This window comes from Symphalangus syndactylus, chromosome 4 (assembly GCF_028878055.3).
Source record: "Symphalangus syndactylus isolate Jambi chromosome 4, NHGRI_mSymSyn1-v2.1_pri, whole genome shotgun sequence".
In the NCBI taxonomy this organism is placed as follows: Eukaryota; Metazoa; Chordata; class Mammalia; order Primates; family Hylobatidae; genus Symphalangus; species Symphalangus syndactylus.
Window position 1 is genome coordinate 136,615,667 of NC_072426.2, and position 72,089 is coordinate 136,687,755.

The window sequence follows — 72,089 nt, forward strand, 5'->3', positions numbered from 1 at the left end:
GACTTATGGCTTACATCTTCTGAAGAAGTGGTCTAAGCTATACGTGGGCCCCTTTGAGCCACAGCTGGAGCTGGAGCAGCTGGAATGCAGAAAGCAGTGTCTAGAGCTGGCACAGGGCAGTGGGGTCCTGGCTCTGGCCCACAAAACCATTGTCTTCCTAAGCCTCTGGGTCTGTGATTGGAGGGGCTACTGTGAAGCTCTCTGAAATGTCTTAGAGGCCTTTTCCCTATTGTCTTGCATATTAGCACTTGCCTTCATTTTAGTTATGCAAATTTATGCAGCTTGCTTGAATTCCTCTTCTGAAAATGGGCTTTCCTTTTCTACTAGATGACTAAGCTGCAAATTTTCCAAACTTTTAGACTCTGCTTCCCCTTTAAATATAAGTTCCAGTTTCAGGTCATTTCTTTGCTCATGCATATGAGCTTAGGCTGTTAGAAGCAGCCAGGCCACATCTTAAATACTTTGCTACTTAGAAATTTCTTGTGCCAGATACCCTAAATCATTATTCTTAAGTTTAAAGTTTCACAGATCCCTAGAACAGAAGCACAAGTTCTTTGCTAAAGCATAACGAAAGTGAGCTTTGTTCCACTTCCCAATAAGTTCATCATTTCCATCTGAGACCTCCTCAGCCTGGACTTCATTGTCTATATCACTATCAGCATTTTCATCACAATTTAACAAGTCTCTAGGATGTTTCAAATTTCCCTTCATCTTCCTTTCTTCTTCTGAGCCCTCCACAGTCTTCCAACCTCTACCTGTTACCCAATTCCAAAGCTGCTTCCACATTTTCAGGTATCTTTATAGCAATACCCCACTTCTCAGTACCAATTTTCTGTATTAGTTCATTATTGCACTGCTATAAAGAAATATCTGAGACTACATAACTTATAAAGAAAGTAAGTTTAATTGGCTCACAGTTTTGTACACTGTACAGGAAGCATATTGGCTTCTGCTTCTGGGGAGGCCTTGGGAAGCTCTTACAGAAGAAGGCAAAGGGGGAGTGAGGCATTTCTTACATGGCAGGAGCAGAACTTTGGGAGGTGGGGGGAAGTGTTACACACTTTCTTTTAAACAACCAGATCTTGCAATAACTCACTCACTCACTATCACAAGAAGAGCACCAACAGGATGGTGCTAAACCATTAATGAGAAATACACCCACATAATCTAATCACCTCCCACCAAGCCCCACCTCCAACACTGGGATTACAATTCGACATGAGATTTGGGTGAGAACAGAGATTTAACCATATCACCACTTCACAGGTAATGTATCTTGTAATAAAATAATTTAAATTATTTCCTCCCATCCCTTGTATCATGGCTGTCATTCATGTTACTTGTATATAAGCAAACTTAAGCATATACATTGTATATATATACAGAAATGTATATATAACCAAATAAACTTTTTCTATTATTATTTTGAGCAAACTGTTATCTGTTAGGTCAATTGGGAATACAAAAAAGTAAAGTTTTATTTTACCTTAACTTATTCTTTCTTTGATGTTCTTCCCATCTTTATGTAGATTTGAGTTTCTGACCTATAATATTTTCCTTCTCTCTAAAAAACTCCTTTTAACATTTTTTGTTAAAACAGGCCTATTTTGATTTCTGATGATTTGTTTGCCTGAGAAAGTATTTATTTCTCGTTCACTTTTAAAGGATAATTTTAAAGGATACAGAATTCTAGCTTGGTAAGTTTTTTTTTTCTTCTCAAAATTTTAAATATTTTGCTCCATTCTATTCCTGCTTGCATGGTTTCTGACAAGTCAGATATAATTCCTATCTTTGCTCCTCTATAGGTAACATTTTTTTCCTCTGGTTTCTTTCAGAATGTTTTGTTTACCTTTGATTTTCTAAAATATGAAATGATATGCCTATATATAGCTTTTTAAATATTTATCTTGTGTTCTCTGAGATTCCTGGGTCGTGGTTTGGTGTCTGTTATTAATTTGAGAAATTCCTTATTGTTATTGCTTCAAATATTTCTTCTGTTCTTTACTCTCTTTCTTTCTCTTCTCATATTCCCATTTGGCTTATGTTATACTTTTTATAGGTGACCCACAGTTTTTGTATATCTGTTCGTTTCAAAATCTTCTTTCTCTTTGCTTTCCTGTCAGGTGTTTCTGTGCCATATGTCCAAGCTCAATACTCTTTCTCAGCCATGTCCATTCTACCAATGAGCGTGAAAAGCATTCTTCATGTCTGTTAGTGTTTTTGCTCTCTAGCATTTCTTTTTTATTCTTAGAATTTTCATCTGTCTGCTTGCATTGTCCATCTGTTCTTGCATGCTATCTACTTTATCCATCTGAGCCCTTAGTGTATTAATTATAGTTGTTTCAAAGTATTGGTCTGATAGTTCCAATATCCCTACCATATCTTAGTCTGGTTTTGATGCTTGCTGTCTCCTCAAACTGTGTTTTTTTGTCTTTTAGTATGCCTTGTAATTTTTCCTTGATGGCTGGATATGAGGTGCTGGGGAATAGACTTGCCTTTAGTAATGTAGTGGGAAGGTATGGGGGATGGGAAAGCATTCTATAGAACTAAGATTTGTCCTCAGTCTTTTAGTAAGCCTTTGAACTGGGAATTTCAGAAGTGCTTTTCAGTTTTCTCTCTCACAAAGTGAAACAGGATGACTACAGGAGGCAGGAATTGGATATTTCTCTTCTGCCAGGTCACTTAAGTGCTGATAAAACTGTAACAGCTTACACTATAGTAAAATAGTGTCTCTTGAGGGCAGACCTGTTAGGAAGAGCAGAATGCTTTGGTCTATTTCAGAGCATTGGTTTCTTTTCTCCTCTCCCTGGAATTTTTCTTCAATATTCATTGTGATAGTTGAACTCCTAGGGGTAAAACTCACAAAAGTGGGGGGATCTCCCTATGACTGGTTTCCCTGGGAATTTTTAATGCTCACACTTGTCCTATTGTAGGAACCACTCAGGTCTCATACTCAGGCACTGGTTGGTTCCAATGGAGGTTTCTTCTTAGGGGTTTCTGCTATGGTGAATTGTGATTTTTTTTATATTGGTCTGTCTGTCTAATTTGGGGGGCAGCAGCTTTTCCTTCTGACCTCACTTTTCTGAAAGATCTAAGAAGAGTTGTTGATTTTTCAGTTGGTTCAGGTTTTTGCTTGTTAGGACAAAGTGACAACTTCCAAGCCCCTTACATGTGAGACCAGAAACCAAAACTTGGAAATTTTTTTTGGAGTAGTGAAAATTCTCTGGAGCTAGATAGGGATGATGATTTAACAACTCTGTTAATATTCTAAAAACTACTGAATTGTATACTTTTAAAAAGTGAATGTATGTCACTTTTTAGTATGTCAATTGTATCTCAATAATAAAATCATACAACGGATTAGCCAGAAATACAAATAACCTTCACAATTTTCATTCCTGATAACAAAACAAAAAGATGCTTGAGAAATGCTATTTACGACAAAAGTAGTCCTATAGTAAAATGTATTTAAATGCTATGTCACAAAGCACAGACCACAATATAATGCTGTTAGGTGACAGGGCTGTAGTGTCATTTTATCAATTACTTTGCTTCAGTATGTTTTTTGACTTGAATAAAATAGTGTTCACCATTAGTCAACAATTTTAACTGATAGCCCTTTTTGTTACCTCCCAGACAATATTCAAGATTTAGAAGTCAGATAGGCAGCAGTGTTTGTTCTAAAACTGAATTCATAGATGTTTTTCTAGTCTGTGGGCTAGAATATGGGACCATGTAGAGTAATACTCTAGACTCCAAAGGAGAGAGAGTTGATCAAAACTAGTCAGGTTTCAAAGCCCCAGCCATTTACTGGGAAAATGCTCCCAGAAGATGACTCTGACATTGACTAGGAAACTAGAAAAATAAGGATCGTGTAAACCAAAACGACAGAGGAAATGAAGACCTGCAGCTTTGCAGTGATAATTTTTGGATGGAACAGATTTGTGTCTCAATTCTGCAACTGTGTCTAAACCACCATGGTTAGAAGTTTGTCTTAGATCTCAGAGGGTGACCTTAAAAATATCTTTTATTTTTTGAAATTATTAAGGCTCAGAACAGACCTGGACTGCAGATGGGGTCATGTGTGGATCCAGTAATGGAAAGATACGAGATGCAGAGGTTGAGGAATTCAGGCAGAAGCTGGCGTATGGGGAAGATTTTTAGTGTGTGCTGGTTAAAAACTTATTGTCGTATTAAGATTCAGGAACCAAACTGCCTGGATTTGAATCCTAGTTCTATCATTTACTAGCTGAGTGACATTGGGCAAGTTCATGCCTGAATTTCCTTATCTGTGAAATGAGAAAAACAAAAGTACTACTTCACAGGGTAGTTTGTGATAAGCACTACATATGTAATAGCTTTGATAAGAGATCAAGAAGTGAATAGCAATGAAAATAAATTCACTGTAGAATTATATAGGACATATATCTATATATACAAATATATATATTCTTAGCCATATAATGTGTGGCATGTGCACACACATTTACACAAAAATATATTAATAAACAAATCATTAAATAAACACAGTTTGAGAAATCTTACTAATTTGCCCTGGTAAGTCATGTTCTCATTCTCACTAGCTGCTCTCACCTGCTCAGACACTTAAGTCCAACATGTTGTTTGATGGATCATGGAGATAAGTAGACAAAGAAAATATGGAGACTATCAAAGAATTCAGGACTCATTGAGAAACTACCTTAATTCCAGCACAATCCTTGATTGCTGAGGAAAGCAACCCTGGCTGTGATGAAACACCTAGCAGTGCCCATAAACTCTGAATTGCGGTAACGACACAAGGCCAGACATTCCTGAAGCCCCAGCTTAAACTGCCTCTTTCCACCACTATTATTATGTGTAGATATTTAAATCGTCAAAGTCTCTATTTGACTGTCAAAATTGGAAATTACAGTATGTATTTATATTTCCTTGAGAATTTGTGGAATAAATTTCAGTATAATATGTACTTATATTTTCTTGGAATATGTAAAACAAAATAAGAGAATAAAGTTAACAGTACAGAAATAAAATTAATGTGAATAATGAAATTCTATTTTTAAGCAGAATTGCTTAATTCAGAAAGGGAGATAATGGGTACATATAATCAAAATGACCATTTTCTCTCAACTCTTCTACTTCACTCCATTCCTTCTGCAGCTAAAAATCAGAAAGAAGGTGGATGGCAGTGTTATGCCCTAAGATTGTAACTTGTAAAGAGAGAAGAAAATTATTTTCTAAACTGTTGCAGGTATAGTTCAGTCATTAGTTTAGTAGCACTGGACAGGCCTGGATTTGATTCCTGCTCTACCTGTTATTCAATGTGTGCCTCATACAGATATTTCAACTGGAGCTTCAGTCTCTTCTTATGTGAAGTGGCAATAACATTAGTCCTCACAGGTACTTAAGTACTTGACACAGTACTTGGCACATACTAGTTTAAATATTCTAGCTATTATCAATTTACTTAAAATTCATATAAGCTACATTATCATTATTCTTTTCTACTAACTTGATTTTTTTTTGTTCTTGGGTTTAAGAAAACCCAGTGGTTCGTTCCATAGTTCGTGTTTAATATGGCCATTTTTTTCTTTTTGAACCCCAATGCATCTGTTGCTGATCCTTGACTTTACTAGTAGCTCATCAACATTTTTGGACAAAAGAAGAATTTGATGTTTGGTTCATTATTTATGTGAAGTCAAGGGGTCGGCAGCATACACAGCTGAATGAGAATTCTAGAAATGGCCTTTTCAGCAAATGTATGACAAAGAAGCACTTACTAAGACTCTTCCCAAGTAACAACTTGTTTCCATATTACCTAGACAGAGAAAGAAAGAAATTCCCATTTGTCCCCAAAAGCAGAAAAAACATCAAGTAGTTCAAAAATTCAGGCTTGGGTAAGGAAAAATTATGATATTTTCCAGTAAGTATTAAAAGATAAGTTTAGAATTTTATTTTATTTTATTTTTGAGATGGAGTCTTGCTCTGTTGCCCAGGCTGGAGCACAGTGGCACGATCTCAGCTCACCACAACCTCTGCCTCAGCCTCCTGAGTAGCTGGGACTACAGGCACACGCCACTACACCCAGCCTATTTTTGTATTTTTAGTAGAGACAGGGTTTCACCATATTATTGGCCAGGGTGGTCTCAAACCCCTGACCTTGTGATCCACCTGTCTCGGCCTCCCAAAGTGCTGGGAGTGAGCCACTGTGCCCAGCCGATTTTTTTTTTTTTAATTTGGTTAACTAAAGGACATTCTTAGGCTATAATTTTATTTCATATTACCATTCAATGCAAAAAGTGTGATATTTGTTTTAGTTACAGGACCGATAATGCAAATTTCTAAAATCTAAAATGCCCTTTTGCTCAGTTTAGAAATGAAAATAATATAATAAAAGAGAAAACATCTTCTTGGTAAAGAATAACTTAGGAGGAAGGATCCAAGAACACTGCAGGACGTGAGTTGAATAAGATTATCAACGAGAAGGAAGGAAACTTGGTCATTAATCATTTGTTTTGGAAATATATTTTGAAAATACTTCTAAGTATTTGCACTGTGCTATATGCACTGCGGACAGCCATGTTAAACAATTCTTGCCTTAAAGAAGCTTACGATCTAGCCAGAGAGGGAGACTGAGCCATTAATGGCTATACTACATCAATGGTTATAACCATTGATGGCTATACCACAGCCATCAATGGTTATATCATATCAGTGGTTATGTTTCATTAGCAAGCAGATACAGGATGCTTTGGGAACGTCATGGGAGGGAAGTCATGGGATGAGAAAAAATGAAACTGAAAGAGACTCCTCAGAAAAAGCAAAAACAATATTGATTTTAATAAAATGTCCGCCCTTTTAAAATCAAACACATTTAATACTTTATCTGTATAATACATTGAAGTACGTCTTGTTCTTTAAAATATAGTTTCTCCAAATGATTCTGAGGCTCAGTCATGATTACAAGATACATGAAATTAGGAATATTAACATGACACAACTATTCAGTAATCTTTACAGTGCAATATTTATAAGACGCCACAAGTCACACAGTTTATACAAGTTAAAATGGGCTATATGAAGTATTTGCAGTTTTTGTGTATTTTTCCCTGCCAGGTAAAGTGAATATTCTTTTAACATTGTACCTTGGTGTTACTTCCTTTGAAAGATGGACATTGAAAGTTAAAAATCAGTCACTATATAGGCACTGCTGTATGGAAAACACATTTTGTGTTTCTATATATTGTAAGTGGAAATGCCTTTTGAGTACATATTTATGCCAGAAAGCTTGACAAACACTGAACAGTCTAAAAAAAATGGAAAATCTCTTGACCATCAATTCAAATAAATGTAACTATTTGCAGCAATACTAATTTACTTTATTAAATTAATTACTCTGAAATGTTCTTGTTGTCAGGTACCAAAATAGTTTTGAAGTTAGGGAGCTGCTTTCTCTCTTCATTCCTATGGGTGCCCCAATTCTCCATAATATTTGCAGCTGAGAAGTATGTCTTTTTATTCATTTTTAAGTTTTCATTTAAGTGACAATCAATTGGGAGCAAATTAAATCCTCCCTTAAGGTGAAAAAAAAAAGCCACCAAAAAACAGAAACCTCAAACCACTTCTGAATAACTTCAGACTATCTTTTGGCTCCTGAATGCTGCTTTTGCATACTGTTACTATTGTAACACACTAAAATGATGCCTATCATAAAATAAGGATGGCCCAATCTGTTGACAATCTAATCTAATCTAATCTAATCTAATCTAATCTAATCTAATCAAGATGACCCAATCTAATGACAGTATTGGATGGCAAGTACTTCTGAAGTCAGTTAATAGTAATACTTTAAAGAAATTTCATTCCAATAAGTACAGTATAAAAGTCTTTATATTATATGCATAAATTCACAAAAAGCACTTCAAAGATGTCTGGTCAAAACTATTTCCAGAAGACCCCAAAACCCACACCTTTTGTTCCAAATGTAATTATGACAACTACAACAAAAGCAGTAAAAAGCAAGACAAGAAAATCTTAGTCATTTTCAAATGATTTCAACCCCATTCCTTGGGAGAACAGGTAATCAAAGTATGTTGCAGGTTGTGCTTGTTTTTAAACAGATGTCCTCCGGGACCATAGGCTATAAGTAGTTTCAGATTTTTTCATTATCATCATTGTTGATTTTTTTAAATGCGACTGGGCTTGCTTGCTTCAAAGAAGTCTTGGAAACATCTGTGTGCATGGTGGACATGGCTATTGTTTCATAATCATCGTCCCGAGACCGGAAATCACAAAAGTTGAAGAAGAACTGCAAGTCTCTCTGGAAGTTTTTGTTCAGGAACCCATAAAATATGGGGTTGACACAAGTGGATATCATTGCTGTGAGGTGGCAGAGCAGGAATAACAGATTGTGGTTGCAGGTTGCAATGATTTGATGATTCCAATCAAACACAGTGTTAAAGATGGTAAGAGGCAGCCAGCAGACTGCAAACGCTACCACAATGGAGAGCAGCATGATATTGATTCTTTTGGTTTCACTGGACCTGTACTTATTGTCTCTCATCTTGTCCATCATGTTGTTTCTCCTTTTTAGGCGTATATATATCTATGGAAGAAAAAAAAGTTTAAATAGAAACACTCATTTGATGAGGAATTCTATGTAAAGAAGGTAAAAATGGAAATGATAGAAAAAAAGTTTTCTTACCTTGAAGTAGCAAATAAATATAAAACAAAGTGGACCAAAATACTGCAGCACCAAGAGGAGAGTGGTATAAGACAACCTATGAGAGTCCGATGGAAATTGATCAAAGCACACGTATTTGTCTTTGTACGCATCAAGTGTTACATTTTGGAACGGCTCATCAGTCATTACTTGGTAGATCAGGAAAGGCAAAGAAGAAGCCACAGCAAGGACCCAAATCACAGCAATACCTACATAAGCATGTCTATTATTTGGTCTCCACCCTCGAGGGTTGATTATCAGCTGATGTCGTTCCACAGCAATGAGAACCAGAGAGAAAATGGACACAGTGATTGAAACACATTGCACAAAAGGATTCAACTTACACATCGTTTCACCAAAGACCCAGTGGTCCATTAATGTGTAGACAAATGTAAAGGGGAGACACATGATGGCAACAAGCAAGTCTGAGAAGGAAAGGTTCACAATCAGGATGTTGGTAACATTTCTCATCTCCTTTTGTTTCAAGATGATTATGATCAAGGCCAGGTTTCCAGAGACACCAAGAATGATCACAGCTCCATAAGCAAGAGCTAAGGTAAATATCATGGCCAAGGGCAGATGACAATCATCATTTTCAAAAGCCAAAAGCTGGGCATTCTTCTCTGAGAAATTAGAGTGGACTGAATGATTTTCAACCTGGGAAAATAATGTTGAATTCATTTTGATTGGTTTGGTTGTTATAGATTATTTTAGGCAAATGGACAGTATGTTTCTTCAAAGCAGGTCAACTGTTCAGCTTATTCTTATTCCCCATATTGGAATCCATTTACCAAAATTATTCTGAATTCTTCATTCCCTTGAACTGAACAATCTGTAAAGAGAAAATGACCAATTGCATTACTAATTTTATTGAGGGCAGTCAAAATGACTTCTGACTCATAGAACTCTTTAAAGTGAAAACACTGAAATAAATAAACAAAATGTAATCTTGTAAACATCTTTCTAAAATAGCAGAAATAGTGAAAACATACTGCATAAAGAAAAAAAATTTTAATTGGACTTGTTTACAGAACAAGTCTTAGTAAAACATAATGGTCTATAAGTTAGTAAGGAATATATAAATCTTATGCCCCAAGTCTTATATAAACAGTAATAACAGCACATTCCTAAACATTGTAAGAATATGAATGTATAGAAACCACTTAATGCACAGATTAAAACATAAGAAAAATAAACAAACAAAGCAAAACCAAATAAATTACCTAATTCTTCCATATGCTATAGAAATGGAAGAATTAGTGTCAAGGTTAAGTTGTAGCAATAGCTCCACCATACATACGCTGGACTGCTTGCTTTTTAGGGCAGATGTTATTCAGCACAAGTATATTCAACAAAAGATGATCACTACAGTGAAACATCAAAAAACTTTGCCATGAATGACTATTGAGAGACTAGACAATGTTTAATCCAGAAAATACTTAGTAGGAATGGTACAAGAATGTCTTCTCGTATTTTAATGAGTAGCATGTAGAACACAGTGTTGAGCTTAGAATGTTACATCTAATTATATGTACAAGTTAAAAGTAGGACCAAGAGGTGCACATTATTTTTTTAAATCACATCGTTGTGAGGAACAAAAGTTTGATAAAATGTAATTATTTGCCTGCAAATCTAGCAAGTATTCCACATACAAATTTTATAACCACCATATGAAAGACCATTTCAGAGCGCTCCTATATTGTGTAGGAGATTCTAACTTTAAGAATCTGTTATTTTATTAATGTGTTAGAAGCTTTCAAGGATTTCTAAGGTATTATTTATGTAAATATCTTCCCTACCCACCAGACTATATGTGTGTCCAATGCAAGGATCTAGATTTTAGTTGTAATTTTGATTTTTCACAGCATTTTGTGATATATTTTTCTCTTATTAACAACACAAATCACAGACTTGTAGAGTTTTAAAAAGTTTGAAATTATTTAAAAAATCCTTTTCAAAAATAAGTCTGATATTCCCTAGATTACTCAGTAAATATGTGAGATGGGGTTTCTTATGTTAATTAACAGGCCATCGTGCTTGTATTAAGAAACAGAATTTCATTCTTTTCTTTCTTAAATAAGACCAATAAAGAAAATTGTGCAGAGTTACCTCCATTGAAAGAAAGATAAGAAACTTAATGAACAAGAAATGCATTTGCCTTTTACTTAATGCCTCTAATAAACCTTTCCTTTAATTTTTTTGCTTTCTAGAACATGAGGTTTTTTTTTATCATGAAACCATGATTTGGCCTTAAAAACTTAAGAAGAATAAAGTAAGGGTTGCTACAATGAAGTCAGAATGAAACTATTAAAGAATGGTAATGGAATGATTTCAGGTATGAATGTTATTAGAAACGTGGCTCTCTCTTTCTCTATGCATCAACCTGTAATGACTCCCTAATACTTATGTAATAACCACACTTTTTCTCTCAAGAATTTCAAAGGCAGAGAGAATGATCAGTGATTGTCAGAGTTTGAAAACAATCTCAAAGGAGCAGTAATAACTTCAAATTATTTGGAAATCTCTTATTTTCAGAATTCAAGAAAATTTAGCATCATATTTCCTATGTAAGTTGCTATAGAGATATTTAACACGACTTATCAATTAATTATAAGTTTCCCTTCGTTATTTGAAGTAAAACTAGCAAAGTAGGGAAAAGCTTTTTATCCTTGTCACCAAGTACCAACAGGTGAATGAGGACCCTGGCTTGAGACACATGAGAGAGAGAATACTAAGTACATTCCCCAGCCTGACACATTAAGACCTCTGCATTATACCTCTTGTCCACACTTTACTCTAATAATCCCAATGTGAATACACTGCTCTAGGTAGGTGAGTCTGTTCACAGTCTACCAAATATAGCTCTGCATCTCCACCTCTGCCATTCCTCTTGCTGGGTGTTCTCTCTCTCCCACCACCAATCCAAACTCTACCCATCTTTCAAAGCACCATTTAGTCCCTAAAATCCTTAGTTGGCTCCTTTCATTTTTAATATAACATCTTTGAGGTAGGCATTGTGCATATTTCATAGTACCTTGCAAATATTAGATTTAGAATAAAACTGTGTTGACTGATATAACTGATGCATGGTTGGAATAGTAGGTTCTTGGGTAAATTAATCCTAACATCAATAGCTCAATTCCATCATAGTCCTTGAACAGGCAAAATGTATGCTAATCACAACAGCCGCACTCCTAGGTCATGTATATAGGGGAAAATGTTACACTTTATGTAAAAAAATTATTTCTGAAAGAAAATTTATTCACTCAACAAATATTAATTAAACATTTATTTTGTGTTAGGCATGGTTTTACTGGAGAGAATGTGACCTTTTCACTGAGTTTCTAGTCTTGTGGGCAGAGAAAGACAAGAAAAAAATTAGTAAAAGATATAGTATGCTAGACGATAATAAGTATTATGAAGTAAAACAAAGCAAGAAAGAGGGACTGGGGCCGGGCGAGGTGGCTCACGCCTATAATCCCAGCATTTTGGGAGGCCGAGGCGGACCACCTGAAGTCAAGGGTTTGAGATCAGCCTGGCCAACATGGCGAAACCTTGTCTCTACTAAAAATACAAAAATTAGCCAGGCAGAGTGGAGCACACCTATAGTCCCAGCTACTCGGGAGGCTGTGGCAGGAGAATTGCTTGAACCTGGGAGACAGAGGTTGCAGTGAGCCAAGATCAGGCCACCGCACTCCAGCCTGGGTGACAGAGCAAGACTCCGTCGCAAAAAAAAAAAAAAAAAAAAAAGAGAGAGAAACTGGGATTTGGGGGAGCTGCAATTTATTACTTGACTGTAAAAGATGGCCTCTGACTGAGGAGAAGGCATGTAAGTTAAGACCTGAGAGGAGTGGTGAGTAGGGAAGCTACGCAAGTATCTCAGGGATTGCATCCCATATGGAAAGAACAAAAATCCCTAAGGCCCGTGTGTAACTGGTGTGCTAAGTAGCAATAAGAAGTAGGATAAATAAGGGAGGGACTCTTAGGAAATTAATTGGGAAGGCTAAAGAGGGGGGTACAGACTGTAGAGCCTTTTTTTTTTTAATGGTCTTTGTCTATAATCCTGAGAGAGCTGGGGAGCCTCTGGAGAGTCTTTGGCAAAGGTGTGAAGTTTATTACTTTTGATTTAAAATTACTATTCTAGCTGCTGTTTTCAACACACTCAAGGAAAGAGAAGAAATGGGGAGATTCATTAGAAAGCTAGTGCAATAATTTTGGCGAGAAATAATAGGGACAGAGACCAAGATGTATACCATGGAGGAAAAGAAACAGAAATATTCTATCCACTGACTGATTTTGGCAAAAATGAATACATGTAAGAATTCACACAGATATTAAATTATTGCAAAGTACAGGCTACAAACATAGCTTTCTTACAGATGAGTTCAGGTAAATGTACTGAAACTCTAGTCTGATACCTTTGAAATTGTATTTAATACGCATGCCCAATGAGGAAGCATTTTTCTTACTGGGTAGAAGTTAATTTAGCTACAGAGAAAATGAAAACTTGATTTTTTTAAGGTGTTTTCAAGCCTGTTTTACTAAGTGCACATTTGATAGTTATTCCAGTTTTGTAAACCAATTCTGCATTGGATAAAATGTGTATTTTCAGTTTACCTTAGTGTAATTTCAAGAAAGAATAACTGTCAGAAAATAACAATACTAAGAGAGAATTTACATACTTTATCTTTGCAAAAGAAAATAATTTGATATTTACTATTCTAATATAATTTGTAAAATAAGCTATGCAGCTACAGAAACTGCAAAAATTAAAGACTGTTAAATCTCAGTGTAGCTGCCATGTGCATATAGAGACAAAACACAGACATTACATACATCACCAGTTGGCAAATTAGCCCCCTTGCAGAGGGAAATTTCCTCTTCTTTCTTTCCAATTAGAATGCTGGCCTTTCATTGCTTGCTCTTCGCAGTGCTGTTACTACTTGAAAATACAGCTCCCTGATCATAACCTGCTGCAGATAAATTTTTTCAAATACTCAGGATTGGCTGTTCACCTCACTTGTGTTGGAAAAGAAACGTCAGCCTTGTTACATACAGCCTCCCAAAGTTACTGCTAGCTTATCTAAATGAATTACATAATTCTCTGCTCCTTCCTTGCTGGGGAGGGCTTCTTCAACAGACTGCTGCCTTAAGACAATAAAGACTAATAAAGTAGTAGTCACGGAAGGGCACTCAGTCTAGTCCTGGGTGGGGAACCTTGTTGGGTTAGCTTTCTGCTCCCTCGCTTGCTTCGCCAGAGAGCCGGCCCAGGGTCGAGAACAAACAGCTACTGCTTTTCTGTTCCAGACCTGACAGACAAGCTCCACATGTCCCCTGCCTGTGTGTGCCATCCCGCCCGTCATGCTTTCTCATAGGATGGGGAGTGGGGGAAGCAATGCGTGCTCTGTGTGTGTGTGAGTGTGAGTGTGTGTACATGGAAACACACTCTCTTTTGCTCCTCTGCCCTGGGTTTTTCCTGTGTTCCAGAAATTATCAAACAACGAAATGGGAAATGGGACATGTTCAGTCAAAATTCCTGTTGGGACGCTTACCCACCCACCTTTTTCATATTGTGTAACTAGGTGAATCGCCCGAAATTTACTCCATTCCTGACTCCCTACTACACACACACACACTCTCTCTCTCTCTCTCTTTCTCTCTCTCTCAGAAAACCTTTCTACCAGTGATAAGAGACTGGCAAAAGAGAAGAGATACAAACAACCAAAAACAAGCAGATCCCAAACCGAAGTCAATTATCTCTTTGGCCCAACATCAGATCTTAAAACATTCTCATCTCTCCAGTCTACCTGGGAACCAACGGCACACCCTATCAAGACACCTCTACCTCCTGTCCATTGCCAATCTCCTAACCCAGCCACGTTCCGTTCCATCATTACTTTTCTAAAAGAAAGAGCTAAAGAGTTCCCTGATTAGAACTCCGATGATTAAAAGCTTCGGATGTCTATCTGGGCGCAGCGCCACACTCGAAGCGCCCGGTACTGCGGTGCGCGGCTCGACTGCAGCCGAGACACGCGGAACCCGCAAGTGGGGGTGGGCTGGGGTCTGCGCCGAAGGCCACTCCCACCTCCGCCAGCTCCCAGCCCGACACCTGCCGCAGGACCCGGGCGACGTTGGGCGATGCGCCAAGCCCACCCTTCTCCGGCTCATCCCAGCCAGTTACTCCGCGAAAACTCCGGTGCGGCCAGAGCCAGCGCCTCCAGCCAGCTCAAGACACATAAGGAAAAGGAGCGGGTGCGGGATAGACGAACTGGGCGCCTTCCCAGTGCCTCGGCCTTTTAAAGAGAACCTGGGTAGAGGACAACTTGGATCCCCATCCAGAAATTCCCCGGGAGCAGGTGGTGGGAAAGCCCGAACTCCGCGTAGGGTACCCTCTCCTTTCACCTGCGTCGGCCCCATACCCTTCGGCAGGAGCCCGCGAACCGTCCGGTGATTTGGAGCAACCTGCGACCTGCCTGCACTGGAGACCCCACCTTGGTCCCCCAGAGCCAGTTTCGGACACTCGCATCGTTTTTCTTCCCCTCTCATCCTTCACCTTGTCAATGAGAGATTTCGCAGAAGTCTCTGGAAAGGCATAAACTCGCAACTTACCCTCTTTGGAATTTGTCTTTTTCGCTCCTGCTTATTAAAGAAGGAAGGGTGGGAATGGAAGGGAGCAGAGTGGGGAAGATCCGCTGGTATTTCTCCTGCTCAGATCCTAAAGATTGATGAAGCTAGGAAGAGACGCCTCCTTAAAGCCGAACTCCACCTCATCCCGGATCACGTGACGGCGTCCCGCGAGTAGCGCCTGAAGCTCCCCCAACCCCACAAACACCTCACAAAGGTGCACACCTCGGGGAAGCATTGCCTAGGAATTTTGGAAAGAAAAGCAATCCAACAGAAGCCACACATTATTCGACACAGACGCCCCGCGCAGGGGAAAGGAAGCCCTAATCCCCACAGTCCTTGACTCGGGGGAAGGCAGGGCAGTTTCCCGAGGCTTGAAAAAGTCGGTGCCACTGTGCTTTTCTTTGTTTGCAGGTCAGTGCCATCTTGTGGCCGAAGTCATACCCGGTTGGAGAGCTCGAGCGCCAGCCCAAACCAGGAATCAAAGGGCTCGCTGGGAAACATGAAATTCGCCACAATATTGGCACTAATATTTTCTTTTGCTTTCTTTTGTGACGCTCAAATAACTCTCACGCCAGTGCCGAGAATTTGTTTTCCTCAGTTTATAAGTGAACAAAGAGAAGACGTTTAAAAAGTCAAAGCAGTCAATCGGCCCTCCTTTCTTTGGCCCACTGAGAAAATGCATTAAGTCAGGTTTGTTCCCAGCGCTTGGCAGCTTTTTAGTTTTTTTGGGGAGAACCATGAGCTGAATATTTCCCTGGTGGTCGAAAAGAGTCAATGCAATTTTCCTGGTGATTGGTACTACAGTACTGAACATTATGAAGAAAAAAATAGAATGTACACCGAGTACGTTGAAGGCGGCCAACCCCATCATGGTGCCCGATGATTCAGGCCAATTACTGACACACTGATCTTAGATGTCTTACCTGATTCTATTCTAGTTTCAAAAGTCAAAGTTGTAAACACACACACACACACACACACACACACACGCACAAATTATGTAGACGATGAACTGATGCAAATGGGAACTTCTTCCAAATAAAAGTGTTAAAAATAAGAACTCTTTCTAATAAAGAGATAGGGCACTGTCCAGAGAATTTATCAAGATTTCATTACAAAACAATTCTAATGGCAGTCTTTCTTCTAATTAAAATCAGAATAAAATTCCAAGACAAATGGACTCATCTGAACTTTATACTGTTAAAAAACGTTTTCTTTTTCTGATTGTTAGGCTGAATAAACATATTTAAGGTTCAATATAAGCTCATTTATATAGTGATGAACACAATTTCTGGATGTTTTTCCAAGAAAGCTTTCCAAAATATGTGTCACTAGACATATTTTTATATAGTTGGAAAGGCATTGTAATCAAGAATTAAAATGTCATGATTATGTAATGATTGTACTATTAGTGTATAACAACAGATATAAGCATACATATAAAAATCAGAGTAAAATGACAACATAACAGATTCATTTACATATACACACACACATATACACACACACATACTTTTTTTTTTAACTGAGGCACAATAATTTTTACCAAGGCACAATTTAGGAATTTCAACTCTTTCAGGGAAGAATAACTAATATTCATTCAGGTTTCTATGCATCCTCTGTCTACTCTATTGCCTTAAGTCATACTCTGTTCTTTTTTTTTTTTTGAGACGGAGTTTTGCTCTTGTTGCCCAGGCTGGAGTGCAATGGCACGATCTCGGCTCACCACAACCTCCGCCTCCCGGGTTCAAGTGATTCTCCTGCCTCAGCCCCCCAAGAAGCTGGGATTACAGGCACGCACCACCACGCCCGGCTAATTTTGTATTTTTAGTAGAGATGAGGTTTCTCCATGTTAGTCAGGCTGGTCTCGAACTCCCAACCTCAGGTGATCCGCCCACCTCGGCCTCCCAAAGTGCTGGGATTACAGGCGTGAGCCACTGCGCCCGGCCTATATTCTGTTCTTGGAAGTTTTCCCCATGGTTTTGATCATCAAATTGGCTATCTTTAGCCTGCTGTAAGAATTACAAATGAAGTAATTTAATTCTCTACTAAGAATATATTTTTATATAGAAACTTTTATTATGTCAGCAAATATTTTGGACTTGAGAATATAATTTGGACTCAGGTACTATGCTTTCTCTATTTCCTAAGAATACTAATGAGGCATGTCTGCAAGAGGTCTAAACTATTATGGCCATTGTATTTTATCATTTTATTAACTCAATTTTTATGAAGTGTTCTCCCTAAGGAAAATTTGTGAAACTGCATTCTTGAGTTATTAATGTCAAATACCAATCTTTGAAAGATCATTGGTTTCAAAGACTCTTTTCTATGACAACTTTATGATACAAAGAGAAGTTCTGAAATGCTCAACAGTGGCTGGGGACAGTGGCTCACGCCTGTAATCCCAGCACTTTGGGAGGCCGAGGCAGGTGGATCATGAGGTCAGGAGTTCGAGACCAGGCTGGCCAACATAGTGAAAGCCCGTCTCTACTAAAAATACAAAAATTAGCCAGGTGTGGTGGTGTGCAACTGTAATCCCAGCTACTCAGGAGGCTGAGGCAGGAGAATTGCTTGAACCCGAGAGGCAGATGTTGCAATGAGCCGAGATTGCCCCACTGCACTCCAGCCTGGGCAACAGAGCAAGACTCTGTTTCAGGAAAAAAAAAAAAAAAAAAAAAAAAGAAAAAAAAAGAAATGCTCAACAGCAAAATTATATAATTCTTTAGGAATACCATTTACTAGGATTCTTTCCAATGTGAAAAATAGAGAAATTAGGCATAGTCCAATGGCCAAACACAACATAAAATTCTCCAATAATGTGATCTTATAAAAGATTTAAAATATGCAAAGTAGTTTGAATTTCTTAGAAAATATTTATTAAAGAGTTTCCTCATTCCAATTTTAAGGTCATTTATTTTTCTACTCTTCAGTGAATAATCAGCTGCACACTTTCCTATCTGGGATTCAAATTAGATAAAACTTCATCTTTGCTAGGGAGAATTTTTTCTTTAATTCTGTATATTTCTTTCTGTAGTTTCATAACAGCCTGACCTATAAATCAAGGGGAATTATATTAATGGCCTATTATCATGTTCTCTTGAACAACAGTCTTGCTGTGTGATATAAACTGAGGGATAGGATCTACTCATTAAATTTCTGTAAATCTAAGTTTTGTATTCTAAACAATGGAACAAACTTATGGCCTGGCTCAGCCTTTAAATTCCATGATTCAGTAACCGTTTAAATAAAAGTGTGACAATATGCTTGCTACTGGAATTGAAACACACTAATTACTTTACTAGTCTTCTGAGGAATTTCTGCTACATGGGTTAAAGTTTCTGAAATGCTATCAGGCCTTGATACAGGTAAATTATCATGAATTGTCAGAAGAAACATAATAGGGGTTAATACTACACGTGAAAACTAAAATGTATGACATTGATAAGGGGGTAATTCCATGGGGGTAGAACTATAATGAAGCACCTCAGTGAATCAGTTCATATTCTGTGAATTGATTTTGTGTCAGGATTTTCCTTCTTTCTGTGACTTACCTGCTGCATTTCTTTGGATCTTTGATGCCCAGGAATGTAAGGCACAATTTTATTTTATGGACCACCAAGAAAAAAAATGCTTTCAGTAAAGCAATGGCATCCCATCAATAGCAAATGAATATTAAAATACTAAAATGCTTTTTAAGCCCACATCTTAAAGCCAATGAAATATAGTTGGTAAAGAGTTTTGACTTAATCAGCACAATCAAATAGTCAGTACAGTCATTTTATTCATCTGACTTTTGGAGAGCATTAACTAGCAGAAAAAAAGTGATGATTAATTTAGTTAAAAATGTGAGTATACAAGTGCACAGACAATTCAATGATCTCCTTTGTGCAGAAAACACACAATACTATTTGTGGATTTTCTCTTGATCTTGATTTGAAACGTGAATGCCTTTCAGTAAAGTTCTCATTTTGTTACATGGGCTGCATATTTCGGGGCATTTTTAAAAACTGTCACAATAAGGCTCTAGACAAGTAGTATCTTAAAATTTAGTAAATGGCCAAATCTTTTTCTGCATGCCTCATACTGTCAGATACCCTTTAGACATTAAAAGAAAAAGTGTAATGTTATATTACAAAACCATAAAATTATGTTTTTACTATATGATATAATGAAAGGAGCTTTGCCACTGTTACTATTATTGTTTTTAATTGTTATTATTACTATTCCCTTCGTATCTTCTTTTGAAGAGACAAAATAAAAACAGCTGGTAAAAAGAATAAGTGTGAATGCCACCACAACGGCTCTCATCATCTGTGACAAACATCTCTAATTGTTCGTCTTGTCCCTGACTCCCGCTCCCCAAAATCTCAAGCTTGGCGTTAGACTTTCTCACAGCACAACATTTCAGATGGCCAATGTCAATAGATCAGACTTGGCCTATGAAGAAAAGCTATGAAGGTATAATTTTTTCTAAACAAAGGAGAAAGTTAGGCTGGGTGCGGTGGCTCATGCCTGTAATCTCAGCACTTTGGGAGGCCGAGGCGGGTGGATCACCTGAGGTCAGGAGTTCAAGAACAGCCTGGCCAACATGGTGAAACCCTGTCTCTACTAAAAATGTAAAAATCAGCCAGGCGTGGTGGCATGCGCCTGTAATTCCAGCTATTCGAGAGGCTGAAGCAGGAGAATCACTTGAATCTGGGAGGCAGAGGTTGCAGTGAGCTGAGATTGCACCACTGCATTCCAGCCTGGGCAACAGAGTGATACTCCATCTCTAAATAAACAAATAAATAGGAGAAAGTTGTTTTTTTTTTGTACACCTACATAATAGCACAAGCAGGTGCATGCAAAAGTGGCATGAAATGTTCTGAGGCATCATTTTGCTAAGGTAAGTATCTTCCTTTCATTCCTTTAAGGTCTAGCTATTGCTTCCTTTCCCCAGATACAAATACATCTAGAAAGAGTACGCATATCTAAGGATGGTCAATGGTATAATATGACCCATCTGATCTTATGAGATTGTTTAGCTGCCACTCTCCACTAGCATAGCATGTAGGTTAAAACTCAACTGTGCAGATTATTGCAACTACAAATTCAAAAACTTCATTGAGCCTTAAATATTGCCCAGAAATGCCTTGGCTTGGGTGATTACCAATCTCTCTCCTCTTAGAAGCTATTTTGAAATTCCACCCCTCTCCCAGCCTCCTACCTCATACCCTCAGTCTCAACGGACTCCTTCTTTTTGGGATAATTAAAGGCCATAGGGTATTTACCCTCTAACTTTTAAGTCCCTCCTTTTGGCAATAGTTCTCCAACTCAGCTGTTTCAACCCCAGGCTTTGAGTCAGCCTGTCCCGCTGAGGTTTCCCAGCTGAAGCCCCAAGCACCATGTGACAGACAAGCCATCTCAATCTGCTCCTCTGAGGTGCTGTCCCACCGCACAGTCCATGAGCATAAAATCCATGAGTTGTATTCCACTAAGTTTGAGGAAGGTTTGTTAAACAACAACAAAATAACTATAATACCTGTTTAGTCAACAATTCACTTTTCTTAGCTTAGGACTAAAATAAAGACCAAAACAAAATTGCTCATCTCTTTCTCATAGTAACTCCTAGCTGCTTCTCTTCCCTGGCAAGCTTTTTTGAGGATAAGGTACATATACTGTCACCTCATTTTTTCCTCAAATATGACCCACCTGAAACTGTTTCTGCCCAGGACACTAATGATCAAAGCCAATGAACACAATTCAGACTTTCTTGTATTTATTCTTTATGTAGCAATGGACTCAATTGAGCATCCACTGTTTCTGGAATCTTTTTTTCCTTTGACTTCACCAACTCCACACTTCAGGCTTTTCTTCACTGGCTGTTGCTCAGTCACCTCTCCCAAGGTCTATTATTTCCATCTACTTCTTAGGCGTTTTTTCCCCCTAGGATCCTGTTATGTAGATGGGCGAGAGATGGCCCGTGGGTGATGGCCTAAAATGGTCCCCATACTGTTTGCTTCTTCACAGCAGGCTAAGGCCCTTAGCCCAAAGCCTGCCAGCACCACCTCAAAATCTCACGCATCTAATTGCTCTAAATATAGTCAAAAACAAATTAATTTTAGCCCATTTAGAGCCTACCTTCTTAAATGCCACATGAAACTCCACCCAACATCTGCTAACGATAGATAAGACAAATCTTGTAGCTGTGAAAGACACCAAACCACAGCTCCCTTCAGAGGACTCTGACCCAGAGGCTCCCCAACTTGCTGCTGAGTGACATCACCCAGATATGTAAGTCTCCTCTCTACTTTCCCCTTCAGCCCCTTCTAGGTGGTAGCCCCACATCATTGTCTCTAGAAGTTCTCTTGCTAAAAGGGACTACTCTTGTCATGCAACCTCCTACAAGTGCCACCCAAATAAACTTGTGCTTTTAGTGGTCCTGTTTCTTCCTTGACCAACCCCCAAATTACCAGAATCCACCAGAGATCCCAATCTTAATCTTCTCCTTTTTTCATTCTTAACACACAAATACACCCTCTGCTATCAACTACATGCTTGCATGTACATAACCCTCAATCTTTACCAAAAGCACAGATCCCTCTCAGGTTTCCTTGGATATTGTGCTTCTCTGCTCACGGACCTGATCAGCAGCGTCATTCTTCTCCCTCAAGCCAGAACCTAAGAATCGTCCCACGTATTCCCCTGTCTCTCACTCTCACTCACAAATCCAACTGGTCTCAGATTGCCATTGATTTTACCTCCTAAATATCTCTCACTTGTTTTCTTTCACCTCTATCAAGCTCTACTTATTTCTCTTCTAAATAGTCTAAATCCATCAGCTTCTTTCAGAGCCATCCAGTCATATCAGCTTCCCAGTTTAAATCTTTTAGCTGCTTTCCATCCAGATGTCTCAAGTGAAGGGCCAAAGACATCCTTTTTAATCAACATTTTCAGTATCATCCTCTACCCTATACACTGCAGTCATACGAAACCATTTACATGATTCTGAATGCCTCACACTCTCTCACCTTCATGCTATTACAACACTTCTGGCTTCTCTATCCCCTCCATCTGCCTGTTTAACTCTTACCAACCCTTCACATTTCAGTTCAAGTGTCTTCTCAGCTATAAAGCCCTCTGTTACATCCCCAGTTTATTTTTGAAAATGAATTACCCAGGAATATAAATAAGAAATAAACCTAGAGCCTATTTCAATTGCAGAACTTATCACATTGTATTGCCATTAATTATGTAGCTGCACATATCTACAACTATACTCTGATTTCTTACTGACAGTGACTGGTTTTTTTTTCATCTCTTAAACTTAGGAGCCTGGAAGGGTATCTAACACATCATAAGATACTGAAGAAGTTTTGTTGAAAGATTGAAAAACTAGGAATAGGGTAGGACTACAAAAATTTTGAATATCACAAATCAAGCCCATTTGTTCATCTCAAACATTAAAAAAGTGTCTTCAGCATTTGCAGCTATGATGGATGATTGCTACTTTATGCATATACATTTTATGCATAGTTTGCTTACTAATACACTCCTTCTGATGATCTGCCTCATATTTTTGGATATTCTTATGTGTTAGCTCTGCCTCCTCTATTAGGTATAAACTTGAATATGAACCCTACTTCCTTTGAAAATGCTTATAATGTCTACTTGAGGAATGGTCTCATATTTTTTTCTACCTGTTCAATAACATATTTTAATAGCTGTATTACCTGTGAGAATGATAAGACTAAGAATGTGGTAACATACATTTTGAAGAGTATATCATTCGACTTTTGATCCTGGGCTTATGCTTTGAACAGTTCTGTAAACATTCTTTTTAAAGATTAAAACAAACCAATATACCAAAAATAAACAAACCGTTTCCCTTTCATTTCCACTTAAATATAGTAAAGCTATATTTAGACTTATAATTAGATTTAAAATATTAACTACAAAAAATAGATAGGAAATGGAAACATTTTAAAAAATATTACAGGATACTTATCTTTTCTCAGAGGAGTTTTGAACTACAAAAGGAAATAATTGTATGGCCTATATATGGATTTACATAATAAAATGTTATATTGTCAAAGGAATCCATGCTCTCTTCTTGTACATATATACATATTTGTGCTGAGAAACTGAAAAACAACATAATTAAAGAATAAAGTACTGATATGTAAGACAGCCATAACTTTTTGAAATGAATAAATGAAATATAGTTAATACTAGCTGCAGAGAAGGGAATGTGCCAATAATAATGGAAAACTTTAGCATCAGCATTTTCTTTGTAAATTTTAATATAGAGGGAAAATAAACAATGCCTATGGCTATCACATTTTTCTGAAGATCTAAAAAGATGATTTTTCTACACATATGTTTGTAATGAATGCTCATTAATGGCATAAAGTCGTAAGTAGTCAGGTCTCAAAGGGGACTCCAGATCTTCGATTCAAAATATTTCATTTTACAGTAAAGAAAATGAAGACTAAAAAATCAAGTGCCTGTCTAAAGCCACACCATTAATTTGAGATCAAGCCTGGCTACAACTCAGGTGTTCTGATAAGTGTCTATTATAAAAATACGTACGTAATACATGAACATATAAAATACATCTGTATCACATCTATGTGTGTATGTATTTTTAACATGAATATTTGCTAGTAAAAAGAATTATACATTCTTTCTGAAAATCAGTCACTGTTTTATGGTCTAATCATTAGAGCATCAAAAGGATAAATAAAGTGTTGCTTAAGGAGCATAGTGTTTATCAGAAGTCAATAAAATGTTAACGATGCCTCCGTAGGACCTCACAATTATCGTTAAGTTGCCTGGGAAATGGACTCAATGTACGCAATACTTTGGACTAAACTTTTTTTCAATAGCTTTTGGGTTTTTTTTTGTTCAAAAAAAATCATGTATTTCATAAGAAGAAGTTAGCTCCTCATTTGAAGTCCTAAATATTGATTTCTATGACAAATTATTACTATTCCAAAGAAATCAATGCAGCATAGAGCATCATAAAATATTTTTGATAACACATCTTTTAAGTATTAAGGATTTAAATTTACCATGATAGAAAAAGTGGATGAAGAAACATTTACTCTTAAGGAATACAACGAAATTCTCAGAGAAATAAATGCATAAGGTAAAATAACACTGTTTTCTCTAGTTTATTTACCCCACTACTTCTGTAACTAATGTATCAAAGTCAAATATCATTTGAGATTATACCAAAGCACTTTAGTAATTGCTTTCCACAAATAGTAGCTGTTATTAAAAGGCAACAGTAGCTTTGACAAAAACCACAGTCATGTTCCTCAGCAAAATATTACCCCAGGAATTGTTGAGTGACTGTTTTATTGCTCAATAATTTGTCTTAGGAGTCCCAAGTGACCTTTAACTTTTACCTTTATAGATAAACTTTCGTTTGTAACTGATAATGAACTGTAATAACAGGGCAATAGCCAGTTTAATTTTGTAACATGCATAAACTCCAACTTAATTTCCCAAATGAGCATTTTATAAATAGTGAGTAGGAAAAATACATAAAACAGAGGTGGACATTACTATTTCTGTTCTGGTATTCTCCTTTGCTAAAATATTACTCCATAAAATAAAAATAAAATTATTATGTTCCACAAAGAGTAATGATGATCAGTCTCAAATCCCCCCTGGGAAATTTAAAGGTAAAAACACAGTTATCTTCATATCTTCCTCTTTATGTAGCATATTGCTTAAATTTGTAAATTTATAATTTCCTCAAAACAAAAAAAACTCTCAATAACTTGTCCACTCCAGGTGTCCTTAATACTGTGTATTGTCACGTGTATTTAAAGAAGAAATGCCAACTCCCTTTTTTGAGACTTGCTTGTTTGTGGGTGCAGTGGAAAGGGAAAATAGCCAGGTTAATTAGAATCTTTGTATCAATGGCAGGTGGCCTTTTATTTTCAACACTCTAATAACAGTGACTTCAACCTAAAGGTTCCTATCATCAAAATAGAAAACAAATTTGTGGAAAAGAAAAAGTAAGATTTGTTTTATACTTTCAATATACAGAAGCCTGTAGCATAGACTAGTGTTTTGAAAGTCACAATGGGGTTCACTTGGAAGTTGTTTTAAAGACAATGTGTATTTGAAGTGTACATGTTATGACTGTGCAAGAGACGGAAGGATAGAAATTTATGTGGCAATGTGTACTGCATTAACCACAGAGACGGTGGAGTTAAGAAAGTCTGAAAAACAAGCCTTATTTTCTCAAGGTCATCCCTTCTTGACACTTTCATCCCCTGCTCCTTACTGCAGAATCCCAGGTGCCTGCTCAGACGGCCTATTCTGTTAAGCTTTTGGGGAGAATATATTAATATTTCAGAAATAACACACAGAAGAATAAAACAGGAACTGTGTTTACTTGAGTTCTTTAAAAGCTCTTGGATGACTCTTTGACTGATGAAATGGCAATCTATACAGATCCCCTGAGTATTGAATGCTGAAATTCAGCAGAAAGGGCACACAAAAAATTTTCTTTGACCTCTGGTGTAACAGCGATGTCTGCCCCAGATGTTAGAATTACAAGTCACATTGCTCCCAAGGGGCACAGTTCTCTTTGGTTTATCCCACAGGACTCTACTCAGCAGGAGATGCTGTCTGTTACATAATAGTTCTCAGTATTAAAGGGTACAATAACTACACCCTTCGTCATGGTAAAGCTATGTCCAAAGACACATGGACATCTACCCAATGTCTCTTTTCTCCCTTCTCTCCCTCTCTCTCTCTCTCTCTCTCTCTCTCTCTCTCACACACACACACACATACACACGCGCGCGCGCCTAAAGTACCTGCCAACTAATGATTAGCTAAAAATAAAGCAAACCTGCGCAATACAGATTTGGAAACATTAGGGATGGAAATCGTGTTGAGAAGGAACAGAAGGACAGGTTTTTTCTTCTTCTTTTGTGTGGGCTTTTTTCTCGTCTTTTTTTTTTTTTTTTTAACCTATGACAATTCGTTTTTAGCCCTTTGTCTTCTCTTTGCTATTGAATATAGCCTTGAGCAGCGTTAATTTCATTTCAGCTTCACTCTCCTGCTCCTGCCACTTGCCCACACCCACAGCTGCCACTCCTCGGAGTGGGGAAACTTCCCTTCTATTCTGCTGGGCTCATTACCGCAGACTCCGTTGCCTCTCCTGAACATTGGGTCAGCCTCCCCACCTCCACTCTTCCTTACTTCAAAAAGGTGCAAAGGAAGAGCAGTGTTTTGTTTTTCTTTTTTCTTTCTTCTTTTCACCACACCACCCCCCACCGTCCCCCACCGCAAACAAAGATAAAACCTGAGACTCGAAGCTTGTCCTCAGGAATACTAAGAACTTAGGGGCACAGCCATCCTCACACCAGTCCAAGACTTCTCAGAGTTCATTACACAGGGCTGGGGGCTGGACCGGCAAAACTCGATTTGCCCATCAAGTTAACTTGGTCGGCCTTGGACCCGAGGCCAGGGTGAAGGGACGACAACCCGGGGCCCTGTGGCTTCTCCCTAGAGCGCCCAAACAGCGGCGTAGGTCTGGGATGCCCCCGGCCCCCGGCTTTGGAAGAGGCTGGCGCGGAGCAGGCGCCTTGGAGCAGGGTCTCGGGGGTCCCCGGAACAGTCACGTGTTCTCGAGACGCCGTTAAACCCCCGCCTCCTCTTCCCCACCGCCGCCTCCAGGTCCTGCTCCTGCTGCTGCCGCCACCGCCGGGGTGCAGGAGTGATCGCGCTGGGCCGCGCTCCCGGGAGCCCAGGGCCTGCAGCGGCCGGGGCGCCCCGAGGTACGGGCTCCCGCCCCCCCCGCCAACCCCTTTCGCGCCGGGTATGCCTGCACCGAGGGGCCGTGGCGGGTCCCCGAGCGGGCTGAGAGTCTGCGCAGGTCCCTGGGAGCCCGCACCCCTGTCTCTGGTGCCAGGGCGTTGTCGGGGGTCCCAAGAGGGCGGGGTGGGGAAGGTAAAGGGAGCGCGGCTGGAAAAATGGGGATTAGGGCGGCGGAACAGGCACTTGTCAGGAGTGAAGAGACAGCGGAGAGGGTACTGGGCTGAATTCTTTCCTGCCGAGCAGGTCCCTCCGGTTCCCAACTCACCCGGGTGGAGCAGGCGCGGGCCGAACCCGGGAGGAGAGTGTCGGGGATCCGCGAAGGAGCCTCCTGGGGATGGGGCGGGGGATGGACAAAGCACTGCCCCCGGCTGGACGCGCTCTGGCTGCAGCCCGGCTGGCGTCTGGAGCTGGGAACAGCAGCCCGCGGGGTGCCCGGGTCAGGGCTCAGCCCTAGCGGGTCTCTGGCGAGGCCAGGGGCGCAGCCCGCGGGGCGCCACTCAGGCTGTCCAGCAGCCGCGCGCGGTCCAGCGCTGACCCGAGCCCGGGAGGCAGCTGCGCTCTCAGGTTTGCGCTCCTGTTTGCGAGGTGTCTTCATATAACAAATGAGAGCAATAACAAACATCCATAGAACTCGAATTCCAGAAACAGGAATTCTTTTTTCCAAGTTCACAGACCTTTAGTTAATCTTTTAAAGGAACTGAGGCGTTGTGTTGGACCAAAGCCAAAACGATTTTACCTTCGACCATGGAAAACAGCCTAAGGCTCTTTCAGCAGAATTTTGCAGTCCGAATGCAATTTTAGATTTCAGATTTCTCAAGGGAAGAGAAACTCTGCTGTTAGAATTTGGAAGGGAGGGTGGTGCATGCCTGTGTGTTTGTCAGCTGAGCAGAGCTGTATTTATCTTTCCAATTCAAATTGTGCCAGATTTTGGCTTTAAGAACAAACCATGCGAATATTTGAGAACATGGAATCGTGCTGCTGTTCCACGATCACAGCAAAACAGACAATAGTTGATATGGTATCATTGCAGGAGGAAAAGAATTACATATATTTTATTCTTTTGAGTGATTGTCATCCTTTGTGAAAAGAATGATGTGTATTTTCATAAAGCAAGAAATTATTCAAACAAAGAAATCTTATTTAAATGTACAAGTCAGACTCTTAATATCCTTTGAATTCCCTGCAGTTCCTCCTATTATTCTTAAGAACTATCTACTTTCTTAAAATACTTAAAATCTATTCAGAATGTTTCATTTGTCTAGGTGTCAGATATAGAAGAGTTTATAAGAAAATTCCAGTAAACCTTTAAAAAGATATTATTTTTTATAAGTTGCCATAGTTTAATAAATAACTTTTATTTTTCACACTTTTTACTCAGAGATCAAAGTTCGGTGTTTCAGCCTGAAAATTCTGATGATGGGAGATACAACTAATACAAAAGAGAATGAGTAAATATAGTAACTAGGTATGACAAAAGTCTCACGAGGTCAATATCAGATTTCTTGTCAAATAATATTCCATGTTAAAATATTCTTTCTCTGGCTATATTTCATAATTTCTATAGCAATCTGAGAAGATTCACGTATATTATTACTTTTGTAATGGATAAAATATGTTGCATAAAAATGTACAGCACTCATAATAACACTTGTTGAAAAGTAGAGGGTTATTAAACGTATTTGCATTTCTATTGTAGGTCTGCTCATCGTGTTTTTCAGGAAAAAGGAAGGGAAAGGGTAAGTTTAATGAAAAAAATCCTGCTTTTTTGTTTTTTCATTTTAAGAGCGTTCCTGTACCTTAGATTTTCAACTTAAGTCTGATTGTACAAAATTTTCCTAATGTTTAAGCTATCCCCTGGCTACCAGGAGGCACTTTAAAAAAAGCCTACATGTCCACCACCAGCCCTCCCCCACCCCCCTCCCCACCTCCAGCATTTGCAATATTCATTATTTAGTTGTAAGAAGAAATTCTTCCTTCATTGGAGCAAAGATTCACAGAATGTTCATTTTGTGCAGACTATATATTAGGTATTATATGTGTGTATGTTTATGTGGTAGATGGTGTGGGGTGGGGCTAGAGGGAGAGCAGGAGAAAGTTGACTACAGTCACACCAAAATAAAATGAATAAATGAATGTTGAATGGATGACTGCTAAGAGAGATTTTTTTTAATTTGCTAATCAATCTATCGGTAGCTACATAAAGTATTCATTATATTCAGCAATAATACAAGTGTCCATGCTATAGAGAAATAATATCTTACTATCAGTCAGGAGAATGCCATTCATTTATTAATTCATTCATCATCCAATTTGGGGCCTTTTATATCTCAGCAATCTACAGTTACTCAGGGTGTGAGCTTGAATTAATCCATCATAGAATATTCTTGGCATAGCACCTTGCATTAGTCATCTTTATGCTTAGAGCAGAGCAGAGCACCTAGCAGAATATATGTTCAATAAATACTTCTTGAATGAATAAAAGAAGGAACAACTAATCATTCTTAGCTATTCATTAATAGAAGGAGCCTCCCCTTTAAAATTATATATAAATTATCTACTTTCTTAAAATACTCAAATATTTTAAGGAATGAAGGAAGCATCCTCAGTTTTTTCTCCAGTGTCCAATGAATACTCAAGATGGCATTTATTTCATCTTCTTACTAAGGAGATGTGGTTTTATAATTTAATGCATTCAATATTTTATGTGCATATATTTAAAATAAAAGTTTTAATAACAGACTGCACAGTCGTGGAAATGGATATACTTCTTTTTTCATTTACATTTTTTAAATGTTGTAAATATATCTTACAGTTTTAGTTTCATGTTGCTTGTGTGGTAGCCTTTAGCAATGAAGATATCCAAATTTAAAGTGCTAAACTGTCTTTATTGTCTATCTAGGTATCTCTTCCTCATTGCATTTTGGGGCCATTTAAAACATCTATAATTTCAATGGTTCTCTGTAAATGTATATATAAATATACATATACACACATATATATGTATACACAAAAATATAGTCATACTCTATCCTGAATTTTCCCACATTGCCAGAATGATTCATTTCTGTTATTTTAAAGCAAAGGGAATTAAACTGCTTTTCTAAAATGATTGGTAAAAAATATTTACTTAGCATCCACTATGTGCAATATGCTTTATTAAACATTATTTCTAGAATGAAAATAATTAAGACTTTTATCTCCATTCGAATATAATAGAGAGGTCTAACCACATGGAATGGAGAAAAATCTGAATTTTAGACTCAAAACTACATTGTTTCTATTACCACAAATTGTGCTGCATCTTCTCTTTCTTCAAAAAATTTTGGACAGCAATTTTACACTAAGTAAGTATCATCCACAGTTACATGTTCCAAAAAGGCACAAAGCCATTGTGGAAGGTGCCATTTAATTTCTCTCTTGCTCTTGCTTAGGTGGTACAAGGAAAGGCTCAGTAACAACTGACCTGCCACAAAGTTAGAAGAAAAGGATTGATTCAAGAAAGTAAGTCAAAAGAAGAACAACTAAGCAGGATTGCAGTTACAAGCAGCCTGTACACATTATAAATATAAATATGGTCATGAATAAGCTGAATTGAGCTAGGGGGTCATCAGAACTCAGGAAATTAGGCAAAAGCACCAGTCAAAGCTGTTTTGATTAGAAGCTTGCTGACCTATCCAGAGTAGGTGCTGAGAGGCTATTGACTGGGAATATGATGAATAATATGATTCAGTAGGTCATGCGAGTCACTTTTGTACCAGGTGTTCTTTTTCATTGAGGCAGTATCAATGTAAATTGTTGGCTAGGGCCTAAGAATGAATGAATACAATCCTAAGTCTTTGAATTAACTCATCCTTTAAAAGAATGTAGTTAGCTTCCAGAAAATAATTTGGTCAACATAGAATCACTTGTAGAAGTTGTGACAAACTTGTAACTTTTCTCATAGCATAATGATGACTCTGTCATCCTCTTTGAAACTTGCTACATATAGAACTGAAGTTAAACTTATTTGTAATGAATGTATGTACACACAGTATTTGCCATTTGGAAATTTATTGAACTAAGACCTGCAGGTCCCTCATAAATTAAAGATAACAGTGTTTACTATTAATTTAAATAAACATGTATTTTTATAGTTTTAGTATAATTATTCAATTATAGATCTAGAAATAAGTAGATAAACATATATTGGTAGGTAACAAAAATGGTTTTTTAACTATATATATATATCACAATCTCTATGCCAATGTATTTATTGGAATTAATTTCTTTGCTGGTTTGTGTTTTCTGTAGGAAATTCTTGTTAAAAAAAATTAAAGTGGCCGGGGATAGTGGCTCATGCCTCTCGTGCCTATAATTCCAACACTTTGGGAGGCCAAGGTGAGAGGATTACTTGAGGCCAGGAGTTTGAGACCAGCCTGGGCAACATAGCAAGACCCCATCTCCACAAAAAATAGAAAGATTAGCCAGATGTAGTGGCATGTGCCTGTAGTCCCACGTGCCTGTAGCCCCAGCTGCTTGGGAAGCTGAGATGAGAGGATTGCTTGAGTCCAGGTATTCAAGATTACAACGAGCTATGATCACACTACTGCACTCCAGCCTGGGCAACAGAAAGAGACCCTGTTTCTAAGAAAAATAAAAAAGTAAAAAAAAAAAAGAAAAAAAGTGCTTTTTTTTTTTTAAATGAGAGGAGGGAGTCCTTTTGCCTCTTATTGGTGTGCTATAGGCAATTTAGTGCTTCATCAAGCAGTAGCATCAAAAGTCTAACATGTAGAGGTAAATACATAATGCCATTGAGGTATGACATTAATTTAATTTGAAATGAAGAAAACTTATTACTGGGAGTTATATTAATGTCACTTCTACATTACGTTTAAGGTATAATGTTTTCCTTGAACAATGAATTCATTGACTCATTCATAAGCCAAAATCTTCCACAGTTTTTTAATTAATAAACAGGTGAAATTTGATCATTTGTTGTTGTTGTTTTTTAAAAGAACACCAACAGCACTGCTAGTCTGTCAGTGGTTGTCCTAATCAGAGATAATCTGGCACATCTCAAACGACTGAGGATTGGTCACAGAAAGATGGCATCATCCAGCATTGTGTCCACACAGTCAACAGTACAGCTTGATAAACATATTTAATGAGTGCCTACTATATGCATCTAGGTCATGAGATAGTGATCCTATTCTCCAGGAGCATAAATTTGAACATTGTACGAACTAGGTGATATTTGTTACTAGAGTTTTGTTTGAATTTTTTATTCTCTCATAAACATTTATTTAATACCTGCAGTGATGAAGTTACTCTGCCATGTATTGGGATGGATTCCAAAGTGAGTAAGAGATAGTTTCTGCTTTTCCATTGCTTGTAAATAAATAAGGTAGATGGGTAGGCATTATAATGCAATGAAAGCAGATTATGATATGTAGCATCAGACAACTGTAAACAGAATGTAACAGGAGTTCTGAAGAGGAGATCACGTCCAGCCGAGTTGACCAGGACAGGTGACTTTTAAGTTTGGCCTAGACTGAGACAGAAATAAATGGAATTTTTATGATAAGATTATGTGACTATACTACGTACCAGGTATATTGACTTGGAGAATAATATTAATGAGTGATTGTAAAGCATGTATCTTGAGGTTCTTGTCTACATTTGCCTTTTTCTTTCCTTATGTTATTTACTACGCAAATTTTAAAAATGCAATCCACTACCTTAACATAAGTTAATACATCTTAGAAGTAATGATAAAATTAAACTTACTATAATCATTATTGGCTGATACTTGCACTGCACTTGGAAAGAGTTAAAGATATCATAAACTTCCTTAGGAGATTAATAAGGCCATGGGAGCTGATTTTAAAATTTAGTTTCCCTCTGAATAGATTAAAGTAGTCATGTAATTTTTTTTAGGTTGCTGACAAATGTCTTTTTATTCCAAGCAGGACTATAATATGGATTTAGAGCTTGACGAGTATTATAACAAGACACTTGCCACAGAGAATAATACTGCTGCCACTCGGAATTCTGATTTCCCAGTCTGGGATGACTATAAAAGCAGCGTAGATGACTTGCAGTATTTTCTGATTGGGCTGTATACATTTGTAAGTCTTCTTGGCTTTATGGGGAATCTACTTATTTTAATGGCTCTGATGAAAAAGCGTAATCAGAAGACCACGGTAAACTTCCTCATAGGAAATCTGGCCTTTTCTGATATCTTGGTTGTGCTGTTTTGCTCACCTTTCACACTGACGTCTGTCTTGCTGGATCAGTGGATGTTTGGCAAAGTCATGTGCCATATTATGCCTTTTCTTCAATGTGTGTCAGTTTTGGTTTCAACTTTAATTTTAATATCAATTGCCATTGTCAGGTATCATATGATAAAACATCCCATATCTAATAACTTAACAGCAAACCATGGCTACTTTCTGATAGCTACTGTCTGGACACTAGGTTTTGCCATCTGTTCTCCCCTTCCAGTGTTTCACAGTCTTGTGGAACTTCAAGAAACATTTGGTTCAGCATTGCTGAGCAGCAGGTATTTATGTGTTGAGTCATGGCCATCTGATTCATACAGAATTGCCTTTACTATCTCTTTATTGCTAGTTCAGTATATTCTGCCCTTAGTTTGTCTTACTGTAAGTCATACAAGTGTCTGCAGAAGTATAAGCTGTGGATTGTCCAACAAAGAAAACAGACTTGAAGAAAATGAGATGATCAACTTAACTCTTCATCCATCCAAAAAGAGTGGGCCTCAGGTGAAACTCTCTGGCAGCCATAAATGGAGCTATTCATTCATCAAAAAACACAGAAGAAGATATAGCAAGAAGACAGCATGTGTGTTACCTGCTCCAGAAAGACCTTCTCAAGAGAACCACTCCAGAATAGTTCCAGAAAACTTTGGTTCTGTAAGAGGTCAGCTCTCTTCATCCAGTAAGTTCATACCAGGGGTCCCCACTTGCTTTGAGATAAAACCTGAACAAAATTCAGATGTTCATGAATTGAGAGTAAAACGTTCTGTTACAAGAATAAAAAAGAGATCTCGAAGTGTTTTCTACAGACTGACCATACTGATATTAGTATTTGCTGTTAGTTGGATGCCACTACACCTTTTCCATGTGGTAACTGATTTTAATGACAATCTTATTTCTAATAGGCATTTCAAGTTGGTGTATTGCATTTGTCATTTGTTGGGCATGATGTCCTGTTGTCTTAATCCAATTCTATATGGATTTCTTAATAATGGGATTAAAGCTGATTTAATGTCCCTTATACACTGTCTTCATATGTAATAATTCTCACCGTTTACCAAGAAAAGAACAAATTCTGGGGTCATATAAAATATATTTATGATAACTATTTATGTATAATAAATAGAAATTTTGTTAACATGGAATTTAATTTATGTGAAAGAGTTCTGGATTCGAATGTCAGTTCATAATATATGGAAGATATTTTTATGTGTTATAGTGGGATTAATTTATTTAGTGGTGCAGTCAGTGTCAATCCAATCTGTAATTTCATTTTAGAAAGTTGTATTACCTTCCACTTCCATGTTGTCTTATAAACAAATGAATTGTATTTTTTGTAGAAACTAAAAGTTATATCTAACCAACTCAGTACTTTTGTCCAAAAATATAGTAAGAAAAAATTTTTCTTGAGGAACTTTTAATTTCAAACTTGAAGAATATCTACCAGCTATCTACATTCATTTCTACTCCACAGGCTTCTTAATGTTTAGTTTGTGAAGTACAGAAAAAATTTAATATGCCTGGAAAATCATAACTAAATGACAGATGTATGCCCAAATTATGCTTATAGTCTTTAACATTAAGTACAGTTTTGGAAGTCCTACAGGAAAATGCTATTGCCTATTGAGAATTGGTCAAATTGTCAATTTAACTCCACTGTCCTAGTAATACACAAGTAATTTACCAAATAAAGAATTTTAAATCCTTTCCAGACTCATTATACAACCTTGAACACTACCAATAAAAGTTGTTTTCATATACATCTTTTCTATTCTAAAATGTGAAGTCTAAATGGTATCTGTATTTCCAATTATTAAATAATTTTAAAGAATATTTTAAATGTGCACAGATAATTATTTTTTTGGCCAACATATAAAACGATTAATATACTTTATACTATTTCAATACTGTAGTCTCATATGCTGTCTTGTTAAACTGAGGTCAGTCTTTTCAATTGTTGAAACTTTGTTTTAGCCTAGTCTTTTAAAGAACCAAGTCTCTAAAAAAAAATAGCATATTTGCATATACGATTCAGATGTGCATAATAACATTGGTATCTTCAGTTCCTATAACTGATTTAAGCCTTCTCCGTATTGATTCCTGTTCATAATAAGGGAAAACAATGAAACAAAACAAACACAAAACCTCTAAGTTTACAAGTAATAAGCCATGCTGGTAAGTATTTGATTAATTAAACATCCAAAATCTCTATGGGGCATTCTTTATGCCTTCCTTCTTCCCTGGATGATATCCACATACAGGAAATTGGTGTGATTTCTTGCCATGGGGAAAATAGTGCTGGTCCACAAAATATCCTCTACTGGTTCCTGCTGAGCTCCAGTTGAGGCATGATAATCTTGCCTTGTCTCTGTGCTACGTCAGGCTCTGCTGTACCACATATGCTCTGTTCACAACAAGGTTAAGGCCAGCTCCAGAATCCCCAACCCCTGCTGACATGGTAGGATTGAGATTCTCATTGACTTAAACTGTCGTTGATTGAGTGTCAGCCACATCCTCTGTTTTGTTCAAAGTTTAGGTTGTCTACTCTGTGGAGTCTTGCTATGTGGTCAATAACATTGCCCCTTGCCAAACCTGGAAACTATGGGAGAACTTTACATTCATCACTGGAACTTGGCAGGAACTTATGAAACACTATTCCTCACATAGATAACAAAGAACTGAGGCGACTTGGGCTTACTCAGGCCTTCTCTCTGCTCAGATGTGATAAGCTGCCCTATCAACTCTGTTGTGTCCATTTCACGTTGGTACAATAGCACTCTGCTTCTCAGTCCTTTTTTAGACTTTCGAATATAAATCTGGTCACAAGCCCCCTCTGCTTTTAGCTTCCCTCGAATCTTTCTGGTGCTATATGAGTGCCTTTCCAAAGTTTTTATATTATAACAGACGGAAAAGGTGAAAAAACTTGGTTCACTTTTTCTTTTCTCTGTTTTCCTCTTTCCTTTTTGTTCTAAGGGATTCTACTTTTTTCTGCCTAGTAAGAACGTCTCTCACTAATATCATCCCTTTTCTCTGCACTATGACATAGTAGAACTATGTTAATCAAGGTTTGCTTTTGGAAGGGAAGATTTTATGATTAAAACTTTTTTTTCTTCTCTCAGTCTCACCATGGCCAAAAGAAGAAGGAGAAGGGGAGTAATCTGAAGACTGACCTCTCATTTAAAAGCAGTTGGCATTTGCACTTTCACTAGCACAATTAATTTCAAGGTTTGATGTTAGTGGCTGAAGGGAGAAAAATCTCAACGATAAGAGCTCATATAAATGCATAGGGAGGTGTTTTATCCTGTTAGAAAAACTTGCATTAGCAAATATACTATAACTGTCAAACTTCACAGGTTTTATGGCTGTTGATAGATGAGTTTAGTTAAGCTGGATAAACTAATTTGGGGCTCTTAAACTATTGAACTCGAAGCAAGAAATTTATCTTTCCTAAACAGAAATAACTGAATGTTCTTAATAATTGAAAGTTGAGAACTTTGGATGCATTGGTGGACAGAAGTCATTAAGATTGGGATTAATGGTTTTAGAAGATTATTATGAATGATGATTTTTTTATAGACATTTGCTTAGTGAGTTAAACAATTTATGTTCATTCAACTCTCCATTGCTCAAAGGCTGATTATCTTTTTCCTATTCTCTCCTGGTGTCTGACTTGATTACTTGTTCAATAGCATCTTCACAAAAGCATGGCTAGGGGAAATGAGATGAAATTATAAACAGTCAACCTCATTACTTTTTTGCAATTATTTAGAAATATTTAATTCAGGAAGAGATGTTAAATTGGGTGTTAGTGGTTATTTAAATTATTCCTGACCAGACATGGTGGCTCACACCTATAATCCCAGCATTTTAGGAGGCCAAGGTGGGAAAATTGCTTGAGCCCAGGAGTTCAAGACTAGCCTGGGCAACATAGGGAGACCTTGTCTCTACAAACATTTTAAAAGTTAGCTGGGGGTGGTGGCGCATGCCTGTAGTCCTAGCTGCTCAGGAGGCTTAGTTGGAAAGATTGCTTGAGCCCAGGAGTTGGAGGCTGCAGTGAGCCATAATCATGCCACCGTAGTCCAACCTGGGGAACAAAACAAGACCCTGTCTCAAAAAAAAAAAAATTATTCCTGCCAGCTATGTTGCCCATTACTGCCCATTACTAGATTTTTTTTTAAAAGCTGGCAAAATCACAAAGAGCAATTCAATTAAATGATGAAGAAATACATATGAGGATTATTTTAACCAACAGATGTCTATCGAATATCTAGTGTGTACTAGGGACTCTTTTAGATAACAGACCAAAAAGATCCCTGCTCATTTGATATTGGCTTTCTGGAAGGCGGGGAGTCAGTGGCAGGAAGTGAACAAGCAATAGAAATATTAACAATAAAATGAGGTATATAGTAGTGGTACACTATATAGATACATGTATTATTTCCAAAGGCTACCAAAACAAAGCACCACAAGCTGAGTGGCTTAAAACAACAGACATTTATTTTCTGACAATTCTAGAGACTAGAAGCCCGAAATCAGTGTGTCTGCGGGACCATGCTCCATCCGAAACCTAAAGGAAAGCCCTTCCTTGTCCCTTTCTGGCTTCTGGGGCTAGCTGGCAGTCTTTGGTATTCCTTGCAGCTGCATAACTCCAACCTCTGCCTTGTTGTATGATGTTCTCCCTGTGTCTCTGTGCTCCAGTCTCTTTTCTTATAAAGACACCAGTCATATTGGATCACCCCCAAACCCATCCACACTCTAGTAGAACATCATCTTAGTTGAACTAATTACATCTGCCATGTCTTTATTTTCAAATAAGGTCACATTCTGAGGTATTGGATACTAATATTTCAGTATTTTTTTAGGCAGGAGGACAATTCAACCCAATAACAGTATATTAGTAGTAATGATTAGAACCTTAATACAGTACAGAGCAGGGTCAGAAGTCATACACATGTGGCATGAGGGAAAAAAGAGACGGATGCAACTTCAAATGGGATGGTTCCATACTTTCATTGAGAAGATGACTTTTGTGCAAAGACTTGAAAGAGGTGAGGAAGTGAGCTGTGTGACTATTGGGGAAAAGAAGACTGCAGGCAGAAGGTACAGCCAGTGCAAAGGCTTTGAAGCAGGAGCACACTGAGTGTCAAAGGAACAGGAAGGATTCACTGTAGCAGAAGTGCAACAGACAGAAATGAAACAAGGAGCCGATTCAAGGACAGATGTCACAGGTCCTTGTAGGTATTTGTAAGGATGTTGAATTTCACTTTTGGTGAAATGAGGAGTTATTGTGGATATTGATCAGCGAGAAGACATAATCTGACTTACACTAAAAAGATAGCTGTTTTACACTATGAAAACAGACTGTGTTCCTCTGACTTCATTTGTGATATTCACCACCATGGATGCTTAATGCCAATATATATGTTAGTTCACTGGGGGTTGCAAAAGTGGTGAAGTTTTAATTCTATTATTTCTTTCACATTTATTAGATTAAATACATTAATGAAAAGATACTTTCTTGTATCTATTATTTGGTTATGCAATGGTACAGTTCTTTTAGGAAAGACAATAAAAGTTTGATACTATCTATTTACTAATTGTTAGAAAGTGATCAACTCATGGATGTAAACACATTTGATTGGCTTTGATTCATTGCCTTTATTATCATTATTGAAGCTCAAATAGTTCCATCTTTGGCCAGTAGGAGCCCCTTCAAGTTACCTCCAGGTCATTATATTTTTTTGGTTCAGAGTTTGTAATTTTTACCTGTGAAACAGTCGGATACAGTAGAAGCTACTTAATCACAACAGAAGAAGTCCGTTATGTGCATTCTAAATCATAAATGATAATGGGAAAATTTGAAAGAATGAGAGTCTCTCAACTATGGGATTTTAGGTTTCTCTCTTTTTCTCTCAAGGGGTTGAACGTCAAGAGCTAGTTAGCATAATATTGAACCTGGATAATCCTGAACACTTTTAGTAATTTTAGTATACTCCATATAATTTGTTTGAAAGGCAGGCTAATGCAACACATGCAGTTCAATGTAAATCAGAAACATTATCAAAAGTGTTAAAAGCTAGGACTGTTTAGTAGTGGATATTCAGGAAAACAGCTTTTCCAGGTGAAATGGTGGCCAGTCTGGCACTAATTACTCTCAAATTCACCATAGAAGTGTTTGTGAGGATGGTGATAAAAAGGATGACAAGATATTACAATTATATTATTTTACGTTTTCCATGAAAATTCTTGTTCCTAGTATTACATCCTAAATACAGGTTTATAATCCTTTATAAATCATTACTGATCTGACCTGAACTCATAAGAGGCTAATTATGGTCATTATTTAGCCCACTTGGCAGGTATCATCATGCATTTTGCTACGGAAATATTAATATTTTTGATTATAGACAGTGACCCCAGACCACACTGGGGGTAGTAAATAATGCATAGCATAGATATCCATATAATATTTATATCCAATATGAAGTTATATTAATATTTTTCTAAATATGCCTGATCTCAGAATTTTAGATACAGGGTTATGGATATACAATCTATATATCTACTACTTACTTATTCCCCATCAACTACACTTTAGTAAATAATTTCTTTGGACTTTTTTATTCCTTATATATGTAGGTAGGTATGTATTTTAAAAAAGTGTCAGTAGATCTTCACATAAGTCTAAACTTTCTAGTTCTAAAGTTCATACCCTTTTCTTAGATGCTAGCTTGGAAAACCTGCCATCTAAATTCCCTAATCCTTGCGATAAGAGGTCTAGAATAGCAATAGTTTTTGGCAGGCATGGCAATTTTGATTAGTCTTGGGTGCTTGGATACCAGGTAGCAGGGACTGTAAAGGCCTCTCTGGTCTCTGGAGGTGGGGGGTGATATGAATGATGTCCAGTGCCTTCCCTGGAGGCAAAGAAGCAAAATCAGAGCAGCACTGGTGTGGAACTTGCTTCAGTCCATTTTCCCATCTAATCCAGGCACAGTTTCTAGTCTTCCTCTTTTCAAAAACTGAATCACAACTTAACAATTAGAAAACATTATAATGATTATTGGTATGATAAAAATATGAGTGTTATTTTATCATCATCGTTGTTATCGTCCCTGTCATCATAGACAATGGAAGCTTATTATTTGCTAGACACACTGAAGGCACTTTATGTGAGCGATCTCATTTGCATCCCTGCCTTCAAGGACAGTGTCATTGGTGCTGCTGTGGGTCAGTGTCTCCTTAGTGTGTTCTTCAGACCTTTGGGTAGCCCATGGAAGTATTTTGGGCCATTGAAGTCACTAAAGACACAATTAGGTGCTATTTAAATATCCACCAAAATATTATTTATTTAATCTCCCTTCTTTTAACAGAGCAGTTTTGAGAGTTCCCATGTGCACATTGAATGGAAGTTTAGGACGGTTAATATAGTCCAGAGAGCCTGCTGGTGACGCAGTAACTCAGCCGATAAGGCACTTAGCAGAATGCTGTAAACCACAGTGGAACTTTTGACCATTATACAGTTTGTAATTATTTTAAGACTTAGGCTTAGGTTGTTTAACATGGACCACTGTTGAATAGGAAACATAGGGAACACTGCGTTAAACTACAAGTTAATAAGGAGGATGACTGCGGTGATAAACCTGCAAATTTGTCTCAAGATGCTGTATAACAGCTTTAGAAATTCCATTATCTAATTTAAATGTTTATATAGCATATTAAGATACTTCTATACCTAATAAAAACATTGTTAAACGAGAAAATAATTGGGCCTATTTGGTGTTTGATTGATTGGGAACAAAGATTATCAAATCCATAGTAAAGCTTTGAAGAGAAGCACTAAACTGCTAAAATATTGAATCATTTGGAATCAAAATGCAAAAATACTATAAAGTTGAATTTATGAAGTACAAAATGAAACAACTACAAACATTAGACTGTGAAAGTAGGTTTTTGAGGGTTTTTTTGTATATTATTAACCTCATCAATATTTAGTTTCATCAGAATCTATAGTTTAAAATACATCTACCATCAAAAGATACTATTTTTATTTGGAAATTTGTGAAGTTATTTCAATTTATTTTAAAGTAAGTTAAGTATCATGTGTATGTGCAAAATATCAAAATCTCTCTCTCTCCCTACAGATATAGTGAATATTGTTAAAGGCAAATGAAAGTAAGATCCTCCTCCCCCTAAAATTAAAAAAAGAGAATATATTAAACAGCAGCTTGGGCAGTCTCGATAGACACCTTTGTTGTACACTCATACATAGTGTAGAGCTAAGAGTTTGGTGGCCATTCAAGAGATAGAAAAGAAATAGGCAATAGAGGTCCACTCTGATCTTGGACTTTATTTGTTCTTGGTCTTTGTTAAAGTCTGCTGACAGCCTTCCCACACTCAATGCTAACCAATTTGCAGTCCTTTTCTCCAATTAGCTGGTCTCACCTCTCTTTTCTCCTAGAGTTAACCAAGCATCTTTCACTGAATTTTTTTTTCTATCACCTTTTGTACACATTTTCCTTTTTTTCTATTGTGTATCTTAATTAAAGTGGTGACAGATTATCCCCTACCCTAACTTTAATGATTTTTCTTAAAGGACAATTTGATTCTTATTAGAGTTTTCTTTTTTGACTTATTAGAACATGATGGTGAAAAGATTTGATTCTTGTTTGAACCTAACTCTATTATCATAAGAGGTCTCTGTCAGAAGCTTTGCCACTTTTCAGATCACTGTATTTGTCTTCTCAGGGTTTAGGCAGCAGACACCTACATTTAGATTCTTCTTTCAATTCCTGAGTCCTTTAAGGAATATATGTCCACTTTTTCTGCCTCCGTTTTACCAAAATCCAAGTTTTTTTGTTTCTTGTCCTCCAATAAGACAGACAATTTCAGATACATATATGTAGCTGTAATTTGCTAATCCTGACATGTAATCAGAAGGAATAGGAATGGGAGAGGGAGGGATGTCACAGGTAATTCAACGAAAATATTTAGCTGACTTTGCTATGCCTTTTTCACTTTGGAAAATTTACTGTTTTTGTTATCGTGTTCACATAAGTTCTTGATAAAACAGGTGTTTACTACCCTGAATACACACTATTCCAGGATTGCAGTGATGAGTAGCAAAGAAATGACTTCCTAATCACTTAAGTGGGTGATGAAGGGTTTATGATGGTCAATACAATAAACTGATATTTTCACTGTATCAATTTCAGGTGACCACAGAAAGCTTTGAAGTGCCTGATTTTAAAAAGTCATTTCCATTATTCTCATTGTAATCTTATTCCAGCAACCAGGTGAAGATCTATTTCTTGTAACAGCTTTATTGAGACATAAGTAATATACTGTACAATTCACACTTTTAAAGTGTTTAATATATAGTCACAGAGTTTTGCAATTAATACTCCTCTCTGATTTTAGGCTATTTTCATCACTCCAAAAGTCCCTGTGCCCATTAGCAGCCACTCATCATTTTCTCCCTCTCCCTTCCTTTGGCAACCACTAATCTAGTTGCTATTTCTATGAATTTTTCCTTTCTGGACATTTTACATAAATGCAGTCATATAATATGTAGTCTTTTATGACTGGCTTCATTCAATAGTATGTATTCAAGTTTAATTCATGTGGTAAAACGGATAGTACTTCATTAGTTTTTATTGTCACTTACTATTTTATTGCATTGATACACCACACTTTGTTTATCCATTTTCTGCTGATGGACATTTGGGTTGTTGGCATGAAGTGGTACCATCTGTAGTTTTGATTTGCATTTCTTTTTTTTTTTTTTTTGGAGATAAGGTCTCACTCTGTCACCCAGGCTGGAGTGCAGTGGAGCAATCGCCACTCACTGCAACCTCTGCCTCCCGGGTTCAAATGATTCTCATGCCTCAGCTTCCTGAGTAGCTAGGATTACAGGCTCTTTTTTTTTTTTTTTTTTTTGTATTTTTAGTAGAGATGGGGTTTCACCATGTTGGCCAGGCTGGTCTCGAACTCTTGACCTCAAATGATCCCTTATGCTTCAGCCTCCCAAAGTGCTAAGATTACAGGCATGAGCCACCGCACCCGGACTGATCTGCATTTTTCTAATGACCAGTGATATTGAACATCTTTTCATGTGCCTATTGGACATTGCTTATCTGCTTTGGAGAAATGTCCATTTATCTTTCCATTGTTGAGTTGCAAGAGTTCTTTCCATATTCTGGATAAAAGTCCTCATCAGACAGAGGATTTGCCAGTGCTCTCTCTCATGCTGTAGGTTGTCTTCACTTTCTCAATGGTATTCTTCAAAGCTCAAAATTTTCTAGTTTTGATGAAGTACAATTTCACTAGTTTCTCTTTTCACTTGGGCTTTGGGTATCATGTCTAAGATGCCATTGCCTAACCCAAAGTCACAGAGATTTATTTTTAAGTTTTCTTCTAGAATTTTAATAGTTTTAGGTCTAACATTTCTGCCTATGATTCAATTTGAGATACTTTCTGTATATTGTTTAAGGCAGAGGTCCAGCTTCATTATCTTGCATATTGCTATAGAGTTGTCTCAACAACATTTTTTAAAAAGACTTCTTTCCCTATGGAATTCTCTTGGTACTGTTGTCAAATATTAATTAATTATCAATGTAAGGATTTATTTCTGGACTTGGAATTCTACTCCACTGATTAGCATTTCTACCCTATGTCAGTACCACACCATCTTGATTACTGTAGCTTTGTAGTTAAATTTTGAAACCAGGAAGTAAGTCATCCAAATTTGTGCTGTTTCAAGATTGTTTTGGGTACTTCTATTTGCATAAATTTCTCACTCTCTCCTATCTTTCTGGAACTCCTATTATGCCTATATTGATCTCATAGTAAAATGAGTTTGTTTTAGAAAATTCTCTATATTTTAATATATTCGTTATTTTCCCAAGGCTATTTTTCATCTTATTATGAAATGATAATATTCTTTAATTCTTATGCTTTTAAGTATTGTCACTTTTAAATCTTTTGCATATTTCCTTTGATTTGTGTGTTAGATAAGCTAGGTGTTACAGAAGCATGTCGTTTTCTCTTTTCTGGTAATTACAAATAATTGTCATAATCATTTCCTGCTCAAGCCCAACTTGCTGGTATGGTGACAACAGCGGAAGTAGCAAACTAAATAATAGATCCTCAACTCTGGGTAACTTGTGTAGAATTCTTTCTTTTACTAGGAAAATTAGCCTCTGCTTTTCCCATACCACAGTTTCCTGTGGTATGGGTAAACACCAGCAACTACTACATCATAAAACAGGTATAATAACTGGAACTTCCCTGAACTGACCAGAGAACCCGTGAAAATTCTCCAGTACCCAGAAATACATGTTTAGATTTACTTTTTTGTTGTTGTTATTGTTGTTCCTGTTTTGACTCCAACTTTCTTTTGTTTTTTCTACTACCCATGGTAGAAAATAGTGCTTCCTATTTCAATGCTAAAATTTAGATGTACAGATCCACTATTTTAAGGTGATGTCATTAAATATAGGGAGTAGTAGAAATCTCTAATGCCAGTTTACTTTCCTCTAAGTATGAGCAAACCATGTATTCAAAGAACCAGGTGTATATTTTCATTACTCTGTAGAAACCAGTTGGAAGTGTTATACTGACACCACTTATTGTTTACTCTCCTTGTAATTTTTTTTGGTGCTAATCTTTTCCTCGAAGATCAGGTTAATATTTGTAAAATGCTATTTGAACATACTTATATATTATAGTGTCAGTTTTCATTCATATCATTTTACTCCCTAATATTAGGAATTTCTGATTTCATAGTCTTTCTTTTCAAAAGAGTTTGTTTCAGGTGATTTTTACATTCGTTTAGGTGTTTTGATTATTTAGCCATAAGTATGTAATTCTAACAAAAATCAATTTTCATTCCAACAGAAGGTTTAAAGAAAAATTTTCTTCTTATAGTAATCTGTGGATATAAAGGAAAATATGTAAAGTCTAACCATATAAAACTGCCAATAATCAATCATTTTGACTTACAAAAAATGATCATATCATAAGCTTCAACCTATAAATAAAAGCCTGGAAGTTGTCCAACATTGGCAAGTTATAGAGGCTTAAGACTATTCCGGGAAGGAGATTTATTTTCTTCTGCTTCTTTATATTTGTATAATGTTTCGTGTATGTTTATTGGTCATAAAAAATCTTAAGCTATATTCAAATACTATGGCATTCACTTTAAGAATATATGTGACAAGAGGGAGCTATGGAATCTCTTGAGAGCATTCCACTAAACTATAATCCCCATGAAGGCAGAGACTTGTCTAAATTATTCATCAGTATATCCTCAGTGTTTATTCTGGTGCTTGGCTAAGCGAGTGATAAATAATTAAGTGTTGTAAGATCAAATCTATGAACAGACATATAGCAAGCCTTCTCAAATAATTAAATATATTTTTAGAATCAAGAGGGTTCATGAAGCATTGGGGCCTCAGTCACAAGACATTATGAATCTTCAATCTTGGGTTTTGCCACTGAGATGATTTAATTATTGTCCATGTATTTGCTTTTCTTCTGAGTAGCTATCAACTCTTTATGAATTTGGTCTTTTCTATATATTATTCTCTTCTGTTTCCTTCCTATTTTCTCCACTTGCTATGACACTCCTCTCTTCTCAACATCAATTTTATCTCAGGATCGTAAATTTAATATCTGGCATTTCTTAATTGCACCCCATTCACTTTGCTTATATTGCTAACTGCTTCATTTTTTCACAATTGGGACTAAGCATAGTACCTGCCTAGATAAATGGTATTTTTAGACACTGTGGGAAGTAAAAATGGTCACACAAAAATGATGTATCGCGCAGCTTTTATGGCCATTGGTCTAGAGATAGGAAGTCCAAAGTGGTAAATCCAGTGATGAAGAGAGAAAAAGTTGCCTAGTGGAAAAGTCCCTGTGGCAAGGGAGAAACTTTAGAATAATGATTACACTTTATGGTATTTAGTTTTCTACTGGTGACTATGCTGTGCTATAATGTTGCATTCTTCCTCCGTATCACCTACCCCATTTTCTCCAGAAAATCTACAGTACACAATAGTCTTGCTTAAGTGGCTGTTTTAGGGGACGAATGAAGTGGGATGGAGAGAAGGTGGCAACTAGAGGAGCCCAGAACAATGGTGAGAAGACAGACAATACTGGGAAGCAATCCTCAGCACATCTTCACTTAGGAGCAGACGTGATGTGAGGGAGAAACATTTCCCCCCATATATGAGATGAGAGTGGCCCTTGAAAGAGTTACACTTAAGACTCAGTTCTCCCTTTGTTTATTATCTCTGATGGTGACACAGTTGTAGTTACCCCTATGTCCTATTTTGCTTCCACTTTCCCAATTCCTTCTCATTCCTGATGTTCTCATTGGGGAAAATAAAAATAAAATTTTCTGCCAGTCCACTGAATTCCCTCCTCAGAGGTAGAAAATAATTAAGCAATTTCATTATTAGGTAAACATTAAACCAGATTGCAAAGCACATCACAGGCAATTTGCTAAAGCAATTGTAAGAACAGAAAGAAGTCTCATCATTTTATAAAAATAGGCAGATGCGGCTGGGTGCGGTGGCTCATGCTGTAATCCCAGCACTTTGGGAGGCCAAGGTGGGCGGATCACAAGGTCAGGAGATCAAGACCATCCTGGCTAACACGGTGAAACCCCATCTCTACTAGAAATACAAAAAATTAGCCGGGCGTGGTGGTGGGCACCTGTAGTCCCAGCTACTCAGGAGGCTGAGGCAGGAGAATGGCGTGAACCCGGGAGGCGGAGGCTGCAGTGAGCTGAGATGGCGCCACTGCACTCCAGCCTGGGTGACAAAGAGAGACTCTGTCTTGGAAGAAAAAAAAGAAAAGAAATGTGTGCTTATACTTGTAAGCATGGAATTTTAGAGGGGCTTGTTACACAACACTGTTTTGGCAATACCTGACTAATCCTGTTTGCCACATCCAGTCTAATGATTACTCCTATCTACTAGAGAGGCTGTTAAGTGGAAACTTTTTTCTGTCATACACTCTTAACAAAAAATCAGTTTTAAAAAATTACTAAAAGAGGAGGGTAATGGATATTGAGGGCAACTAACAATGTCTATTATAATTTTAGACTTTGCCTTTTCCATAAGCATCTATCCTCCTTACTATTGAGATTCGCCAAGTGGTCACAACAGAGTCTTTTATAGGAGCAAGTGTGTCTGTCTTCTTTGGTATTTTTAAGTCCTGAGCAACCTGCTTGTTGTCAGATGTTGAACACTAAGATATAGCCACCCTTCATATAACTGCATTATAACACAATTTATTAAATATAATCATCATTGTTTGAAATACTCAACTTAATAATACAATTAACAACATAAAAATGTCAAACTGTGTCTTAAAGGGAAGTTAGTCATGAAAAACCTGGATATAGTTATAAAAAATATATATTTATATATATATAAAAAATCATGTTTGAAACAGCTCTTAAAACTGCTAGTTCCTGGGTTATTCATTTAGTCAAATGATAGAAATAAAATCATTGGATTTAACATTGTTTCCAAAGGGACCTATTAAATCTGCCAGCTTAGAGACAGGAAGAGGCTGCAAACAAGAATGACACACAAGTCAGCATTTGACTCATGGTGCTCGGTTTAATTGTAAGTGTGTATGTGGCAACTGAAGAACACAATAAAGTCATTATACTTTTTTATTGCAGCTCTCTACCAAAGCAGGGAACTGGGGAAATCTAGTTTAGAGTAGACAAAATAAATACAAACTGTACAGCCTACCTCCTTGCTCCAGCAGAGCCCCACGTCACCTGCAATAAGCTGTAAACTTTCACAACCCGCCTTGGATGGACTTCCCTAATGACAATCCCGTTGAATAATGGACTGAGAAGAAAAGAGTGAAATGGAAAATTTGGAATTTAGAAATTGAGTTGGAGAAAGACAGTTGAGAAGACTGGGGTCATTAGTCTGATTATGACAACTAGAAAGCTGAGAACACCTGATTAGACTAAGAGCATAAAATAGATTAAAGATTGCAGCTAGCCTGGCAACAAAACGACACTGTATCTTACTGAAATAAATTTAAAAACTAGCCATGCATGGTGGAGCTTACCTGTAGTCCTAGCTACTTCGGAGGCTGAGACAGGAGGCTCACTTAAGTCCAGGAATTCACTGCTGCAGTAAGCTCTGATCACCCCACTGCACTCTAGACTCAAAAAAGAGAGAGACCCCATCTGTAAAAAATAGATAAATAAGCAAATAACTTTTATAAATTAAAAAAAATTTCAGCTGCCCAAAGAAGCTAAGCTTTCTTATTCTAAGAGCCCTGAAATATGCCAGCACCAAAATCACTTAGTTTATCTAGCCACTTAATGCATTTTTAAATTTAGTACACTATGTTTCCTAATTATCCTTTATTATCAAGAATGTTCTATGAGAAAATCCTTAATAAAATACTGGCAAACTGCATCCAACAGCACATCAAAAAGCTTATCCACCATGATCAAGTCAACTTCGTCCCTGAGATGCAAGGCTGTTTCAACATACGCAAATCAATAGACATAATCCATCACATAAAGAGAACCAATGACAAAAACCACATAATTATCTCAATAGATGCAGAAAAGGCCTTCAACAAAATTCAACAGCCCTTCATGCTAAAAACTCTCAATAAACTAGGCATTGATGGAACATATCTCAAAATAATAAGAGCTATTTATGACAAACCCACAGCCAATATCATACTGAATGGGCAAAAACTGGGAGCATTCCCTTTGAAAACCGGCACAAGACAAGGATGCCCTCTCTCACCACTCGTATTCAACATAGTATTGGAAGTTCTGGCAAGGGCAATCAGGCAAGAGAAAGAAGTAAAGGGCATTCAATTAGGAAAAGAAGAAGTCAAACTGTCTCTGTTTGCAGATGACATTACTGTATGTTTAGAAAACACCATCATCACAACCCCAAATCTTCTTAAGCTGATAAGCAACTTCAGCCGTCTCAGGATACAAAATCAATGTGCAAAAATCACAAGCATTCCTGTACTCCGATAACAGAAACACAAAGCCAAATCATGAGTGAACTCCCATTCATGATAGCTATAAAGGGAATAAAATACCTAGGAATACAACTTACAAAGGATGTGAAGGACCTCTTCAAGGAGAACTACAAACCACTGCTCAAGGAAATCAGAGAGGACACAAACAAATGGAAAAACATTCCATGTTCATTGATAGGAAGAATCAATATTGTGAAAATGGTCATACTGCCCAAAGTAATTTATAGATTCGATGCTATTCCCATCAAGCTGCCATTGACTTTCGTCTCAGAATTGGAAAAAACTACTTTAAATTTCATATGGAACCAAAAAAGGGCCTGCGTAGCCAAAACAGTCCTAAGCAAAAAGAACAAAGCTGGAGGCATCATGCTACCTGACTTCAAACTATACTAGAATGCTATAGTAACAAAAACATCACAGTACTGGTACCAAAACAGACATATAGTCCAATGGAACAGAACATAGACCTCAGAAATACCACTACACATCTAAAACCATCTGCTCTTTGACAAACCTGACAAAAACAAACAATGGGGAAAGGATTCCTTATTTAATAAATGGTGCTGGGAAAACTGGCTAGCCATATGCAGAAAGCTGAAACTGGATGTCTTCCTTACACCTTATACAAAAATTAACTTAAGATGGATTAAACACGTAAATGTAAGATCTAAAACCATGAAAACCCTAGAAGAAAACCTAGGCAATACCATTCAGGACACAGGCTTGGGCAAAGACTTCATGACTAAAACACAAAAAGCAATGGCAATGAAAGCCAAAATAGACAAATGGGATCTGATTAAAATAAGGAGCTTCTGCACAGCAAAAGAAACTATCATCAGAGTGAACAGGCAACCTACAGAATGGGAGAAAAATTTTGCAATCTATCCATCAGACAAAGGGCTAATATCCAGAATCTACAAGGAACTTAAACAAATTTACAAGAAAAAAACAAACAACCCCATCAAAAAGTGGGTGAAGGATATGAACAGACACTTATTAAAAGAAGACATTTATGCAGCCAACAAACATATGAAAAAAAGCTCATCATCCCTGGTCATTACAGAAATACAAATCAAAACCACAATGAGATGCCATCTCATGCCAGTTAGAATGGCGATCATTAAAACAGTCAGAAAACAGCAGATGTTGGAGAGAATGTGGAGAAATAGGAAAGCTTTTACATTGCTGGAGGGAGTATAAATTAGTTCAACCATTGTGGAAGACAGTGTGGCAATTCCTCAAGAATCTAGAACTAGAAATACCATTTGACCCAGCAATCCCATTACTAGGTATATACCCAAAGGATTATAAATCATTCTACTATAAAGGCACATGCACACTTATGTTTACTGTGGCATTGTTCACAATAGCAAAGACTTGGAACCAACCCAAATGCCTATCAATGATAGACTGGATGAAGAAAATGTGACACATATTCACCATGGAATACTATGCAGCATAAACAAGGATGAGTTCATGTCCTTTGCAGGGACATGGATGACGTTGGAAACCATCATTCTCAGCAAGCTAACACAAGAACAGAAAACCAAACACCACATGTTCTCACTCATAAGTGGGAGCTGATCAGTGAGAACACATGGACACAGGGAAGGGAATATCACACACTGGAGCCTTTGAGGGGGTGGGGGGCTAGAGGAGGAATACAGTTGATGGGTGCAGCAAACCACCATGGTACGTGTATACCTATGTGACAAACCTGCATGTTCTGCGCATGTACCCCAGAACTTAAAGTATAATTTCAAAAAAGAATTTTTTATCCGTTCTTATCCATTTAATTTTCCAGATGAATTTTATAAAGTGAAACATGAATTGCATCAAATATAAAAATAATTTAGGTAAAAAACTGAGTTTCTCCTGCCAGGATCATGATATTTTCTATAATGAGACAATCTTCAGCAATCTCTCTCACTCTAGATAAGCGCATCACCCCGACGAGGATGCAGTGTGACTCTCAAGGAAGTCTACGTGTTTTCATTTGTGGATTTGAGTGTTTATCTCTGCTTAGCTAATTCAAGTCCATTGCAAAGTTGGTTGAGGCTCTTCCTTTCTATCCAGTAAGCTTCACCTCAGTTTAGTTTTGGGGGATAAGAGTCTGGTAAAGGAAATCAGAACATGTCCCATCTTACATTACTATTCTTTGATGTTGCATGACTAAAGTTCGCTTTCTTCATCTTTGTATGTGTAAACCAAATATAAAATCCTAAGCCCCCTCACTGACTGAACAGACAGACCTCCTTGTGGCCAAGGAGACCCCAGAAAAGCCTTAAAACTGAGTTTCTGGCCGTGACAAGACAGGAGGTCAGACACACCTCATAATAACTCCCCTCCCTTTTATGGTTCAGACGCAACAACTGACTAGCATTAATGTTAAAACAGAGATCATAAGATTCACAAAGCAGACTCTTTATGGCAATAAAGAAACAAATTATAAACGGGACTTAATGCCATGCAAAACAAGGGTTAAGTCACACACTCCTACACTTAAAGAATAAACTATGTTCTGACTGCCACAAGGTTTTTCTTTTTCTCTAGCAGTTAAACAAGCACTGGTCTCGAGATCAGCTACATTAAAACAATTACAACTCATCCAGTCACAGACACTTACAAGCTGTACCCCCTGTTTCACCAGCCATAACTACAGCTTACTGTGGACATGGGACTGACTTAAGTCACTTTCTCCTGACCATGGATTGGTTCTGGCTGGTTTACAGAGGCTGCACACTGGAGTGCCTTCATGTCCAGAAAAGACCTTTTGACATATAAGGCCTAATTGTAATACATTTAAGTGTTAAGTCTCCACCCCAAAATGAACGTGGGCCTTACGGTACATGCATGTTCCTTCAATACACATGCAGCAGGACTACCTTCACGAATATTCAGAGCTCCTTCTGTAACCTCTTGAATACATAGGTTTAGCCAGTTCTTTCAGCATAAAGCTCCTATCCCAACCCCTCCTCCTCTGAAGAGCCTGTCTCTGGTCTTGGTCGGAGGCTGTGCTTCTCAGCCTGTGTGATGGCCACGTAGCAGGCTGTACACCTTTATAAGAAATAAAGTCTGCTTTTCCAAATGTATAAATTGTGTGTGTGTGTTTTTTTTAAGTTGACATACATCAGCACAGCTTGGTGATTTCACAACTAATATGATTGTCTTATGGATGTCAGAGATTTAGCTAACACTTATTTCAACATGGCAGTAAGTGTCTGTATACTTGTTTGGAAAAAAACACAAGCTATTTATTGCTTTGCTTTCACACGACCACCACAACAATCATCAACACAGAAGACTTCTGTGACCCATTGTGTGGGGTTCTCTGCACCATCAAGTAAGCAACCAATTCTGCAGCAGAAAACAGCTGGTGTCCTCCAATTCAATTCTGATTCTATCTACCTGGTGACAGTGTCAGATCTGGCAAGTGAGGGCTCAGTCCTTGAGACCGCATCCCACCCCTTCAGACACCAGTCACAAGTCTGGGCTTCCAGAACTTCTGACCCAACAGCTTCAAGATGGGGTTCCCATAACTCCCTCTTTAGGTTTGATTAATTTGCTAGAATGGCTCACCAAACTCAGGGAAACACTTGCCTACATTTACTGGTTTATAATAAAGGACATTACAAAGGATACAGATGACGCAGTGCATAGCAGGAGGGGCTGAGAGCTTCCCTGCCCTCCCTGGGTGTGCCACCCTCCAGGAACCTCCATGTGTTCAGCTATCTGGAAACTCTCTTAGCCCTGCCCTCTTGAGTTTTTATGGTAGCTTTTTCACTTAGGCATGATTGAAACATATAATCATACTGAAATATGATTGGACAAAAAGGGTACGAACTAAACTCAGCAATGTCTGTCGGTGCAGATTCTTTTTGGCCTCTGTGTGTAGCATTTTTTCTTCTGGGATATGGAGCAGGACACTCTCTGGCAGGTGAAAGGAGGATAGGAGAGCATCAGAGAGAGATTCTTTCTATTGTAATAAGGGTTATGAGAGATATAAGCCAGCAACTGTGGATGAAAATACATATATATATTTTATATATGTCTATATCATATACATAATACATCATATTTTATATATCATATATTATATATGTAATATTTATACATAAATATCATATATAAAATATGATATATATACAATACCTAAAATGATGCAGTCATCATTATTTGGTTGCTGTGTCCTCCACTTACCCCCACCCCTAGGTAGATTCAGCCAGTGAATTTTGGTGGAAAGGCCATCAACTTCAAACCAGCACAGGCCTGGATTAGTATTTCACCAGAGTCATTCAAAAGATGTATAACCTTAGCCCAACAGACTCATTTTTCCTAACCACAGTATCTTCACCTATTAAACAGGGATAAAAGCAATGGTAAATCTATGTGAATATTAACCAAGATCACACAATAATAAGTGTCTAGTATAATGTCTGATATTATGAGCAGGCCCCAAATACAAACGAACTGCTATTAATGGCATCAGCAATAATAAGATATGTCTAAATCATGTAATAGCAAATAATGATGAAAACCTGGCTCAGGCTGTATGATCATCTAGATGTGTATTTAAATCTTAGCTACACCAATTACAAACTATGTAAATACATAGAATATATTCACACCTCTGGCAAGTTACTTAACACCTCTGAAAATAAGTTTCCACATATATATTGTAGAAAATAATACAAACCTTATTGAGTTAAAATGAAAGTTAAATAAGATTCTGTGTATAAGGAATTTAGCCCAGATTCTAGCATATGATAAGCCCACAATTGATGGTAACAACTATTGTATTATGAGTGTTGTTAGACATTGCAAAGGCCAAGTAAGCTAGGGTATAGAAAGCTCTAAAAGGATGCCTTAGGTAGGAAGTGCTAAAATTGCAGCAATCAACATTTATCACCACAAATGTAACTACCATCACTACTACCTCTACTACCAATATTATTAAAGATCGACTTAGCAATTCCAAACTTCTAAATGTCAGAATTGAACAGATGATTACAATGAGTGGTGCATATGTATAAGACAAAAGTATTCCCCCAAATTTCTAGTCTCTGCACACTCACCTTCATCCTGTAGGCTAACTTCTCATTGACAAATGAATCTTCCCTAAATGCTATTTGTTTTGTTTTAAGTTCAGATATAGAAACAAGATTTCACATGTTGATCATCTAAAAAGTAGTACTTGGACTTTTCTACAAAAAGTTCAAACCTAGCTAAGCAAGTATTCTTCCCCAAACCCAGCAAGACTATGATGATTACTATTCAGAAATTCGAAAGCCCACAAATCTTTTTTTTTTTCTTTTCAGTATCTTTAACCTGCTGGTGATCATATTCTCTGGACTTCAGTAAGCTTCCCTGCCTCTCAGTGAATAATCTAGGACCTTCATTTCCTGAATAGGAGTAGAAACACATCAGTGAATTTTACTCATCAGGAAACATTGAATTATTTTCCTTAGAAGCAGCTAGATTCAGTATCTGAGAAAAATACAAAAGACTTTTTCTTTTTTCGTGCTGTGAAACTAAATTCAGTCTTCATGACCAGGAAGTTAGAAAAGGACTTACTCTTGCGAGTGACTAAAGGGGAATATATCATCCTTTGAAAGAAATAACATAGCCTAGAGGACACAGAAATGGTCTGAGAGGTGGGAGATATAGTTTATTTTTCTGGGTCCTACATGATCATCTGTATAATCTGATTTAAATTCTGCACTGTTGATATATATCATATTATTTTCTTACCAGTATACTGGGATTAATCAGAAACGTGAAGAAAGAGACAAAGGTGAAGATGAACTAGGTAATTTAACATTTGTTTGCTCTAGTTAATTGCTGCAACAACTTAATGAGGAGTTATCTTCATTTTAGAGATAGGGAGACAGAGGCTTATAGGACTAAATTACTCACATATATCAACATCTGGATAGCAGCAGAGACAAGATTTGAGGCTCAGTTGTCTGAGGTCAACGTCACTGTTCTCTTTTTGTTCGTGCTATATGGTCTTAAAAACAACAATAAAATAACAACAACAAAAAAAGACCTTTGTTTCTCCTGCCCTAAACTGACTTTATCCACCTCTGCCTCTATAGATACAAGTTTTCTTTAGGGACTCTTGCTACTGTTTTTTTTTTTTAAACTTTTATTTTAGGTTCAGGGGTACATGCACAGGTTTGTTATTTAGGCAAACTCATGTCACAGGGGTTTGTTGTACAGATTATTTTGTCACCCAGGTACTAAGCCTAGTACTCAGTGATCATTATTTCTGATCCTCTCCCTCCTTCTACCCTCTATTCTCAAAAATTGACAAATGGTATCTAACTAAACTAAGAGCTTCTGCACAGCAAAAGAAACTATCTACAGGGTAAACAGACGACCTACAAAACGGGAGAAAATATTTGCAATCTATGCCTCTGATAAAGGTCGAATATCCAGCATCTATAAGGAACTTAGACAAATTTACAAGAGAAAAACAACCCCATTAAAAAGTGGGCAAAGGACATGAAGAGATACTTTTCACAAGGAGGCATATAGATATAATTAATTTCCTTAAGGTTTACAAGCAGGTGGTAAATAATCCAAAACCACCCTACCCCACTCAACCCCACCACATATGCCAGGGTTACATTATTGGAGAAAAACCCATTGGAACAAATGTAACATCCAAGCCAAAGAAGCCCAACTCAAGTTCCATTTTGTAAGGGCTGTAGTTTAGCTGAGTTGCTAATTCCCGGGCAGGAGAATCTTTATTGCTATTATCACTTGAGGCCTGTACCTGTTCGTAATACCTGGAGGGGTTCCTTATTTTGCAATTTAATACTATCAACAGAAAAGATTTATTGAGATGAGCTGTGTGAACCAGGCTATAAATTCAGATCCTATTGCTCTAGTTTTATTTGATACTCACACAGACAGAAGGCCCTTTCTTAAGCTGACAGCCTATAAGGGAAGTTTATTACCTTGTGGGCTAGATAAAACGCTCAAGAATATGTCTGGTTTAGATATCATCTTTTATATACCTATCTTTTGTATACGAGAACATTCTTTCAAAAAATGTTTTCATTATTAATGAAATATAGTTACATGTATTACATAGAATGGTGTTCTCCCTAGGATGTTCAATTATAATATTTTCTAGGAAATGGTTTTTAATGTTCGTATCAGTTAGTAGGTAATAAGACTTGTGGTAATTTTTTTACTTTCTTCTTTTTTTATATTATTTGTATTACTGTATTTTTTTATATTATATATAATTCTTTAGAATGAGCATGTATTATATATTTTTTCATATAATCCAGTGAGGTATTCTATTATAACAATATATATGGGGCACGCAAAATTCTGTCTCTTAAAATGTGTTATGCTATTAAAACAGTAAAGTAAAAATATTATTATCAATTAGACTGCCATGTTGTAACTGTATAACAGTAAAACCTATGGAGTACGTGAATGACCTTACATTGAACTGAGAAAGTCCCATTCCAAAAAAATAACAAAGCAGTTGCTTCCAAACAACCCCTCATACATTAGCTTCCTCCCATTTGGGCATGGATGCTGGATAAATGATGCAAGCCTACTGACATTCACATAATATCCAAACTCACATTATAGCAAAGCATGATATTAAAGTGTTTGACTGTATTTATTTTGCTAAAATAATAATTTTGTTCAAATGGTGGAGGAGTAATGATGTGTATTAATTTAACTGAGAGACCGCCTCCTCCACCCCATACCTCTAGCTCAGGTCTTTATTAACTCACATGTGTGCTCCAATCCCTACCTCAAGTAGTATTATTTATTTACCTACTTTTTGTATGAAGAAGCAGAACCCATAGAATGAAGAGAGCTAAGAGGCTGAGTTTATCTACACAATAAAGGGTTGACATGGAGGGAGAAGAAAGACAGAAAACCATACAGGTGGGTTTAAATGAATATTTGCAGAGTTTAGCATCTGAAAGACTATATATATTATATATATGAGATATATATTTACATATGTAATCATATATATAAATATTACAAAATACCTGTAAAACATATCTAAACTCAGAGTGGAAACGAATGAGTTTGGAAAGTATTTTTAACTATCAATTTGTTGCCTATATTTTTTTATATCAAGCTTTTATCAAATAAGTGTTAATATTTGTTTCTAATTATTGTTGGCTTTCTGGCCTGTGCCTTTTCGAATACTATTCTAAGACTGAGTCATATGGACTCCAAACATATCTAGTTTCAAATTCAACATAAACGAAATACTTTTCTGGTATCAGTAATAGATCTTTTTAAAAAGAGAAAGGGGGCTGGGCAAGGTGGCTCGCACCTGTAATCCCAGCACTTTGGGAGGCCGAGGCAGGCAAATCACCTGAGGTCAGGAGTTCGAGACCAGCCCGGCCAACATGGTGAAACCCTGTCTTTACTAAAAATACAAAAATTAGCCGGGCATGGTGGTGCGTGCCTATAATCCCAGCTACTTGGGAGGCTGAGACAGGAGAATGGCTTGAACCTGGGAGGCGGAGCTTGCAGTGAGCAGAGATCGTGTCACTGCACTCTACCCTGGATGACAGAGCAAGAATCCATCTCAAAAAAAAAAAAAAAGAGAGAGAGAAACAGTAACATGATTAGTAGTGCACAACGAGGGAACACCTTTATTCTGGTTTCCTTTGGTCCCTCTTCTTCGTTCATCTGCTATGCTAATATTCTATGATGACTGCAATACTCCATTGGAACAGTCACCTTGATTTTTGGCTAATTTCAGAGGCTCTAAAATTTCTCTGTTTATCTCTTATAGTAGAAAATATTCACAAGCTGTTCTTCTGTAGTTCAACATATTGTTCATAATTTTCTGCTACCATGCTCAGTTTAAGACGAAGAAGGCCAAAAACCTTGTGATTGACAATGGCAGTCATTGCTAGCCTGGACTAAGAAAGCACTGCATTATCAAAGCATAAGGACTAGCCCTTATATCAGGACAGAGGTGCCAGGGCAGGGCTTCCCTAACAGTTTACATTGAAAAGAGAAATAAATTATTTACTTCCTGTTCTTTTTTTAAAAAGTGCTCTTAATACTGTTTATAGTCATAAACGTTTTTCTCCAATTAATTTCTGCATGGTACCATGTGGAAATCTGTTGACAGTATTGATAGCTAACAATGCTTTCAAAACTCATTCTTTCCACTCTGAATTTAGATATGTTTTACAGGAACTCTGTAGCTGAAAACCTGTGTTTGGGTTTGGGCTTTATCAATTTTTGAAAAGAAAAGAATATACATAGCCATTTTAATAGCTTTTTCTTTCTGTAAGAAATATATAATATAAAGATGTATTGAATTCTACTGTTTTCATAAAACCTTGACTTGGAGAATATGTACTTTTCACACAAAAAATAAAAATACATTTCTCCTTTCCTTTACTATTGTTTTCAGGTGATTTTCCCCAGCAATAAACTTTAAGATTTCATAAAATAAATATTAAATCATACTAATTGCATTGTAGTCATTATTTTTCTTTTGAGGCAAATGAATTACCAATAGGGTTTTGAAAGTGCATACTACAGATGAGTAATATGTCTAACATTTCAATTAAACGTATTACGGCTGAAAATTAACTATCTAGTTCAAAAGTTCAACAGAACATAGATAAATCAGTTGCTTACCATGAGACCTGTTGCTAAGTGAGGATGTTTTTGTCAATTTGGAAAAAGAGAGCATCAACTATTACTCTATTAGAGTTTTCTTGCTTTTCTTGCACCTTTCATCTCAAATTATTCTTGTGCTTTCACTCTTTTAAAAACAGTCCTGCTGGCTTTAGTTCACTTCTTTGGCTTCACAGCTTCAAGGAAGGTTTTAAAGACAGAGGTCACATATCACCCTAGCAACCTGGTTGGAGAGAAGTGATGTTTCCTAAAATATTATAAAGCAAATCAAGCATCTGGCTGATTTATTAGATAGGGCTAGCCACTTGTTCTTAACTGGTCATGCTGTCCTGGTGAAAAGTGAACAATGCCAGGTCTTAAAGGTGTTAAATGTGTTTCCTAAAAGCATTATGTGCAATGGCAAGATCAGCTCTTTATTCTCAAAAGAGTACGTTAGCAAATAACTACTAAATTAATGTGAACTATTTTTGTGTGTGTGTGTAAGTGGTGTTTGGCAAAAATCAAGTAACTGGCAAAATATTCAGGCTGAATATGAATAGGCACTGTTTGAGAATATGTAAAACATGTTATCTGGTAAAAAGTTGCAAATTGAATAATTATGTTGCAGTCTCAATATGGACACATACTTTCTTTTTTCATTATTAAAGAAAACAAACAGTCAGCTAAGGTGGCTACAGACAGGCATACTCACTGCTAATAAAGAGATACCATGTTTTCCTCTCTCCTGCCATGTGTGAGTTTTCCTATCAGTGAGGGCTTCCAATCGTGGATTAATACTTTTCTCTATCTTTCTTCTGCAATTTCTAGATCAACACTGGAACCAAAAATTTTGCACAATTCTACACCAACATACCAGAAAATTAGAAACACTAAGCACAGCTATTAAAAAGTAAACACGTTTCCCAATATTGTATATTATTCTTACTCCTATCTTTTTTTCTCTTTATTATAAAATTTCAGCTTGGTCCAAGAGAAAGAAGTAAATAAACAGAATTCCAGGGCCAGGCTCGGTGGTTCACGCCTGTAATTCCAGCACTTTGGGAGGCCTAGGTGGGTGGATCACGAGGTCAGGAGTTTGAGACCAGCTTGACCAATATGGTGAAACCCCGTCTCTACTAAAAATACAAAAATTAGCTGGGCATGGTGGTGCGCACCTGTAGTCCCAGCTGCTCGGGAGGGAGGCAGGAGAATCGCTTGAACCTGGGAGATGGAGATTGCAGTGAGCCGAGATCGCGCTACTGCACTCCAACTTGAATGACAGAGCAAGAGTCTGTCTCAAAAAAAAAAAAAAAAAAAAAAGGAAAAGAAAAAAAAAGAAAAGAAAATTCCAGAGAGATGATGACAGAGGGATTTGGGGCTTGTAACAGCCATATTATTGCAAAGCTATCAGACACCAGCTCTCTGGTAGCTCTCTGTGCAAATCATTCCAAAGTGATAATTGTCAAAATTTTCCCCCTCTCTAAGGGAAGCATTATGTTAGAGCATAATCTCCACTGAATTCCAACAGCAACTCACTAAATGGACTCTTAACTAACATCTTATCTAAATAGCTTCATTACTGATAGAATATGTTAGAAAAGAGGACAATGAGAGACCCTCAGAATTTGGCTTATTAACAGTAAAATTTAAGAACGAGTGCCCATCTCCTTGCTTTGTAACTGAATGCAGGTTCAGCAGCTCACTGCTTGAGAAGTCAAATAACAAGGACGAGATTCCATAGAAAGGAAGTGACTTTATTTGCCAAAGCTAGCAATGGGGAAGTGGTTCAGGCTCCTGCCTTAATGGAATTGCTTAAAATTTTGGGCAGAAAGGAAAAGCTTAAAAAGGGAAGTTTGGCATGAGGGAGATGCATAAGGGGGCGAGGCAGTACAGGTCTGTGTGACTTGTTCTGATGATGTATCTTGAGTCATTGCCCCATCTGCTGAATGGGCTGGTGCCATGGCGGGCACAGCCAGGTTGTAAATTAACCACAGCCTTTAAGTGATCTCCTGATGGGGGAGAATTTCACAGGCACCTGGGTTGTTTTAAGATCTCCTCTCTGAAACTTTGAAGCAAACATATAGTTACATAAGCTAGCAGTGTAAGGAACGCCTGGTGCATAAAGAGCAAAGGTTGTAATCACATTCCTGAGAGCTAAGGCGTGAGTATGCATGAAAAACAAGAAAAGGAGAAAAAGGAAAAAAACTATTTTTAAGAAAAAAGGGTACTTGGTTACACTTCTAGGTAATTACATTCTGATTGTTATGATGTCACAGGTGAGAATGTTAGAAGAAAGATTTTAACAAGAATTCAAGAACCTAATAAAATTGTAAACAGCATATAGAGCCTATTTTCTGTATAATCTGAAGACCAACTGCATGGCCTGTTACAGTAAGGCTCAGTACTCATTTTCTGACCCGACCCACCTCCCACAACTCAATTTTTTTTTCTCCCGTATGTTGCTGTTTTTTTCTGTGACTGATTCTACAAACCCATAAAAATATTAAGTGATGGTTTAAATATTGTCTGATAACTCTCATACACTTTTCAAAGGACTACAATACCATAGCCTTGTAGTAGTATAATTTGTCACTATGTTTCAAAAGACTTTAAAAAGTTCATTCTCTTTGACCTAGAAATCTTACTTCAGGGAGTTTTGTAGTAGGGAAATAATCAGGAATGTGCACAAAATCAGCTATAGGATATTAATTGTACATAATTTAAAAAGTGTAGGGGCCGGGCGTGGTGGCTCATGCCTGAAATCCCAGCACTTTGGGAGGCTGAGGCGGGCGGATCACGAGGTCAGGAGATCAAGACCATCCTGGCTAACATGGTGAAACCCCATCTCCACTAAAAATACAAAAAATTGGCCGGGCGTGGTGGAGGGCGCCTGTAGTCCCAGCTACTCGGGAGGCTGACGCAGAAGAATGGTGTGAACCTGGGAGGTGGAGCTTGCAGTGAGCAGAGATCGTGCCACTGCGCTCCAGCCTGGGTGAGAGCACGACTCTGTCTCAAAAAAAAAAAAAAAAAGTGTAAATGATCAAAATGTCCATCAATAAGAGATTGCTAAAATTAATTCTGATATATTAATAAAGAAAATAATATGCAGACAATAAAATATATTGTAATAATAATATGAGATTATCTTATGTTATTGCATGAACAAAACAAGTCATAGAAAAAATACGAAGTATGATTTTTTTGAAATAATTTTTAAAAATCTGCTCTTCCTGCCATCTTGGAACCTGTGACAGTCTATTGGAAATAGAACTTCTAAAACGTTTCTGGAAAGCTATAGTCCAATGCTATAGCCAGTTTTCTTGACTATAAATAGGGCTTCCAAAACCAAATGGAGCACACAGCTCTTCTTAAAACTGAAGGTGGTTATGCCTGAGATGAAACTGAATTCTACTCGGGCAAGAGATGTGCTTATGTATACAGAGCAAATCACAACACAGTGACGTCAGTGGTAAACCAAACAAAACAAAAGTAATCTAGGGAAAGGTAACCTGTGTCCATGGAAACAGTGGCATGATTTGTGCCAAATTCTGAAGCAATCTGCCTATTAAGGGCACTGGACACAGAATCCGTGTGAAGCTGTACCCCTAAAGGTTTTAAACTGATGAAAAGTAAATCAATAAAGGGGGGATTTGCGCTCTGGTATTTTTCTTAGGTGGCTTTTAAAAAGTATTGCCCTGAATTGAGTTGTATGCTTAAAATGGCGAAGGTTATTCAGCATTTTCAGAGTATAAGGAAGTCAGAGCTATATGAACTATATGAATGATGATTGAAGGGTGATTACAGAGACTTAGACGATAACCAGGGTTTTAACGTATCTTAGTACAAGGCCTTATTGCATGGATTGCGGGGGATAAGTAAGCTTTGGGGAAAGTGCAAAGGGGACTGTCTCCCTCATTACGATGAGAGTTAGTGAAAGAAGCTTAAAATTATCCCTTAAATTACCTTGTAAGAGTATGTACTTGTTCAATATAGTTTGATTAGGAAACTGAAAAGCAAAAATGGAAATTAAAAATAATTTAAATGGAAATTATGTTGATGGTTTTTGGCAGCTCATTCAGACAGGCTAGGGCAAGATATCCTTGGAATTTGTGGCTGGACAAAGCATTCCAGTATATAACACTTGACTTGGAATAAGTAATATATAAACTGAAAATATCAAAATAAAACCATATAATTTCATCTCAAACATGTATGCACATATATACAAATCAAAGCAGCAATAGCTAGAAGAATATACATTCAAAGGCCAATAGCAAGCAAAGATTTGGTGAGATTATGGTTGAGATAGGTAGCTAGATATGTCATATGCTATTCTTTAATTTTCCTGACTGAATAAGCATTACTTAAGTAATCAAATAGGATACTCAGTTGCTGGGGGTTTTTGGAGATGGGGTCTCACTTTGTCACCCAGGCTGGAGTGCAGTAGTACGATCTTGGCTCACTGCAACCTCCACTTCCTAGGCTCCAGTGATCCTCCAACCTCAGCCTCCAGAGCAGCTGGGACCACAGGCACATGCCACCATGCCTGGCTAATTTTTTGTAGAGATAGGGTTTTGCCATGTTGGCCAGGCTGGTCTCAAACTCCTGAGCTCAAGCCATCTGCCTGCCTCAGCTTCCCAAAGTGCTGAGTTTACAGGTGTGAGCCACTGCACCTGACCACTAACGTGCTGTTTTTAAGTTAGCTAATAAACATAAGTTATACCTCTCATAGGTATTTACATTTGAAAAGTTTTATCACCAATACATTACTAGTCCTTGGCTAAAAAAGAAAGTAATTATCAAGAGAGATCAAATTCCATCCTATTCACCCTTTGCCTCAGGAAATAAAAAATGAGAAATTTGACCTACGAGACTAGTTCAGAAAATTTACCAAATCTTGTTATGGGACAGGTAGATGAAATATACTGCATGCTTAGCTAAGGATAAGATTTGTTCCATTCTTGTCAATGTACTAGTGTCAGAGAATGTAGGTAGGTACCTATCTTTTTATTTATTTATGTTCAGGCTAAGATAGTTCTACTTGAAGAGAGAGAGAAGAAAAAAGGCTCAAATAGAGAGAGAAAAAAAAGAAAACTCAAACCTGGGTAATCAAACTTTTTCTTTTTCTAAGAGGCAAATGCAGAATGCCAGGGAAACAAATTATAGAAATAAAGGGAGTGATATCATTACACACTATTAGAATGACCAAAATCTAGAACGCTGACAACAGCAAATGTTGGCAAGGATATGGAGCAACAGGGACACTCATTCACTGCTGGTGAGAATGCGAAATGACACAGCCACTTTGAAAGACAGTTTGACATTTTCCTCCAAAACTAAACATATTATTATTATATGATTCAGCAATTGTACTCCTTAGTATTTACCCAAATTGGATGAAAACTTATGGCACATAAAAACCTGCATACTGATGTACCTAGATATCCTTCAATAGGTGAATGCACAAATAAATTGTGGTATATTCAGACAATAAATCATTATTTAGCACTAAAAAGATATGAGTTATCATCATGAAAAAAACTGGCATAATCTTAAATGCATATGACTAAGTAAAAGAAAGCAATCTGAAAGGGCTACAGACTGTATGAATCCAACTATATGACACTGGAAAAGGCGTGCAGACAGTGAATATATGGTGACAGAAAAAAGATAAGTGGTTGCCAAGGGTTAGAGGGGAGGGAGGGATGAACAGGTGGAGCACAGAGGATTTTTAGGGAAGTGAAACTACTCTATATGATGTTATAGCAATGAACACATATCATTATACACTTGTCAACACCCATCGAATGTACAACACCAAGAATAAACCTCAATATGAACCACGGACTTTGGGTGATAATGATGTCTTCAATGTAGGCTCGTGATTGTGACAAACGTACCACTGTGGTATCGGATTCTGATAGTGAAGAAACCGTGCATATGTGAGTAAAAGGATTATATAAGAAATTGCTGTACCTTCCATTCAATTTTGCTGTGAGTCTAAAACTGTTCCGATAAAAATTAATTGTATTTTAAAAATATGTATATATAAGGAATATTTTACAATGCTGAGAGCACAATTTTAATTCTTCAAGTATAAAATAAACAACATCATAAAAAAGAGAAAAGATATGACAAAAAACTGAGTGGGAATGTTTCTCCTAAAGATAGATGGTTTCATAACTGATTGTTATCAAATATTTATTTGTTCTCCGAGGCCATGTGTATGTTTGTCCTCGGGGGATTTTATGTTGCCAGATTGCTTCTTACTCATTGACTCATCTTCTTTCATGTTCTTTTGTAGTTTTCCATGTATTCATGCTGCTTTTAGCTTGGCTTGTCTGATTTCTATGTACTTTCATTACCCCTATTCTTCAGGATAAAACAAATGGTAAATACAAACTCTGAGACCTGAAGACTTGGGGCATGTGGCTTCCTGGAATAAATGTCTCATTATAAAGCACTCATAAAAAATCTTCCATCCAAAATCAATTATAGCTTTAGGTTTTCAAGCACACAGAAAAATATGGAAAACCAACATTACACTCAAAGTAAAAGCGAGAGTAGCAGTAGTTCTGGCATAAAAATATTTGCTGCTGCCTACTGTATTTGTCTCAATGGAAAGACCAATTCATTTAACAGGCTCTTCTGTTTTAGAAAGCACTAACATGTCAGCTAAACAGAGACTATGATAGTGTCAGAGGTGCTTGGCAGAGTGACTCCATCTTGAATATGAGCTGTGTAAAATAAGGCTGAGACCTGCTGGGCTGCATTCCCGGGAGGTTAGGCATTCTTAGTCACAGAATGCGATAGGAGGTTGGCAAAAGGTACGGGTCACAAAGACCTTGCTGATAAAAGGATGCGCTAAAGAAGCTGGCCAAAGCCTACCAAAACCAAGATGTTGACGGAAGTGACCTCTGGTCATCCTCACTGCTCATTATTCGCTAATTATAATGCATTAGCATGCTAAAAGACATTCCCCCCCGCTGCCATGACAGTTTATAAATGTCATGGCAACATCAGCAAGTTATCCTATATGGTCAAAAAAACGGGGAACCCTCAGTTCCAGGAATTGCCCACTCCTTTCCCAGAAAACGCATGGATAATTCACCCATTGTTTGGCATATAATCAAGAAGTAACTATAAGTATACTTTGTTGAGCAGCATGCCACTGCTCTGCCTCGGGAGTTGCCATTCTCATGTTCCTTTACTTTCTTAATAAACTTGCTTTCATTTTATTCTGTGGACTTGCCCCAAATTCTTTCTTGCACGAGATCCAAAAAACCTCTCTTGGGGTCTGGATCGGGACCCGTTTCAGGTAAAAATATGATGCTATTTATTACACATACAGGAATAACTGACTTATTTCCTCTTTGTCTAAAAAGATTTTTTTAAAGCCCCAAAGATTTGACATTCTAGACTATTTCAAAAAAATTGTCAAATCCTATTATAAGATACATAGATGGGATATAATATCAACTTGGCTAGGGATGATATTTGTTATATCCTTGCCAGTGTGCTCCCATACGGTTGGTATTTGTAGAATATTCAGTGTAATGGTGCACCCTCCATCTTTCTGGCTGCCTCTGCCTACCTTGGGATAGCATCTGTGGAAAGTAAGTAGGCATGTTAAAACAAAGGAATGATCATCAGTACTGACTGGAGTGTGAGTTGCTATGACCTTCCTAATACTTTAGAGGCTGGCAGAATAACTCAATAAACCCCATGCCAGCCAGTTAACTGTAGACGAAGGGAAGAATTGGAAACAGACAAAACAGTCAGTATAAACTACTTTGAGAAGCTTTAATCTAAAGGACAGTGGAGAGATGAGGCATGCCGAAGGATTATATAGGACCAGAAGAGAATTTTTTCAAAGACGAGAGAAATTACAGCAAATTGGCATGATGATGGGTATAATTCAGTCAGAGGGGGGAAATCACATAGAAGAAAGTTGAAAGAATTGTTGAAGCAATGTCTTTGAGCAGATTAGAGTAGATGGAATATAATGCATAAGTGGGGAGGTTAGTCTTAGATAAAGACTCATCTGTAGAAACAACAGATAAATGGCACAGCATATACAGAACAGATTGAGGCTGGCTACGTTGTGACCCAAATGCAAAATGAAAACGTAGGGCCCTGGCTAAGGGAAGTCAATCTATTTTCCTCAGGAGCTGGCTGCCCCAACCACAGTGGATGGGCATATTAAGTTAAGGTTCTCCAGAGAAGCAGAACCAGTAGGGTGTGTGTGTGTGTGTGTGCGTGTGTGTGTGTGTGTGTGTGTGTGTATACGCAATTATAGAGGCTAGAAAGTCCAAAATCTTCCTTCCCAGGCTGGAAACCTGGAAAGAACTGACCCTGCAGTTCAGTTCAAGCCCGAAGGTAATCTGCCGGCAGAACCCCCTCTCACTTGTGGCGGGTCAGTCTTTTGTTGTATTGAAGCCTTCAACTGATTGGAAGAGGTCCATGCACACACATTATGGAGGGCAATCTGCTTTAAAAATCTACCATTTTAAATGCTAATTGCATCAAAAACACTCTTGTAGAAACATTCAGAATAATGTTTGACAACATAGCTGAGCATTTTGGTCCCACCAAGTTGACACATAAAATTAACCCTCTCAATGGGTAATCCCTGAAGAGACTACATCTTTCAGGAGTGAGCGAGAGGCCCCTGCCTAGATGCCTGTTGCATGAACTGTCCAGCTGCCACACCAGCTTCCCTTGCCTTGCTCCGAGATGCCCACAGGGGTGTGCCTGACCCTGATCCACCCTGCACTAGGGCCCAGGTCTTCTTCCTGGCATGGAGGGTGACAGCAGAATTCAGACCACCAGTCCAACCCAACCTCCAATCTTATGTGGAGGGTGTCAGGGGACAGGAAGGATGGGGCAGAGATTGAGTGAACAAGAACCCATTTGGGTCAGGCAGAGAAGCAGTATGAGGCAGGACCTGTGAGCTGTTTCCAAGTCCCTCAAGGGTGCTCTGTTGTCATATTGGACTTCACACAAAACACAAATTCAAAGACAAAAGTATTAAGAATTGTTATTTTAAGATGGGATCCAAAGAGGATTAAACCCTCAGTGCAGTGCCTTATGAGTATGGGTCCCTATGTGATTGCACTGGTCCCACAGCCATAAAGTCAGTGCAGTCCCTTCTAAGTATGGGTCCGTAGGTGATTGCGCTGGTCCCACAGCCACAAAGTGTAACCCAGCCCAGATGGAGATAGGTAATGTCTTAGTGAAGCTTGTGGAATTTTTGATTACTTTTATTTTCTCAATAAAAAGAGATTATCAACTAAGGAAAGAATTGGTGGTGGTGCTCTTAGGAGACAAAAAGAAATTAAATCATTTAGGAAGAGTAGAAGAGAGAGGAAATGAACTAGAGAAAGCTGCTCAAAGGCCCTATTTGCATTTAAGTAATGAATTTTAAAAAAGACCAGGCCGGGCGCGGTGGCTCACGCTTGTAATCCCAGCACTTTGGGAGGCCGAGGCGGGCGGATCACGAGGTCAGGAGATCGAGACCACGGTGAAACCCTGTCTCTACTAAAAATACAAAAAAATTAGCCGGGCGTGGTGGCGGGCGCCTGTAGTCCCAGCTACTTGGAGAGGCTGAGGCAGGAGAATAGCGTGAACCCGGGAGGCGGAGCTTGCAGTGAGCCGAGATTGCGCCACTGCACTTCAGCCTGGGCGACAGAGCGAGACTCCGTCTCAAAAAAAAAAAAAAATAAAATAAAAAATAAAAAATAAAAAAGACCAAGCCACAAGATGGTGTGATTTTCTCCAGCCACATTCAGATGTGTAGCTGCAGCAGGGAGGGGTATGTGAAGAGTTGGATTTAACTGGAATTGGAATTTTTTTTTCCAGGAAAACATGATGAAGGAAAAGAGGGCTACAGAGTTGAGCTTGTATATAAAGAAGTGATTACAATGTCAGAACATGGCCAAAAATAACCCAAAACCAAAACAAAAAACAAAACAACAATCATAGATTTCTTAGTAAATTTCAGACACTTTGTTCCAGATAGATTACCTTCATTATATCATTAATCTTCAAAACATTATTTGATATTGTATTCATTCATTTCACTGATATTTAAATATTTGTTGAGTACCTATTAGGTGGCAAGGACTTTACTTCAGCTGTTGCTCATTCACAGAGGTTTGGACTTTAATGGGGCAGGAAAATCACAATAACCACAAATAAATGAATAGGAAAATGTCAGGTCATGGGAAGTCCTTTGAAGACAATGTAATTGAGTAGGAAAGTACAGACTGAATGAGGTTGGAAAGGATACTAAATCAAGTGTTTTGAAAAAGTCTTTCTGAGCTGACAACTGAGCTGAAACAAGGATGAGAAAATACACACTCTCCAACACACACAAAGTTAATTTGAGCAGAGGATGATGAGATAAGGCATACATTCATAAGAGCAGCTGAAATACAGTAAAGCAGATGGGGGCCATTCACTATATAGTCTATGCCTAGCACAGTCTATGTGAATGGTGCCCCTCAGAGATTTGCAGTGCACAACTTGCACATAGGATCCTAAATTAAGGGAATTTAATGTTCAAGTGGGTGTTATATAGCAAATCCTCTGCTGAATTATCTCATCTAATTGCAAACACATAATTAATGTACACGTATAAATCACTACTCTCTCTGTATATATAATATATATGATATATATGGTATGCTAAATATAAATATATATTGAATATCATATATATTTAAATTACCAACAGATGTGGATTTCCATTCTCTAGGAATTGGAGAAACTTCTTAACCACATGAGGTTAAGCTCTTTGTTTCTGTTTCTATCTGGTACCTATTTTTCTGTTCTTTTGTTGCTGCTGCTGATTTGTGTGTGTGTTCTCCACTGTTCTTCTGTCACACTTGTCTGTGCTTGAATGCCATTTACTTTTAGCAGAAAGCTTATTTAACACTCTGTAGAAAATACCTGGTTTCTACTTCTACAATTACACAAGGTTCATTTAAAATACAGTCATTATCTATTGTATTGTCTGTGGGTTTCTGATTTTCTTCCCTATGCTCTGCAAAATACCTGTCAACGGTTTTATTTACAAACACTCTGATTGGTTGTCTTTGCTCTGAGTGATGTCTGTTCTTTCATCAGATGTCCCAGTGTTCTCTGGTCTTTCAGCACTGCTTCCCTGGGAAGAAATTTTATCCTCTGTTTCATTATGACAAAGTATAATTTTTTGATTGGGTATCAACTGAAAAGGAATCTCCATTGGGCAAAAGCATGAATATCACAACAGTTATAATACAATGTAATTATTCATATCCTAAATTATATATTCTCATGGATTTGCCTGTTTAACTCCTTAATGACCATTGTATCACAAAATGAAAAGAACCATAGACTAGGAATCAGAATGTCTGTGTTCTAGAATTGTTGCTGATACTTATTACCAAGCTACTAAACATTGTTGATTATTATTTTTTCTCTTTAAACAGGTGTGATGATTCAGGTGTAGCCTACCGTGTTCTTCTGAAGACCAAAGAGATAATGTGGGTATAGATGGTTTGTACATCAAAAACAAACAAGCAAACAAAAAAAAACACACACCACTTTGTAGACCTAAGGCATCATTATACAGGTAATTTTTCTGATGGTGTCTCTGTAACACATTTATTTTAAGATCGTAATTAAGAAAGGTCATAAAAGGATACAAGTGAAATGACATCTCTGGCCAAAGATGATTATATGGACTATTCAAACATAACACTATCACACAAAAGTAAAAAGATTTTGCCACAGAAAACCTTGCCCTTACTGTCCAGGAGATGGGATTAAAGATATTAACAATAATTGATCTTTTTGTGAATATGAGTCATGAGAAATTGAACTGTCCTAATGTACTAATGACTTAAAAGCTTATGAACTGACCAAAATACATTCTTACACGAGGCAGAACATTGTGGCCTTATAAAGTACTGAGGTTATGTAGCTGCCTTAAAAAACGCCAAAGCGGAAGAAGTCTTACTGTCTTGTTTAACCCCTGTTTATTGAAGAAAGGAAGTTTCATTAACCAGATTGCTACTAAAATAAAAAAAACTTCAATAAAATATTGATATGGAGAAAGGGATTTGGAAGGATCACGGAGATGACAGGAATTCAAAAGATAAATAAATGATTAAGAATAGTTCATTTTAGAAGTGAAGTGACCTCTTTAAATAAAATGAATCTAAGAACTTCCATCAGTTGGCATTGATTGGAGAATCAGCAGATAGAAAGGGGTTGCTGTATTCATTGTTACCAACTCTGTCTCCTTGGTTTTTACTTCTATCTGGGGTTCTCTATTTTTCCTACTGCCATTAATATACTGGTCCCCAGGGCTTCCCCTTAGTATACCAACAACCCTGCCTTGAATCTTTTAGCCTAAATCTGAATCTATGAAGCCTTAGTCTAAACTGAAACCAGTGTTAAATTTGGACTCTCAGAAATGTCACTCCCACCAGATTTCATGTTCTTGACATCATAGGTCACAATCCAAGCACAAGTTCCTAATTTCTTCTTTGACCCATTGGTCATTTCCACTCTGTCTAACAGATCATTCATTTACATGCTAAACCTCTTCACAGGATACCACCACTCTGCCTAACGGATCATTCATTTATACACTAAACCTCTTCACAGGATACTACCTTTACTATCTAGATTTAGTAGAAAACATCCCTCTCCAAAAACACCACATTCCCTGTAGCCATCTAAGCAGAAAATGTCCATCCTCTCAATCTACCAAATCTACCAAAATATCAAAATGTGGAGAATATTTAGTCTGAGTAAATTAGAAGCCAGAGAGTTTTTAACAGAGAAGTGATATGATCTATTAAACTTTTTGAAAGAGCCACTCTGAGTGACATAAGTGAGTGAACACAAAAGGAATATATTTCAATAATCCAAGTGATTGATAATGGTCTCTTGGACTAGCATGTTAGTGATTAGAGGTGTTTAAA

At 37.5% G+C, this 72,089-nt stretch overlaps 2 protein-coding genes and 1 pseudogene across 9 annotated transcripts; 2 read left to right on the plus strand and 1 right to left on the minus strand.

Annotated features, from left to right (window-relative positions):
• Positions 1–6,808: 6,808 nt before the first annotated feature.
• On the minus strand, positions 6,809–27,483 carry NPY1R (neuropeptide Y receptor Y1). 3 transcript variants are annotated; one of them, XM_055276305.2, is made up of 4 exons: positions 14,527–14,695; positions 13,556–13,692; positions 8,702–9,551; positions 6,809–8,602 (listed from the first exon to the last, which is right to left on the minus strand). In XM_055276305.2, exons 3-4 carry the CDS (start codon positions 9,398–9,400, stop codon positions 8,150–8,152), a joined length of 1,152 nt encoding a protein of 383 aa, XP_055132280.1. In that variant the 5' UTR covers positions 9,401–9,551; positions 13,556–13,692; positions 14,527–14,695; the 3' UTR covers positions 6,809–8,149. The 3 variants fall into 3 exon arrangements, with proteins under 3 accessions (XP_055132280.1, XP_063494415.1, XP_055132279.1); XM_063638345.1 differs by lacking the exons at positions 13,556–13,692; positions 14,527–14,695 and adding an exon at positions 27,441–27,483; XM_055276304.2 differs by lacking the exons at positions 13,556–13,692; positions 14,527–14,695 and adding an exon at positions 15,329–15,443.
• On the plus strand, positions 24,707–35,136 carry NPY5R (neuropeptide Y receptor Y5). 6 transcript variants are annotated; one of them, XM_063638343.1, is made up of 6 exons: positions 24,707–27,135; positions 28,554–28,661; positions 28,872–28,911; positions 30,392–30,519; positions 30,607–30,676; positions 33,124–35,136. In XM_063638343.1, exon 6 carries the CDS (start codon positions 33,133–33,135, stop codon positions 34,468–34,470), a length of 1,338 nt encoding a protein of 445 aa, XP_063494413.1. In that variant the 5' UTR covers positions 24,707–27,135; positions 28,554–28,661; positions 28,872–28,911; positions 30,392–30,519; positions 30,607–30,676; positions 33,124–33,132; the 3' UTR covers positions 34,471–35,136. The 6 variants fall into 6 exon arrangements, with proteins under 6 accessions (XP_063494413.1, XP_063494414.1, XP_055132276.1 ...); XM_063638344.1 differs by lacking the exon at positions 30,392–30,519 and having other exon boundaries at positions 33,121–35,136; XM_055276301.2 differs by lacking the exon at positions 30,392–30,519.
• Positions 35,137–55,022: 19,886 nt separating this feature from the next.
• On the plus strand, positions 55,023–62,721 carry LOC129480171 (large ribosomal subunit protein eL33-like; annotated as a pseudogene).
• The last annotated feature ends 9,368 nt before the right edge of the window (positions 62,722–72,089 follow it).

What these genes read in the sequence shown, in the direction of transcription:
- NPY1R (XM_063638345.1), bottom strand. Translation starts at nt 9,400, where the DNA reads ATGAATTCAACATTATTTTCCCAGGTTGAAAATCATTCAGTCCACTCT. An exon ending in TATTTATTTGCTACTTCAAG is followed by an intron (nt 8,603 to 8,701) that starts GTAAGAAAACTT and finishes TTTCTTCCATAG; the next exon opens with ATATATATACGCCTAAAAAG.